The sequence below is a fragment of the Aegilops tauschii genome, chromosome 4 (genome assembly GCF_002575655.3).
Source record: "Aegilops tauschii subsp. strangulata cultivar AL8/78 chromosome 4, Aet v6.0, whole genome shotgun sequence".
Taxonomy (NCBI): Eukaryota; Viridiplantae; Streptophyta; class Magnoliopsida; order Poales; family Poaceae; genus Aegilops; species Aegilops tauschii.
The window spans coordinates 474,587,299-474,650,005 of NC_053038.3; the positions used below are offsets into that span (position 1 = coordinate 474,587,299).

A 62,707-nucleotide genomic window follows, 5' to 3' on the forward strand; every position below is an offset into this window, starting at 1 on the left:
TGTTTTCTGCATCTTTTTTTACATCGCAGGAAATCAATATCAAACGGAGTCCAAATGCAACGAAACTTCACGGAGAATTTTTATAGACCAGAAGACACCTAATGGGCCAAGGCTACGCCTGGGGGTGCTCCGAGGAGAGCACAACCCACCGGGGCGCGCCAGGAGGCCCAGGCGCGCCCTAGTGGGTTGTGCCCACCTCGGGTGCCCCCTGAACCGCCTCTTTGCTCTATAAATACCCCAATATTCCATCAACCCTAGGGAGTCGACGAAAATCAATTCCAGCCGCCGCAGAGTCCAGAACCACCAGATCCAATCTAGACACCATCACGGATGGGGTTCACCACCTCCATTGGTGCCTCTGCGATGATGCGTGAGTAGTTCTTTGTAGACCTTCGGGTCCGTAGTTAGTAGCTAGATGGCTTCCTCTCTCTTGCTGAATTCTCAATACAATGGTCTCTTGGAGATCCATATGATGTAACTCTTTTTGCGGTGTGTTTGTTGGGATCGGATGAACTTTGAGTTTATGATCAGATCTATCTTTTTATATCCATGAAAGTATTTGAGTTTCTTTGATCTCTTTTATGCATGATTGCTTATAGCCTCGTATTTCTTCTCCGATATTTGGGTTTTGTTTGGCCAACTTGATCTATTTATCTTGCAATGGGAAGAGGTGCTTTGTAGTGGGTTCGATCTTACGGTGCTTGATCCCAGTGACAGAAGAGGAACCGACACGTATGTATCATTTCTACTAAGGATAAAACGATGGGGTCTATCTCTACATAGATATATCTTGTCTACATCATGTCATCGTTTTTATTGCATTACTCTGTTTCTCCATGAACTTAATACACTAGATGCATGTTGGATGGCGGTCGATGTGTGGAGTAATAGTAGTAGATGCAGGCAGGAGTCGGTCTACTAATCTTGGACGTGATGCCTATATAATGATCATTTCCTGGATATCGTCATGATTATTTGAAGTGCTATCAATTGCCTAACATTAATTTGTTTACCCACCGTTTGCTATTTTTCTTGAGAGAAGCCACTAGTTAAACCTAGGGCCCCGGGTCTCTTTCTCATATTATTTGCCTTCGCGTTCTATTTTATTTGCCTTTTATTTTTAGATCTATTAAACTAAAAATAAAAAATACCTTGCTGCATTTTATTCTTATTTTATTTGGCGTTCGATCTATCAATCTACTACAATTTTATCTCACGTCTGTTTGCCTATCTTGAGGCGTCGTTACCCGAAAGGGATTGACAACCCCTTTAACACATCGGGTTGCGAGGATTTGTTATCTGTGTGCAGGGGCTATTTACATTGTGTTGCTTGGTTCCCCTACTGGTTCGATAACCTTGGTTTCATATCTGAGGGAAATACCTACCGCTGTTGTGCTACATCATCCCTTCCTCTTTGGGGAAATACCGACGTAGCTTCGAGCCACATCAAAAGGAATTTCTGGCGCCGTTGACGGTGAGACATGATCAACATCTATCAGGTTCCTAATCACAAATCTCATCTGCTCGCAATTTACATTATTTGTCATTTGCCTCTCGTTTTCCTCTCCCCCACTTCACAAAAAATTTCCATTTTCTTCGCCCTATTTTTGTTCGCCTTCTTATAGTTCGATCTTATGTTTGCTTGTGTTACCATGTGCCTTCTATTTGCTTGCATCTTCGCTTGCTAAAAATCTATTGTTATGGGTCCTCATCCATTAGCTAATATTTTTAAGAGATCTAATTATGTTGAACCAGTTGCTAGTGATTTGAGTGCACTTGATTATCTCTATGAAGTTTTGCTTGAAATTCGTGAATCTGAAAATTGTGATGAAGTGTTAGATGAAGAAATTTATGAAGTGATTCATGATAGCACATTGAATGAAAAGCATCATTGCAATGATTTTAATATAAATTCTATTAATGTAAATTGTGCTAATAATATGCAAAACTCCAAGCTTGGGGATGCTAATTTTGATATGACCAATACTTATTGTAATGACCATGATTGGAGTGATGATGCTTCTTATGATCTTGAAAATTTATTTATGCCTCATGATGAATATGATATTGATAATAATTTTTGCAATAGTATTGAAAGTGGGTTTGGAAGAGTGTCAACTTTAGGTAAAAATAATCCCACATATTTGGAGAGTGTTCAATCTTATGATTTTTTTTATGAAAGTGGGTTTGGAGAGGTCATGACTTTAGTTGATGTTAATCCCACTATCTTGGAATATTATAAAAAATTTATGCATGTGGATCATGAAGAGAAAATTTTATATGATAGCTATATTGTTAAATTTGATTATTATCTAAAATTTACTTATTATGAGAGAGGAAAATATGGACGTATAAATTTTCATGTTACTAAATTACCTCTCATTATGTTGAGATCGTCAATTTTTTATTCCTCTTCTTTGCATACGTTATATGTTTCTTGTCTTGATAATTTGTTTGCTTATAAAATTCCTATGCATAGGAAGCATGTTAAACTTAAATGTGTTTTTCATATGTTTCATGATGCTCTCTTTATGTTTCAATTATTATCTTTCATGTGAGCATCGTTGAAATCTTATGCCTAGCTAGGGGCGTGAAATAATAATGCTTGTTGGGAGGCAACCCAATGAATAAAATTTATTTTTGCCTTTTGCTTTCTGTTATTGAGTGTTTGCCAAATTATGTTACTGTTATGATTGTGTTTTTTGTGTTTTAGTTAGTGTTTGTGCCAAGTAAAGCCTTTAGGATCTTCTTGGGTGATAGTTGTTTGATCTTGCTGAAAACAGAAACTTTCGTGCTCACGAAAACAATTCTAATTTTTAACCAGAGCGTGATAAAATACCAATTCTTTTTCCAGAAGATTAATATACAAATTGCTCAGGTCGTCCTAATTTTTCAGAATTTTTGGAGTTTCAAAAGTATTCGAAATATTCAGATTGCTACACACTGTTCTGTTTTTGACAGATCCTGTTTTCTTTGCGTTGTGTGCTTATTTGGATGGCTCTATGGTTTTCTTTGATGAGTTTTTGCCATAGAAAACTTGGAATACAGTAGATATAATGCAAGAATAAAGTATGAATAGGTTGCAACAGTACTTATAGTAGTGATTTATTTTCTTGTACTAATGGATCTCACGAAGGTTTTGTTCAGTTTTGTGTGATTAAAGTTTTCAAATTTTGGGTTATCTTACGATGGATGAAGGAATAAGGAGTAAGAAGAGCCTAAGCTTGGGGATGCCCCGGCATCCCAATCTATTATCCAAAAATGATCAAGCAACAAAGCTTGGGGATGCCCCGAGTGGCATCCCCTCTTTCTTCTAACGACCATCGGTATTTTACTCGAAGCTATATTTTTATTCGTCACATACTATGTGTTTTGCTTGGAGTACCTTGTATGATATGAGTCTTTGCTTGTTTTATTTTGTGTTTTAAGTCTTGATTCCTTGCTGGACACACCTATTTTAGAGAGCCAAAATTATGTCATGACTTGTTAGAATTGCTCTCTATGCTTCACTTAAATTTTTTATGAGCTATGGACTTGCTCTAGTGCTTCACTTATATCTTTTTGAGCACGGTGTGCTTTAGTATTTTTGAAGAAATTATCTCTTGCTTCACTTAGATTTATTTGAGAGTTAGTAAAATTTTGAAGAAATTCTCTCTTGCTTCACTTAAATTAATTTGAGGGAAAGAAATTTTATGCTCATGATCTTCACTTATATTTGTTTGAGCTTATCAAAAGCAACATATGAAAATTAGTTCCAAAGTGATAGATATCCAAGAAGGATATAATAAGAATTTTCATGAAGATCATTGGACAAAATAAACTTTATTCTTAGTAATAGTTTTGAGATATGATGATGTGATATGCGAGTCATGTTGATGAGTAATTATGCTTTAGTAAGAATATTGGTGTTAAGGTTTGTGATTCCCTATGCAAGCACGAAAGTCAATAATTATGCAATGAAATTATATCCTACTTGTGGTGCCTTATTCGGTGTTAATTATGCTTAATGATCGCTTACGAGATTATTCGTTTCTTGGTTGGTCGCTTCTCAATCTTTTGCTAGCCTTCATTTTGCACTAAGTATGATCTCTACTTGTGCATCCAAAAACCTTTAAACCAGTTTTGCCACATGAGTCCACTATATCTACCTATATGCGGTATTCTTTTGCCGTTCTAAGCAAATTTGTATGTGCCATCTCTAATTTTCAAAATAAACTTCTCTTTTGTGTGTTCGTTCCGCTCGCGGAGCGGTGAGGGGTGGCTAATATGTTCCTTGCTAGATGTTATTCTCACGATGAGTGTTTATTCACTTGTCATTTCACGAGAGTAAGGCAAAGGTATTAGGGATGCCCAGTCCCGAAATAAAAAATGAATTTACTTTATGTTGTCAAATAATAAATTCCTTGGAAAGTGTTGGTATGGAGGGAAACCGTGGATACGGCTAGCCATTGAAAGTGAAAGTATGGTTGAAAAAGGAATAAACTTTATTTTCTGTTTGGGAACCGCCTATGATATATTTAGCATGGAAAGTGTTGGGAACTCTAAGTCGTTTTCGTTGGTGGGAAGGATACACCTCCCAAAATGTTTTTATCTCTCAATTTTCGCTTTGAGCTCTGGCACCTCTACAAATCCCTACTTCCCTCTGCGAAGCGCCTTTCTTTTACTTTACACAATTTTTATTTTTGAATTCGAGTCTCCATCTTCTCTTATATAAGCACCAACTAGGAGGCACTATGATCGTACTTTAGTATTGGGTGTAGCTCATATGAGAGTGTGTTTCATGGATGGATCAATGATTGAGCATGATGGGCTAGGTATAACTTATTTTAGCGTTGATATTTTGAAAGACATGGTTGCTTGTTGATATGCTTGAGTATTTAAGTTATCATGTCAAAACTAGACTATTGCTTTGAATAATATAAAAGTCCAAATGTCCATGCTATAAAGAAAAGAAATGTGATATGACATGTTAGGCAACATTCCACATCAAAAATTCTGTTTTTATCACTTACCTACTCGAGGACGAGTAGGAGTTAAGCTTGGGGATGCTGATACGTCTCCAACGTATCTATAATTTTTGATTGTTCCATGCTGTTATATTATCAATCTTGGATGTTTTATAATCATTTTATAGTCATTTTATATCATTTTTTGGTACTAACCTATTGACATAGTGACAAGTGCCAGTTGTTGTTTTCTGCATGTTTTTTACATAGCAGGAAATCAATATCAAACAGAGTCCAAATGCAACGAAACTTCACGGAGAATTTTGATGGACCAGAAGACACCTAATGGGCCAAGTCTGTGCCTGGGGGGGTGCTCCGAGGAGAGCACAACCCACCAAGGCGCGCCAGGAGGTCCAGGCGCGCCCTGGTGGGTTGTGCCCACCACGGGTGCCCCCTGAACCGCCTCTTTGCCCTATAAATACCCAAATATTCCAGAAACCCTAGGGGAGTCGACGAAAATCAATTCCAGCCGCCGCAGAGTCTAGAACCACCAGATCCAATCTAGGCACCATCAGGGATGGGGTTCACCACCTCCATTGGTGCCTCTGCGATGATGCGTGAGTAGTTCTTTGTAGACCTTCGGGTCCGTAGTTAGTAGCTAGATGGCTTCCTCTCTCTCGCTGAATTATCAATACAATTGTCTCTTGGAGATCCATATGATGTAACTCTTTTTGCGGTGTGTTTGTTGGGATCAGATGAACTTTGAGTTTATGATCAGATCTATCTTTTTATCCATGAAAGTATTTGAGTTTCTTTGATCTCTTTTATGCATGATTGCTTATAGCCTCGTATTTCTTCTCCGATATTTGGGTTTTGTTTGGCCCACTTGATCTATTTATCTTGCAATGGGAAGAGGTGCTTTGTAGTGGGTTCGATCTTACGGTGCTTGATCCCAATGACAGAAGGGGAACCGACACGTATGTATCATTGCTACTAAGGATAAAACGATGGGGTCTATCTCTACATAGATAGATCTTGTCTACATCATGTCATCATTCTTATTACATTACTCCGTTTCTCCATGAACTTAATACACTAGATGCATGCTGGATAGCGGTCGATGTGTGGAGTAATAGTAGTAGATGCAGGTAGGAGTCGGTCTACTAATCTTGGATGTGATGCCTATATAATGATCATTGCCTGGATATCGTCATGATTATTTGAAGTTCTATCAATTGCCCAACAGTAATTTGTTTACCCACCGTTTGCTATTTTTCTCGAGAGAAGTCACTAGTGAAACCTACGGCCCCCGGGTCTCTTTCTCATATTATTTGCCTTCGTGATCTATTTTATTTGCCTTTTATTTTCAGATCTATTAAACTAAAAATACAAAAATACCTTGTTGTGTTTTATTCTTATTTATTTTATTTGGCGTTCGATCTATCAATCTACTACAATTTTATCTCACGTTCGTTTGTCTATCTTGAGGCGACGTTACCCGAAAGGGATTGACAACCCCTTTAACACGTCGGGTTGCGAGGATTTGTTATCTGTGTGCAGGGGCTGTTTACGTTGTGTTGCTTGGTTCTCCTACTGGTTCGATAACCTTGGTTTCATATCTCAGGGAAATACCTACCGCTGATGTGCTGCATCATCCCTTCCTCTTTGGGGAGATACCGACGTAGCTTCGAGCCTCATCAGTCATCGAGCTGAACGTGTGCTGAACTCGGAGGTGCCGTACGTTCGGTACTTGATCGGTTGGATCACGAAGACGTTCGACTACATCAACCGCGTTAAACTAACGCTTCCGCTTTCGGTCTACGAGGGTACATGGACACACTCTCCCCTCTCGTTGCTATGCATCTTCTAGATTGATCTTGCGTGATCGTAGGAAATTTTTTGAAATTGCATGCTACGTTCCCCAACACTTTACACAGCAGCCTGCTCGCTGCCGCTCCACACACACTATAGCCAACTACTCAGGACACACCCACCTAGCTAGCACCGCAAAGAATGCCCTGTGGCCACCTTTAAGGATCCTGGTAGACTGCGTTCCTATGCTTCTGAATTGATCCGCCGTATGACCTCTGGAATGATGGTAGGGCACCTTCGAAACAATTGCGTTACTATGCTTCCACACCTCCCATAGCACCAAAGTGAGGTGGGTCTGCATGTCCTTGAGCTACTGGACATTTCATATCCTGGATGCGCACCACATAGCAAGCGTGTCGTTTGTAGATGGGTAGCTTTTTGTGTATCCTAGCACCAACCATACCGTGTGCCAAATCGCTCTCGTGAAAGTGCAGCCGACAAGGATATGATTGATGGTCTTGTCATGTTGATCACAAAAGGGGCATTTGTCTTGATGTGGTAGCCCTCTATTGGCGAGACAGTCTGAGATCTAACAACGGTTCTTCATGGCAAGCCAAGTGAAGAATCTGCATTGTAGGGGCGCTTTGGATTTCCATGTGAACTTTGCAGAAGGTGCAACTTCCCTTCCTGCGAATTTTGTCACATATGTCGGCCGCACTAAAAAGTATCCGTAGCTCTCCCATGCCCAAAAGATGGAGTCGGGCTCATCCTCCATTAGTTGCACATGCATCGTTCTCTACCATAGCATGATGTATTACCAAAGGCACTCCAAGTCTAGGTCGGGCCCAATGTCTAGTGCCAGAGCAGTACCTTCCAAGGCATCCTTCACGGTCCTTGTGGCTCTGGTTCATGGCCAGACCTTGTCATACACCATTGGTGCAATATCTTATAATCTCATTCCTTCCAATCATCGGTCCTCCTAGAAGAGCATGTCACTTCCACAACCAACCTTTGCCACAGTTGTTGCGCGGTAGATCTGCAATGAGTGTTTCAAAACCTCGATATGGAATTCATGCCACAATCTTAGCCGGACCGTGCGCTGAAGCCAGGGCCATCTCGCCTAGAGAGCCACATTAAGCCATCGCAAGTTGGGGATTCCCAGTCCTCCGATCCATCGCGGCAAGAAAACCGCATCCTAGGCCACCTTGCAATTTCCACCGCGCGCCTCTGCCTTAGCACACCAAAGGAAGCCATGGCATACCTTCTCATTCCCGCAATTGTTTTGGGTGGGAGATCCAGCGCTAACATAGCATGAAGGGGCAGAGCACCAATCTCACCAAAAGAAGGTGGCTGCTTACAGGTAGAGAGGCCCTCGCCATGCTGGTTACTTGTCCGCGAGTTAATCCACGAGGTATTGGAATTGGGTTGTTGACAACTTGCGAATACTCATTGGGAGGCCCGGGTACTTGCATGGAAAGGATCCGATTAAGGAGCCCAGGTATTGTGTGATGATGTTAAGATGATCCTTGTTGCATACAATGGGCATGGTCATAGTTTTCTAGAAGTTTACGCGGAGCCCCGAAGTCGGCCAGAATTGTGGCACAAGTTTGCAGATCCGCTTGCCAGGGTTTAAGGAAGATCACCGCATTGTCCGCGAACATAGATACCCGTTGTGTCCATCCACGGCTTGTTAGGGGGGCCAACAGCCCCAGACGCGCCGCCCGGTTAAAGAGATGGTGCAGTGGATCCATGATCATGACAAAGAGCATCGGGGACAAAGGATCTCCTCGTCGTAGACCACTCCAATTGTGGATGGGGGTGCCGACGAATCCATTCACTAGGACTCTTGTGGATAATGAAGAAAGCAAGCCAGATATCCACTAGATCCATCGATCGCCAAATGCCCGTCTCTTGAGAACCTCAATTAGGAAGGATCCTGCAGATGTCTAGTTTCAGCATTAGGGTCGTGTCCTTGAGGGCGTGTAACCTTCGAGCGGTGCACTGAACCAACATGAAGCTGTCATGTATAGATCGCCCTCAGATGAATGCACTCTGGTGAGTGCCAACAAGCTTAGAAAGATCATCGCTAAGTCTGGTAGAAAGAGCATTCGCAAATATTTTTTATTGCACCATGGACGAGGCTCACTGGTCTGAAGTCCCGTAGTTCCACGGCTCCAGGCTTCTTGGGCAATAGAGACACGAGTGCCTTGTTAATTGCGAGCAACCCACACATATCTCCACGGTAGAAACAATCCAGGGCCCACATGAAATCTTCCTTAATGATTTGCCATGTGGTGCAATAGAAGTGCCCTGTAAATCCATCGGGCCCCGACGCCTTATCCAAGGGCATAGCCATGATTACATGTTCCAATTTCTCCTCCATGAAGGGGACCTCAAGGTGTGCTAGCTCGTGGGTGGGCATATCCAGTTTCGCTAGATCAAGCGTGGAATCCCTAGCAGGTGTTTGCTCGAGCACATTCGCGTAGTAGCCATCCACTGCCTTCACAATCTCTTCTTGTATAGTTGACGTCTACTACACAACTTTTATTCTTGTAGGCGTTGTTGGGCCTCCAAGTTTAGAGTTTTTAGGACAACTACAAATTTCCGTCAAGTGGATGACGTAAGGTTTATCAATCCATGGGAGGCATAGGATGAAGATGGTCTCTCTCAAACAACCCTGCAATTAAATACAAGAAATCTCTTGTGTCCCCAACACACCCAATACAATGGTAAATTGTATATGTGCACTAGTTCGGCGAAGATATGGTGATACAAGTGTAGTATGGATAGTAGATATGGGTTTTTGTAATCTGAAAAATAAAAAACAGCAAGGTAGCAAGTGATAAAACGGAGCACAAACGGTATTGCAATGCTTAGAAACAAGGTCTAGGGTTCATACTTTCACTAGTGCAATCTCTCAAAAGTGCTAACATAATTGAATTATATAACAATCCCTCAACCTGCGACAAGGAATCACTCCAAAGTTATTATCAATAGCGGAGAACATAAGAAGAAATTGTTGTAGGTAGTAAACCACCTCAAAGTTATCCTTTCCAATCAATCTATTGGGCCATCCCTATAAGTGTCAAAAATAGTCCTAGAGTTTGTACTAAAATAACACTATATGATACACATCAATCAAACCTAGTGTCACCTAGATACTCCAATGTCACCACAAGTATCCGTGAGTCAATTATATGATATGCATCAAACAACTTCAGATTCATAATATTCAATCCAACACAAAGAACTTCAAAGAATACCCCAAAGTTTCTATCGGAGAAGGTAGGACAAAAACATGTTTCAACCCCTATGCATAGATTACCCCATTGTCACCTTGGGAATCTGCAAGTTGATTACCAAAACATACATCAAGTGACTCAATAGAATACCCCATTGTCACCACGGGTATCCACATGCAAGACATACATCAAGTGTTCTCAAATCCAAAATATTCAATCCAACATAATGAAACCTCAAAGGGAAAGACTCAATTCATCACAACAAGATAGAGAGAGGGAAGAACATCACACGATCCAACTATATTAACAAAGCTTGCGGTACATCAAGATCATGCCAAATCAAGAACAAGAGAGTGAGAGAGAGAGAGAGAGAGAGATCAAACACATAGCTACTGGTACATACCCTTAGCCCCGAGGGTTAACCACTCCCTCCGCGTCATGGTGGCCGCCGTGATGATCAAGAGGGCCTCCGGCGATGATTTCCCCCTCCGGCAGGGTGTCCGAACAGGGCTCCAAATGAGGTCTGTTCAATACAGAGGCTTGCGGCGGCGGAGCGGAACTTCTTGGTTTCTTTCTGGGGGTTTTGGTATTTATAGGAATTTTTGGCATCGGTTTCACGTCAGGAGGCCCACGAGGAAGAGACAACCTCGGTAGGCGTGCCCTAGGGGGACCTGTGCCCTGTGAGCTTTTCGTGTCCTTGTGGTTCTTCTGGTCCTTCCACGAAGCTTCGGGTGTCTCTTTTTGTCCATAAAAAATCGCCGTAAATTTTTAGCCCAATTCGAGAACTTTTATTTCTACACAAAAAACAACAACAAGGTAGTTCTGCTGAAAACAATGTCAGTCTGGGTTAGTTCCAATAAAATCATATAAAAGTGCACCAAAACCATATAAAATTGTTGTAAACATGGCATGAATACTTCATAAATTATAGATACGTTGGAGACCTATAGACAGTGAGGGTTTTGTTCTCGTGCTGCAACATGGTGATCATATTCCTCCTTTGTCTATGGCATACATAGCGGTAGAAGAACTCCGTGCTCTCATCCCCGTCTTTGAGCCACAGTTGCCTCAGACGTTGCCTCGCAATTTACTTCTGTGTCTTTTGCTGATCCAGTAGGAGGACTAGATCTCCTAACTTGAATGTGCGTCCACGCACCTGCCGACTGTGATATCGTTGAAGATTTTGCTGGTATGCAACAAACCTGGTTAAGGCGAGCTCATGTTCCCCCTCAAGGAGATCAAGCCCATCTTGATGCACAATTTCACCTTCCACTTCTGAATAAAATTCCACTTAGGGGGGGTCATGAAGATGATCACTCGAAAGAACTGCTTCGGCTTCATAAACCATGAAGAAAGGAGTGAAATTAGTGGACCGATTGGTGGTTGTTCTGAGTCCCCATAAAACAGGTGGCAAGTTGGTGATCCAAGCGCGTGCTGCATGAGTTAGATCCCTCATTAGGCGTGATTTTAGTCCTTGGAGAATCATGCCATTTGCTCTCTCAACTTTACCATTAGTATGTGGATGTGTGCAACGGAGGCAAAATCGACCCGAGTACCTTGTGATCGACAAAAGGCGTTCAACTCGCCCGTGTCAAAGTTGGATCCATTATTAGGGATGATACTATGAGGTACTCCAAGTTTGTAAATGATCTCCTTCATGAACTTGATGGATATTTTGGAGTCTAGTTTTATATGGCTTTCCCTCTGTCCATTTAGTGAACTTGTCCACCGCCACTATAGATGAGTAAAGCCACAAGTACCTGTTCGGAATGGTTTAACCTTATCTAGACCCAAACTCCGGATGGCCAAGTAAGCGGGGTGGTCTTCAACTCAGATGCTAGCTTGTTCAGTTTGTTAGCATAAAACTAACAACCCATGTATTTCTCAACTATTTCTTTGGCATCTCCATGAGCATGAGGCCAGAAAAACCTGCTCGGGACGCTTCTGCGACTAGTGCTTGGGAAGATGCATTATGACCACATGTACCCGCATGTATTTCTTGTAGAATCTGGCGGCCTTCTTGAGGAGAAATGCAACGTTGGTCTACACCAGTGACACTTTCTTTGTAAGGTTGATCTCCCTTAACATTATATGCTTTTGATCATCGTCTGGCTTCGACTTCATCTTCTGGAAGTTCTTGTTTTGACAGCTAGGCTAGGTAAGGCAGAGTCCACTCGGGGGGTTAAGCGGGTGCTAGCGGACTCGACCAAGCCAATAGTCCCTTCACCAAAGCTTGTAAGCCATCTGATATGAAACCTGCCCACAGGGAAGGGAAAGCCGTAACTATGCCGAAGATAAAGCACGTAGTGCCCGTCGTCCCGAGTACAAATAATTTGAATCTCGCTTTGAACATTCAGGCATTGTAATCATTTTGTGGTTTTCACTGATGCAGGGTCGGTACTTCCATGAACAGTCAATCTTCTGGCCAGACTATGATCAAAGGAAAAGAAAATTATGATGCTAATGTCGTCACCCCAAAACGTATTCATTTCTTGAGCAATTATCCGAGTGAAACTTGAAACTAGAGTTGATGGAATGTCATTTTGCGTCGTCTATAGTAAACGACGAGGTAGTCCCTGTGGAAGATGCAAGGGAACATGAGGAGCGTATTTAGATGGACGTTGACTTGTCCGGCCCGAGGCATAGTCCACTGATGGCAGATGTCTTGCATGACATCATGTCAAAAATTCAGGAGGTTTAATCGGACGCTAATCCTCAAGCTCTGATTGCACGTGCACCAGCCACCCCGAGCATTTTGGTGACAACAGCGTGCCAACCTTCTTTGCCTTCAACAACCCCATCTACATTGCATCCATTGGAGAGGACTCTGAAGATGAAGTGAGCTCAGGCAAGGAGGCCATGATCCAAGTCGAACTGGTGAACTTTCGTCTAAAGGATGTGCTCAACTCGAGCGAAGTGCTGAAGGCCCATATCCGAGTGAGTGTTATTGTAAGTGTCATTTACCTTTACTCAGACACTCTTCTTTTGACTTTCCGTCCGAGTAGTGTTTGAAATATTTCTTCCAGTCGAGACATGCTTAGTAAACCCACTGGGCGTAGCCCCCAAGACTCTGATCGATTGTTGGTAATCGATTAAAGTCTATAGGATTAGTTCATTTTTATCTTCATAAATCTAGAATAGATATAGATTCACAGCTTCACCCAGGTTGTAAGGACATCTGAGTGGTAAGTGGTAGATTTTTTCCGACGGGGGCACGATTAGTGCACCCAGTGGATGTTGCCAATGACACTTTCATTGATTGCTGGCAAACGATTAGAGTCTGAATAGTTGGACCATTATTTGTTTTCGCAGTTTTGCCCGGTCTCTTTGATATCATGATTTGACTCATACATCATGTTGCTAACAATTATTGTTTTTCTTTCAAACAGAAAACCTATGAGCTTGGGACGAAACACCTGACGGTAGAGAAGGAAGGAAATGAGCTTCATGCTGAGATCGAAGATGATAGGAAGAAGAGTGCTAATCTGGAGGAGGAGAAAACCATCATGGGAGGTAAACCTTCCATTTGAGTAACTTTGTTATCATCCCCTTTCTTGATCATGGGTATTTCGGTCCAACAGATGTGCATAGTGAAAATGCTCTTCTGCATAAAAGACTCGAGAGTTGTGTTTCTGTAGAATTTGCAAAGAGGGCACTCGAGGACAAGGACACCGAGCTCGCCAAGGAGTTTCCAAGGAGGTGGGTGTCATTCTCAAGGAGTTTCCGGAAGTGAAGGGGCTTAATGTTGCTCTAGTGAAGGTAACTAGGGGAATAAAGAAAGAAATTGATGATCTGAAGAAGAATTACTCATAATGGAATGCCAATTATCAGGAGTTGTCACACGCTTCATCCAAATGCAGGAAAGAGTATGAAGAGAAAATCTCTGAGCTTACTAACGGAAAATCAGAACTTGAGGGTTTTTTTAAATAAAGTGGAGGGAATGAACCAAATACTAGAAGATAATGTAGTTGCCTCTTCATCCAAGTGATATATCATTTTTGCTTTCTAATTCGCCCTAATTGATCTCTTCGTGTGTAGGATTCTTCTCGAATAGAAACGAAGAGACTAAAAATATCCAACGGGATCTTATGACTGATCAATTGATTATCAGAGAATCCATGACTAAGTCGCTTCTTTGATTGGAGGAATGCGTTGAAACCATGATGAGGTGTGCCTCCCGAGTGAAGTCATTCATGAAGAAGGTCGACAACATCTTGTGCTCGAGAGAGGAAGTCAAAGAATACCTTGAAGCTTATATGTCCCAACCGAGGCAGATACCAGACAGAGTGGCGAAGTGGAAGAAATCTACAGCATGTTGCGGGGCAGATGTGGCACTTGCACTCACCCGAGTGCATTTTCCCAAGATCAATGAAGAGAAGTTGCAGAGTCTCTCGGTTGCGAATCCGAAGGGCTATGATTTCCAAGAGTACTTGGTGACGTTCATGGATGCCGCCACTCGGATTACTGATGCAATTGATCTAAACATCTTCATCGACCCAGTCAGTTCGGCGGACAACCTAAAATCGAGACCGCCAGTAGCGACCAAGAGTGAAGAAAAAACTTTAAGTAATAAATTTGCCTCGGAATGCTGAGGGGAAGTGTAAGCATTTAAGGTCCGACTAAGCCCGGGGCCCGAGACCTTGGTAGTTTATTTTGCTTGAGACTTTTGAGTCCACCTGAATTTGTTGTTTCAACTTAATTTCCTTTGGCTATCTTACCAATGATTCTGGTGTTGGAGTGAAATTTTGTTCGTTTCCCCCCTTTGGTCACATAGGCAGACATGTTCTGACTAAGTCTTTGAGAGGGAAAAGATGATTTACTCGGATTGACTAAAATCTTTGACGAAAATAGAAAGTATTAGGTCACTCACCCACTGGGTGTCTCTTTGGGAGTACACCCTAATCTGAGTGAGGTGGGTTTAGGCATGTAATTTGTTGATCTTGCATTTGCATTTGTGATAGATACTAGATGAACCTTAGTGTCGAAATGGCGTGTAAACCCCTGAGTGAAGTGTAGCATCTGAATAGGGCATAGCCCCCGAGTGTGGCGTAGTATCCGAGTGGATGGTAGCCCTCGAGTGTAGCATAGAGTCCGAGTGTGGCATGGCATTCAAATGTGATATAGTAACTTTTACTAAGGAATACTCATAATAAACAGAAAACCTTTATTCATTGAGATTTACTCGAAACAATCATTGTTTAGGTACAACTTTGAGAAAAGTTCAAGTAAAAAACTGGTTGAGGAGATCGGCATTCCATGCCCGTGGTTCTTCGACATTCTTGTAAAGATTATATAACCTTTAGGTGCATTGTTGAGTGCCTTTTATATAACAAAGGTGCCTTCCATGGAGGGCCTAACTTGTGCGTCTTTTGCTGATCCAGTCGAAGGACTAGATCTCCTTCGTTGAATGCGCGTCCACGCACCTCTCGATTGTGATATCGTCGAAGATTTTTCTGGTAGGCAACGGACCTGGTTAAAGAGAACTCATATAAGGGTAAAAGTGTTGAAGTCAACCTCTATGTCTTGAAGTATGTGTCAAGTCTTTGGAAGATTCCTTCTTGGCACTCCTGGGACCCGACGAATGTGGCCAACTGGTTGATAACTTTGGGGGTTCTCGGCCTGGTCCACACGTCGGGAGCCGATGTGGCTAGCACTCCCTAGTCTAGGACACCATCAACAGCCCCCTAACCGGTCTTCAAGTCTAGGACATTCCTCGGTCCTTCCAAGTTGTTCTCCGTCTCCGGTCTTCGGCCTTATAAGTTGGTTCAATAATTTCTCCATGCGTTGTTCCAAAGTGATCAAGTCTTGACCGAGGAGTATCATACCTCGGGCATCTGAGGAGCCCCTCAAGAACCTCCAGAGTCCTTTTATTGTTTTCGGATCCGAGGATCCTTCCCGCATAGAGCTACCTTCACGGCAAAGCTTTCTCGTTCCTAATCAGAGTGACGATTTGGTCCTGCTGTGGAGGCCCTGATCGACCTGAACCATCACCACACACTATACACCCGTGTGGTCATTTCAGATGTCATCATAATGTATTAGCATAGCTCGAGGCCACAGCCAACTCCAACGCGCTGACGCATTTGGTCCGCGCGGGTCTGTTTGGGTCAAAACGGATAGAAAAAAAGACCCAACACGGCGACGCAAACGGACAGCCGTCCATTTCGTCAGCCCGAGACCTGTTTCCGACCCAAATTTGGGTCGGGTTTGCATTGACGCTGATAGTGGGCGGACGCACACGATGCTCTCCCTGGCCTGCCCGTCGGTGGCACGCAGGCCATTCCTCTCCCTCCACACCTGACACCCTCCGGGTACGCCACCCACTTCCGGTCGCTTGGACGCTGCCTAGGCCGCTGCCCGCGTCCACCCACTCCGCCACCTCAAGGCCGCATCGGAGGCTCACTTTTGCCGGCGTTGGTGGCCTCTTCTCGCTGCCGTCAAAGCACAAGAAGGCACGGCCGCTAGCACCGCCCTTGCCTCCACTTCCGTCGGCATCGAGCTCCATGGCCGCCAGCCTCCCTCGCCTCCGCTTCGATAGGGCATGGTGCCTGTTCAGGGAGGACGTGGGGCTCTTCACTGGCCGCTACTCCACTACACCCGCAAGGTGTTTAACGCTTTGTCCGCAAGGTACCATGGATAGTGGGGTTGATTTTTTTTCCAGAAACTTCATGTGTTCATCGGACGATGAGGATTTTGTCGTTGTGACTTTGGTAGTCAATGATCACATTGCTAGGAAGCAACCGAGGTTTAGGGGATCAATCCCGGGCCATGCTCTGGCTTTGAATCGCAACAGACAGAGTGGCCATTGCCTACTCTTCGCCGATTACTTTCAGTGCATGTCCCCACTCTATAAACCCCAACTTTTCTGGCGTCACTTTCAGATGGTGAGACATGTGTTCAACCGTATTCGGAGCGGAGTGGTAGGATATGATGATTACTTTAGTTGCAAGGAGGTTGCCCTTGGAAAGGTTGGCTTCCCCTCTTATCAGAAATGCAATGTGGCTATTCGTATGCTTGCATACGGAATTTCTGGTGATCTTGTGGATGACTACGTCCGCATGAGTGAGTCCACATGCCTTGCATCATTGTACAAGTTCTGCCAGGCCGTGGTAGTAGTGTTTGGCCCAGAGTACTTGAGAGAACCGAATGCCGCGGATACACCCCAGTTGCTGGCGATCAATGCAGATAGAGGCTTCTGGGAATGCTTGGTAGCATAGATTGTATGCACCGAAAGTGGAAGAACTATTCATTAGCTTGGCAGGGGCAATATAAGGGGCATGTGAAAGCTTGCATTATCATACTTGAAGCTGTGGCTTCATAAGATCTCTGTATTTGACACTCTTTTTTCGACATGGTCGGTTCTCACAATGACATCAATGTGCTTCAGCGCTCTCCAATGTTTGGAAGGCTTGTGGAAGGCAACTGCCTAGAGGTCAACTTTGAGATCAGTGACCACCACTACAAGGGATACTACCTAGCTAATGGTATCTATTCTCAGTGGTCAACTCTTGTGAAGATAATCTACAATCCGGTAGGGAAGAATAGGGCTAGGTTTGGCCAAGCACAAGAGACAACTAGGAAGGATGTGGAGTGTGCTTTTTGTATGCTTCAATCTCGATGGCCTATCGTTCGACACCCTGCTACAACATGGAGCACCAAGATGTGGGAGGTAATGACTGCTTGTGTGATCATGCACAACATGATCGAGGAGGATGAGCTTAATGACAACATCTTCCACCAAGGGTTTCAATTTTAGGGTGAAAATGTTGTGTCTGACTATAGACCGACAACGTTTGCACAGTTCATCCAATTACATACAGAAATACGTGATTGGGAAACTCACATTCAACTCCAAAATAATTTGGTCGAGCATGTGTGGACTCACCTTGGCAACCAATAGATGTACCGATTCTTTTTCTTTCAATGTATTTTGGGGATATTTCCATGGAGTCACCAGTGGCAGACACCGGAAGAAAATTATTCATTCCCTACAACAAGATGAGGGCACAATTGAGGGGCATGAGCAACTTAAATCTTATATCACTAATTATTATAAAAATTTGTTCGGAGCCCCAGAGGAAGGAAACTTCTCGATGGATGAGTCCCAAACAAATGACATCCGCCAGGTTTCTGATGAGGAAAACAGCCTTCTAACAGCCCCATACTCTGAGGAGGAAGTTAGAAAGGCGGTTTTCCTAATTGAGCATAACAAAGCCCCGGGTCCGGATGGTTTTCCCGCTGAGTTCTATCAGCACTTTTGGGAAGTCATCAAACCGGATCTCCTACTTTTGTTTAGCGACTTACATGCTGGCCAACTAGAATTGTTTCGCTTAAACTTCGGTGAGATTATTTTATTACCTAAGGTTAATGAGGTTGAAAGGATACAACAATATAGACCTATTTGCCTTCTTAATGTTAGTTTTAAAATATTCACGAAGGTTGCGACTATTAGGCTAAATTCGGTTGCTAAACATGTGGTCTGTCCTTCACAGACAACTTTTATGCAAGGCAGACACATCCTTGATGGTGTTGTTATCCTTCATGAAACAGTCCATGAATTACACCGAAAAAAGTTGAATGGGGTGGTTCTCAAAATAGACTTTGAAAAGGCTTATGACAAAGTCAAGTGGCCCTTTCTTCAACAGACTCTCAGAATGAAAGGATTTTCTGCAGAGTGGCGTGCTATGATCCATAGTTTCGTTTCTGGAGGTAGTGTTGCCATTAAGGTCAATGATGACATTGAACACTATTTCCAAACGAAGAAGGGTTTGCGACAAGGTGACTCGGTATCGCCCATGCTATTCAATATAGTGGCGGATATGCTTGCGATCATGATTGAGCGTGCCAGGGTTGATGACCAAATTGAAGGGGTAGTAAATCATCTAGTCGATGGTGGTCTCTCTATACTTCAATATGCCGATGATACGATTCTCTTCATGGATCATGACCTCGAGAAAGCGAGAAATCTGAAACTAATTCTATCAGCATTCGAGCAACTCTCGGGTCTTAAGATCAATTTTCATAAAAGTGAATTGTTTTGCTTTGGCGAGGCTCAAGACGAGGCCCACCTGTACGCTGAATTGTTTGGATGCGGGTTGGGCTAGTTTCCGATCACATATTTGGGGATACCGATACATTATCGGAGACTCACAAATGTTGAATGGAAACACGTCGAGGAGAGACTTCAGAAAAGACTTAGTAGTTGGAAAGGTAAACTGTTGTCTCTAGGTGGAAGATTGGTCCTCATAAATTCAGTACTTAGTAATATGGTACTATATATGATTTCTTTCTTCCAGTTGCCGAAAGGAGTTTTACATAGATTGGATTATTTTCGATCAAGATTCTTTTGGCAAGGAGATAGCGAGAGAAAGAAATATCGACTGGCCAAATGGAGTGTGGTTTGCCGTCCCAAAGACCAAGGCGGGTTGGGTATTCATGACCTTGAGGTTAAGAATAGGGCCCTCCTTGGCAAATGGTTGTTTAAATTTCTGACGGAAGAAGGTGTATGGCAAACCCTCCTAAGGAGGAAATATGTGGGCTCCAAGGCGGTATCCCAAGTATACTGGAAGCCTGGGGATTCCCACTTTTGGGTGGGTCTAATGGCTACGAAGAAATATTTCTTCTGCTATGGACCCTTCTCAATTAAGGACGGCTCGGAAATTAGATTTTGGGAGGACAAATGGCTAGGGAATGCCACACTCCGGGAACAATGTCCGGCTCTATACAACATTGTGCGCCACAAGGGTGATACTATCGCCACGGTAATGGAATCATTTCCGCCAAATGTGACGTTCGGAAGAGATTTAATTGGACCTAGACTCCAATCATGGAACATCCTGCTCCAGCGGTTGTCCACGGTGCACCTATCACATGGGTCTGATGTATTTCGGTGGAACCTTCATGGGAATGGAAAATTCTCAGTGGATTCCATGTATAGAGCGCTAATCCAGTCTGATGTGCCGGTTGATAATAATAAGAAGATCTGGAAGATGAAGATACCTCTTAAGAATAAAATCTTTGCATGGTATCTTCGTCACGGAGTCATTCTTACTAAAGATAACCTTATTAAAAGGAATTGGCATGGAAGTCCGCAATGTGTCTTTTGTCACCATGATGAGACAATAAAACATTTATTCTTCCAATGCAAATTTGCTCGTTCTATATGGTCAGTCATCCAAATAGCTTCTGGCTTGTATCCTCCTTGTAGTGTTGCTAATGTATTTAGCAACTGGTTACACGGGATTGATCACAGGTTTAGAACTTTTCTCAGGGTGGGAGCGCTTGCCGTTATTTGGTCGCTTTGGCTATGTAGAAATGATAAGGTTTTTAACGATAAAAGTACTTCCCTGATGCAGGTTCTCTACAAATGTACCGGGACTCTTCGTTTATGGTCCTCTCTACAATGCGTGGAGAATCGAGACCTGTTTACGGAGGTGTGTACACGATTGGAGGCTACGGCGAGGGATACTTTTACCCAGCATGGGTGGCAACATGATCTTAGGATTGATCCCCCTCCGCTTTAGGCGTTATACGGACTCTTCATGTTTTTGTATTTCGCCTTTTTATCATTCATTTGTGTGAGAAGACATTTTTTGGCTGTGTGCATCTTAATAATGCAGAGGCCGGGTGTAATGCTTAAATCTTTTAAGTAATAAAGCGCCCCTTTTCGAAAAATTTGTGGCAATTTAAATTTGATTGTAAACTATGAGATTTTTATTTAGTGGTACTATGTGATTTATTTGGTTGTATTAGAACTATGTGCAATGTTCTTTTAGTTAGATGCATGCATGAAAATTTTGTGCATATGTTGCCGCCGACCGGACAGGCAGACCAAATGAATCGACCGGTGGTTGAACGCAATGCCAACGCAAACACAGACGCGGCCGGACGCCACTTCTTTGATCAACCCAAACAAATGAAAAGACGGACAAAAACGGCCGTTTGGATTCGGCACTGCATGCCGCTACTCTGCTCCTAGCATGACTGCATACCGCGACTCATTAAACACGCGAGTGTGCCAACTGCTCCAGTGACCAGCCATTATCCTCACTGCGTCTCAACCTCACAGTGAGCATCTTATGGAGGCCTTTGCATGCGAAATAGCCTAGAAACATTTTTCAAAATGATTGAAGTTTTAGGATTATCCTAAGTCAAACTTCATTAAGTTTGACCAAGCCTATATAAGAATATATCAACATCTACAAAATCAAATTTACTTCATTATGAAACATATCTACATATATTTGATTCTGCTGTGTCAATGTATTTTGAGTATCATAGATCATTGCGGATTTTTCTATACACTCTGTCAAACTTAATTTTGACTTGGGAAAATTCTAGAACTTCAATTATTTTGGAACGATGGGAGTACAAGATAACAAGCTAAGCATGACTACAAGTCACTACTCAGCAAACAAGTGAGAGTGCCAAACTGCTAATTTTTTTGTCACATACAAAACAGATCACAAAAGGTCACGCTGCTGCACAGTACCTTTTTTTGTACCTTAGATAAGTTGACACAGCAGAAGTTTAAAATTATTGCTATCAGCATGAAAGGCGATTAAGCTTACAGATAAGTAGACCAGTTGCAGGCATGCTCTGGCTTTATTGTCTAGAAAGCCTGACAGGCATACGACCGAATCTGAGGCATAACAACAGAACAGAGGAACAATGTACAACTCCATTTCATCTGTATAAAGGACAGTCATGTACAATAGACACAAACAACTAATTCAAGCCCGGGAGTGGCAATATCCCCATAGCACTGCTTACTCTAATGAAAAGGAAAACTGAGTAGAGAGCAATGAGGCCAACTCCAAGCGTCTTGTTAGGTCGCATGCCGCTTCGTGGCAGCGTAACAAGCGCCCAGATCAACCCAGCAACCAGGAAGCTCATCGTGTAAATAAGAGAGCGGTCCTGCGGAAGAACATAAGAGTTGGGTGCCGTCGACCAAGCTCCAAGTAGCATCGATATTCCTAGGCCAGCAAGTGTATTAAACATAGGTCCTGCATAACAGCCAGACATAGCAATCTGTACACCATCTCCACCATTCATTGCCAAGGCCACATTTGACATTAAGTCACCCATCGAATTGCCCCATGCTAACACCGTTAAACCAAGAATTGAAGGATTAATCCCAAGTATCACTCCAAATGCAACCAACAGTGCAACCAGCTCATTGGCAATGATGTAGAACCAAACGATGCTCATCACAAACCCTCCAAACACCCATGGGAGTAAGTATCTCCTTGGAGGGCGGTCGGGACTGGTGAATGTAAAAGCAAGACCTGCAAGTGCAATCCCAAAAATACCAGCAATCACATATGCTGCTACGCTGGCACCCGTGGATACTCCATCCTGGCTGTTCCACAGAAATGCTAAGAGTAGAGGTGCCAAGCCAGCACTGGCAACAGCATATTCTTGTGACCAGCGGTCTTCCTCAACTATTGGAATCGTCAACTTTCTTGGTATTGTCAAGGGTAGCTCCAAAAACAGAAACAGTTTGGAGTAGTTAAGCGTGGAGGTATCCACTCTTCCTTCTTCATTCCAACCCCACAAAGGCCTGTCAGGTGAACCATCTCTCCCTTGATTTGAGTAGATAGCCACATGAGAAGCCCACATCCACTGCGGCAATGATGTGTTTACCTGGGCCGCGTCATCACTTGTATCCTCCTCAAGAAGTGAACTGTACACAGAATCATCCTCCTCTAGTCCGTGTGAGAAGATACTTCCCCTCACCGGAAGCAATGGTGTGACTACATCAAACTTCAGCATCCGTGCATGCTTCCTTAATAACTCATTTGCAGCCACCACAAATGCATAAACCACATAAATCGATACAAACAGCATAGCTCCCCAAACGGTCACCTTCCCGACAATCAACATAATAGACAGTGCCACCAAAGTGATCAGGAAGAATCCAACATCCCTCACAAAGCACCTCCAATCAATCTGCACATTCTTCTCCGCGACGGACAATGATACTGCCCCAACAACGACGCAGGTAACAAACACCGCTCCGCCCAGCACGCTGTTCAGCCCGACATCCCCGGCGCCAGACCCCATAAACGCTGCAATGCTGGCAAACACATCAGGAGCACCATTACCAAAGGGGAGCAGGGTAACACCAGCCACTGTCGGCGGTAGCCGCAGCAGCGCAGACATCTTCTCTAGGCTGCAACAGAAGTAGTCCGCGGCCGTGTTACCGAGCATGTAGAACAGCGCCGCGAGGCACACTGCAAGCACGGCATATCCAAGCAGCCTGAATCTCTCGCACCTGCAGTAGAAGAAGTCCAGGTAGTCGACGAACCCGCCGGAGCTGCACTGCGGGTGAGCCCGGAGGAACTCGCACTGGGACCCGAAACCCTCGTGGCGGTCGATGCCGGCGCACGCGGTGGAGGGGTTCTCCAGCTGCTCGCCGTTCAGCCCGGTGACCTCCGAAAGGTTCCCGCCTCTGGACGCGGCGGGGCTGGCGGGATCGGCACCGGAGAGGAGCCTCCGGTGGAGCGGGCGCGAATCGGAGCCCGGGAGCCGCGGAGGGTTCCCATCCGAGCGGGTGTAGAGGAAGAGGAGGAAGAGCACCAGGGAGGCCGCGGCGATGGGCCGAATCCGGCGGGGATGCGGCGGCAGCGAGGCCATCGTCTCCGGCGAGGTCACGGGCTGGAGTTTCGGGGGGCTGGCATGCCCAATCTGAGGGGAGGGTTGGCGAATTTGGCGTGCTTCCGGGGATCCGAGGTTAGGGTTTGGTCGTCGGAGCGCGTGATTTGGGAATTGGGGATTGACGACGATGTGGGGAAGGAGACGGCGTGTTGCCCCGGTCGCATGCCGCGCCACGAAGCAGACGGAACGGTCGTTGTTAAGTGGGCCGAATTGGATTAGACCTCGATCTCGTTGGGCTAGCCGTTTCCTGACAGAGTTGCCTCGGCTTTTAGAAACACCAACTTTTTTGGAGAAAAACTAACTCTTTTGGAGATTTCTCAAAAAAATAACTTTATTGGAAATTCCAAAAAAATTAAATTCTGAATTGTTTAAACATTAAACTTTTTAAAATAAAAAGGCAAATTAATAAAAAGGGAAAAAACGAAAAAGGCACCTGAACCGGGTGAGAAACCTCCTACTCCCTCCGTTCCTAAATATTTGTCTTTCTAGAGATTTCAACACGTGACTACGTATGGAGAAAAATGAGTGAAACTACACTATAAAATATGTCTATATACATCCGTATGTGGTAGTCCATTTGAAATCTCTAAAAAGACAAATATTTAGGAGCGGAGGGAGTAGAAGGTTCCCAAAACTGGGATCGGTGGAACACCTTAACGGGGTGACCCAGTTAGATACTCTCTCACCAACTGTGTGCGAAGCATGGATAGTTCGACGCAATGGGGTGCGAATAGGATTCACGATGTATGGAGCTCTGCACTACGACATTCCTCGCGGTGGGCCATCTCAATAGAGTGATTGTACCCGAGCAGTTTTCGGAATGTAGTGCTCGCTTTGGAAACCTTCCACCAGTTTCGGGAAGATTTCTTTCTCAAAAAAAAAACCAGTTTCGGGAAGATTTACTTCGGTCCTTTTCTTATCTCTCTTGTTCTTTACTGTTTTTCTTTTTTCTTTCTTTTCTTTCATTTTTTCTTTTTCAAATTTATGAACTTTTGTAATCCGCCATTTTTAGTGCATGGATATTTTTATTTACATATCATTTAGAAAATTCAAAATTTACGCGAACAAATTTTTACATTTTCATGGACATTTTTATATGTAGGAATCTTTTTAAGAGTTATGAAGAACTTTTAAAATGGTACAAATATTTTTATATGTAATGCATTATTTTCAAAGTTGCAAGTTTTTTCAGACTTTAATGAACATTTTTAAATGTAAGAACATTTTTTTGAATGTGTGAAATTTTTAATAGGATACATATATATTTTTGAATGGTATGTATAATTTTTCAAGTTGCATGAAAATTCTCTTACATTGCCCAAACATTCTTCTAAAACGTTTCCAATCTATTTTTTAATGTTTTAAAAAATAAAAATAAAAGAACGAAAAAAAGAACCAGCATACTTGCTTCCATGCATACTTGTTTCCAATCTATTTTCAAAATCGATGAACTTTATTAAAATTTGTGATTTTTTTCTAATTTATGAACTTTTTATAAATTGATGCACTTTTTTTTCAAAATCTCGTTTAGATGACCCTCTCATTATGAAGCAGGCAATAAAATGTTCCATACTTAAGTTGGGCATTTTTTCACATCTAGATCTAGTAAAACTGCTTGGGAAAGGGGGAGTCAGTGAGTGTCGTAATAGTGTCAAATAACTTAATTAGCGTCAAACAAGAAGAGCTACAAATGTAGATCCACTCATCATAAAAATCTAAATAATGTTCTTGAACCAACAAGTCTAGAAGATTGGCAATGGTAGTTGATACATTTTTCATGGAGCAATATATTGCAAACACATTCCAGAAAGAGGAGTGCTCATTTTTCACATAAGAATAAAGCTGATGCATCGAGATCGACAAAAGTTGATTCTGCCAGATGTCAATCTTTCATAAAACGGAAGTATTACTACCGCAAGCTCTTTGTCACTGGAAGCCCGTGACCCACTGATCAAGTTGCTCCTCCTCTTCAAAAGTGATTCTTTTTTACAAAATGGAACAGTTTGGCTTGCAATATATTTGACACAAATGGCATGCATTGTGTCATTGACAAGTGGTCCTTCCATCAGGAAGACCCTCAAGAGTTGTCGTGGGGCGGCGCAGATTCTCTGATGCACACCTTCCTTTGGCTCGCTTACATGTGGGCCAGTTTGTTCCCGGAGCCACATGTCAGCCACTATAAAGGCAGGTGATGTACGTCAGAGAATCTATATTCCCCTTAGGGGAGGGGTGGTCACGTGCTATAGTAATTTTCTTTAGTGAGCATCGCCCGTGGGAGGTTTATCTTGCTGTATAACTTGTGGAGATTTTTGTCCAGCAAAGTATTTGTTAAGAGCAAATAAAATTGAGCACTCCCCGTCCTCCTTAAGTGTTTAGACCCATCATACAAATAGTTAAAACTGGAGAGAAAACAGATTTAATCATCTCAGGTTTTCCTCCAAAGACTTGAAAGTTAAAAAGCCAACTAATCATGTTTCAATCTGTGAATCAAACCACTGGAAAAGAAAATCTATGCTTCAATCTGTGAATCAAATCACTGGCATAAAAGCATATTAATTTGAACAAATTATACTTTGTGTTAGAAGATTAACACCAAGTTCGAGTTTACATTTCATAATGCTTCAATGTAGGTGCACACTAGCAACTGCCTCAGCAAGGACCTTAATTTCCCTGCCCTGCCGTGGTGGTTAACAATTTTTTTTGCAGGTGATCAAGTACTTTTATTTCATAGCAACATGGTTATTATCTGCTAAAACAAGATCATGGATGAAAGGGGTGCCTCGCTGCAACCAACATGCGGTTCTACGAGCCGTCCAATCATAATTAGCGAGACGTTATGAACGCTTGGCAGCAGCGTGCTGATGATTACTCCCTCGTTCAGTGCGGCATGCTTTACAGCTTAGAACCGGGTCTCCAAAAGCGTTTTGAGAAACATGGAGCATATGAGATGTTCGAGGAGCTGAAACTGGTTTTTCAAGCTCATGCCCGGGTCGAGAGATATGATGTCTCCGACAAGTTCTTCAGCTGTAAAATGGAGGAGAACAGTTCTGTTAGTGAGCACATACTCAGAATGTCTGGGTTGCACAACCGCTTGTCTCAGCTGGGAGTTAATCTCCCGGATGACGCGGTCATTGACAGAATCCTCCAGTCGCTTCCACCAAGCTACAAGAGCTTTGTGATGAACTACAATATGCAGGGGATGGAAAAGACCATTCCCGAGGTATATTCAATGCTGAAATCAGCTGAGGTAGAGATCAGAAAAGAACATCAAGTGTTGATGGTGAATAAAACCACTAAGTTCAAGAAGGGCAAGGGTAAGAAGAACTTCAAGAAGGACGGCAAGGGAGTTGCCGCGCCCGGTAAGCCAGTTACCGGGAAGAAGTCACAGAAAGGACCCAAGCCCGAGACTGAGTGCTTTTATTGCAAGGGAAGTGGTCACTGGAAGCGGAACTGCCCCAAATATTTAGCGGACAAGAAGAAGGCCGGCAACACCCAAGGTATATGTGATATACAAGTAATTGATGTGTACCTTACCAGTACTCGTAGTAGCTCCTGGGTATTTGATACCGGTGCGGTTGCTCATATTTGTAACTCAAAGCAGGAACTACGGAATAAACGGAGACTGGCAAAGGACGAGGTGACGATGCGCGTCGGGAATGGTTCCAAGGTCGATGTGATCGCCGTTGGCACGCTACCTCTGCATCTACCCACGGGATTAGTTTTAAACCTCAATAATTGTTATTTAGTGCCAGCTTTGAGCATGAACATTGTATCTGGATCTCGTTTAATCCGAGATGGCTACTCATTTAAATCTGAGAATAATGGTTGTTCTATTTATTTGAGAGATATGTTTTATGGTCATGCCCCGCTGGTCAATGGTTTATTTTTGATGAATCTCGAACGTGATGTTACACATGTTCATAGTGTGAATACCAAAAGATGTAAAGTTGATAACGATAGTCCCACATACTTGTGGCACTGCCGCCCTGGTCACATTGGTGTCAAGCGCATGAAGAAGCTCCATGCAGATGGACTTTTGGAGTCTCTTGATTACGAATCATTTGACACGTGCGAACCATGCCTCATGGGTAAGATGACCAAGACTCCGTTCTCCGGAACAATGGAGCGAGCAACCAACTTATTGGAAATCATACATACCGATGTGTGTGGTCCAATGAGTGTTGAGGCTCGCGGAGGATATCGTTATGTTCTCACTCTCACTGATGATTTAAGTAGATATGGGTATGTCTACCTAATGAAACACAAGTCTGAAACCTTTGAAAAATTCAAGGAATTTCAGAGTGAAGTCGAGAATCAACGTGACAGAAAAATAAAATTCTTACGATCAGATCGTGGTGGAGAATATTTAAGTCACGAATTTGGTACACACTTAAGGAAATGTGGAATAGTTTCACAACTCACGCCGCCTGGAACACCTCAGAGAAATGGTGTGTCCGAACGTCGTAATCGCACTCTATTGGATATGGTGCGATCTATGATGTCTCTTACCGATTTACCGCTCTCATTTTGGGGCTATGCTAGAGACTGCCGCATTCACTTTAAATAGGGCACCGTCTAAATCCGTTGAGACGACACCGTATGAATTATGGTTTGGGAAGAAACCTAAGCTGTCGTTTCTAAAAGTTTGGGGATGCGATGCTTATGTCAAGAAACTTCAACCTGAAAAGCTCGAACCCAAATCGGAAAAATGCGTCTTCATAGGATACCCTAAGGAAACTATTGGGTATACCTTCTACCTCAGATCCGAAGGCAAGATCTTCGTTGCCAAGAACGGGTCCTTTCTGGAGAAGGAGTTTCTCTCGAAAGAATTGAGTGGGAGGAGAGTGGAACTTGATGAGGTGATAGTCACCCCTTCCGAACCGGAAAGTAGCGCAGCGCGGGAAAATGTTCCTGTGGTGCCTACACCGACTGGGGAGGAAGTTAATGATGATGATCATGAAGCTTCAGATCAAGTTGCTGAACTTCGTAGGTCCACAAGGACACGTTCCGCACCAGAGTGGTATGGCAACCCTGTCCTAGAAATCATGTTGTTAGACAACGGTGAACCTTCGAACTATGAAGAAGCGATGGCGGGCCCGGATTCCGACAAATGGCTAGAAGCCATGAAATCCGAGATAGAATCCATGAATGAAAACAAAGTATGGACTTTGACTGACTTGCCCGATGAGCGGCGAGCCATAGAAAACAAATGGATCTTTAAGAAGAAGACGGACGCAGATGGTAATGTGACCATCTACAAAGCTCGACTTGTCGCTAAGGGTTATCGACAAGTTCAAGGGGTTGACTACGATGAGACTTTCTCACCCGTAGCGAAGCTGAAGTCCGTCCGAATCATGTTAGCAATTGCCGCATACTATGATTATGAGATATGGCAGATGGACGTCAAAACGGCATTCCTTAACGGCTTCCTTAAGGAAGAGTTGTATATGATGCAGCCGGATGGTTTTGTCGATCCTAAGAATGCTAACAAAGTATGCAAGCTCCAACGCTCAATTTATGGGCTGGTGCAAGCATCTCGGAGTTGGAACATTCGCTTTGATGAGATGATCAAAGCGTTTGGGTTTACACAGACTTATGGAGAAGCCTGTGTTTACAAGAAAGTGAGTGGGAGCTCTGTAGCATTTCTCATATTATATGTGGATGACATACTATTGATGGGAAATGATATAGAATTCTTGGAAAGTATAAAGGCCTATTTGAATAAGTGTTTTTCAATGAAGGACCTTGGAGAAGCTGCTTATATATTAGGCATCAAAATCTATAGAGATAGATCAAGACGCCTCATTGGTCTTTCACAGAGTACATACTTTGACAAGATATTGAAGAAGTTCAGTATGGATCAGTCCAAGAAGGGGTTCTTACCTGTATTGCAAGGTGTGCAATTGAGCACGGCTCAATGCCCGACCACGGCAGAAGATATAGAACAGATGAGTGTCATCCCCTATGCCTCGGCCATAGGGTCTATTATGTATGCCATGCTGTGTACCAGACCTGATATAAACCTTGCCGTAAGTTTGGTAGGAAGGTACCAAAGTAATCCCGGCAAGGAACACTGGACAGCGGTCAAGAATATCCTGAAGTACCTGAAGAGGACTAAGGATATGTTTCTCGTTTATGGAGGTGACGAAGAGCTCGTCGTAAAGGGTTACGTCGACGCTAGCTTCGACACAGATCTGGATGACTCGAAGTCACAGACCGGATACGTGTATATTTTGAATAGAGGAGCAGTAAGCTGGTACAGTTGCAAGCAAAGCGTCGTGGCGGGATCTACATGTGAAACGGAGTACATGGCAGCCTCAGAGGCAGCACAGGAAGCAGTCTGGATGAAGGAGTTCATTACCGACCTAGGGGTGATTCCCAATGCGTCGGGCCCAATGACTCTCTTCTGTGACAACACTGGAGCTATTGCCCTTGCGAAGGAGCCCAGGTTTCACAGGAAGACCAGGCATATCAAGCGTCGCTTCAACTCCATTCGTGAAAGTGTTCAAAATGGAGACATAGATATTTGTAAAGTACATACGGACCTGAATGTAGCAGATCCGTTGACTAAACCTCTCCCTAGAGCAAAACATGATCAACACCAGGACGCAATGGGTGTTCGATTCATCACAATGTAACTAGATTATTGACTCTAGTGCAAGTGGGAGACTGTTGGAAATATGCCCTAGAGGCAATAATAAATGGTTATTATTATATTTCTTTGTTCATGGTAATTGTCTATTATTCATGCTATAATTGTATTGTCCGGAAATCGTAATACATGTGTGAATACATAGACCACAACCTGTCCCTAGTAAGCCTCTAGTTGACTAGCTCGTTGATCAACAGATAGTCATGGTTTCCTGACTATGGACATTGGATGTCATTGATAACGGGATCACATCATTAGGAGAATGATGTGATGGACAAGACCCAATCCTAAGCATAGCATAAAAGATCGTGTAGTTTCGTTTGCTAGAGCTTTTCCAATGTCAAGTATCTTTTCCTTAGACCATGAGATCGTGCAACTCCCGGATACCGTAAGAGTGCTTTGGGTGTGCCAAACGTCACAACGTAACTGGGTGACTATAAAGGTGCACTACGGGTATCTCCGAAAGTGTCTGTTGGGTTGGCACGGATCGAGACTGGGATTTGTCACTCCGTATGACGGAGAGGTATCTCTGGGCCCACTCGGTAATGCATCATCATAATGAGCTCAATGTGACTAAGGCGTTAGTCAGGGGATCATGCATTGCGGTACGAGTAAAGAGACTTGCCGGTAACGAGATTGAACAAGGTATTGGGATACCGACGATCGAATCTCGGGCAAGTAACATACCGATTGACAAAGGGAATTGTATACGGGATTGATTGAATCCTCGACACCGTGGTTCATCCGATGAGATCATCGTGGAGCATGTGGGAGCCCACATGGGTATCCAGATCCCGCTGTTGGTTATTGACCGGAGAGGCGTCTCGGTCATGTCTGCATGTCTCCCGAACCCGTAGGGTCTACACACTTAAGGTCCGGTGACGCTAGGGTTGTAGAGATATATGTATGCGGAAACCCGAAAGTTGTTCGGAGTCCCGGATGAGATCCGGGACGTCACGAGAGGTTCCGGAATGGTCCGGAGGTGAATAATTATATATAGGAAGTCCAGTTTCGGCCACCGGGAAAGTTTCGGGGGTTATCGATATTGTACCGGGACCACCGGAAGGGTCCCGGGGGTCCACCGGGTGGGGCCACCTGTCCCGGAGGGCCCCGTGGGCTGAAAGTGGAAGGGAACCAGCCCCTAGTGGGCTGGGGCACCCCCCTTGGGCCTCCCCCCTGCGCCTAGGGTTGGGAACCCTAGGGGGTTCCCCCTTGCCTTGGGGGGCAAGGCACCCCTTCCCCCCACTTGGCCGCCCCCCCCCCCTTGGATCTGATCTCCAGGGCCGGCGCCCCCCAGGGGGCCTATATAAAGGGGGGAGGGAGGGCAGCACACAACAGCCTTGGGCGCCTCCCTCCTCGCCTGCAACACCTCTCTCTCTCTCGTAGAAGCTCGGCGTAGCCCTGCGGAGACCCGCTACATCCACCACCACGCCGTCGTGCTGCTGGATCTCCATCAACCTCTCCTTCCCCCTTGCTGGATCAAGAAGGAGGAGACGTCGCTGCACCGTACGTGTGTTGAACGCGGAGGTGCCGTCCGTTCGGCACTCGGTCATCGGTGATTTGGATCACGGCGAGTACGACTCCGTCATCCACGTTCATTGGAACGCTTCCGCTCACGATCTACAAGGGTATGTAGATGCACTCCCTTCCCCTCGTTGCTAGTATACTCCATAGATGCATCTTGGTGAACGTAGGAAAATTTTAAAATTATGCTACGATTCCCAACAGTGGTATCAGAGCATAATGGATGGTTACGGTTATCGATATACTTCTGTGTACACCTGATATAAACAAGTACTTAAAGTAATTTAAGTACTTGTTTTAAATTTCTTGGTCATCGGTGATTTGGATCACATCATTAGGAGAATGATGTGATGGACAAGACCCAATCCTAAGCATAGCATAAAAGATCGTGTAGTTTCGTTTGCTAGAGCTTTTCCAATGTCAAGTATCTTTTCCTTAGACCATGAGATCGTGCAACTCCCGGATACCGTAAGAGTGCTTTGGGTGTGCCAAACGTCACAACGTAACTGGGTGACTATAAAGGTGCACTACGGGTATCTCCGAAAGTGTCTGTTGGGTTGGCACGGATCGGGACTGGGATTTGTCACTCCGTATGACGGAGAGGTATCTCTGGGCCCACTCGGTAATGCATCATCATAATGAGCTCAATGTGACTAAGGCGTTAGTCACGGGATCATGCATTGCGGTACGAGTAAAGAGACTTGCCGGTAACGAGATTGAACAAGGTATTGGGATACCGACGATCGAATCTCGGGCAAGTAACATACCGATTGACAAAGGGAATTGTATACGGGATTGATTGAATCCTCGACACCGTGGTTCATCCGATGAGATCATCGTGGAGCATGTGGGAGCCAACATGGGTATCCAGATCCCGCTGTTGGTTATTGACCGGAGAGGCGTCTCGGTCATGTCTGCATGTCTCTCGAACCCGTAGGGTCTACACACTTAAGGTCCGGTGACGCTAGGGTTGTAGAGATATATGTATGCGGAAACCCGAAAGTTGTTCGGAGTCCCGGATGAGATCCGGGATGTCACGAGAGGTTCCGGAATGGTCCGGAGGTGAAGAATTATATATAGGAAGTCCAGTTTCGGCCACCGGGAAAGTTTCGGGGTTATCGGTATTGTACCGAGACCACCGGAAGGGTCCCGGGGGTCCACCGGGTGGGGCCACCTGTCCCGGAGGGCCCCGTGGGCTGAAAGTGGAAGGGAACCAGCCCCTAGTGGGCTGGGGCGCCCCCCTTGGGCCTCCCCCCTGCGCCTAGGGTTGGGAACCCTAGGGGGAGTTCCCCCTTGCCTTGGGGGGCAAGGCACCCCTTCCCCCCCACTTGGCCGGCGCCCCCCCTTGGATCTGATCTCCAGGGCCGGCGCCCCCCCAGGGGCCTATATAAAGGGGGGAGGGAGGGCAGCACACAACAGCCTTGGGCGCCTCCCTCCTCCCCTGCAACACCTCTCTCTCTCGTAGAAGCTCGGCGTAGCCCTGCGGAGACCCGCTACATCCACCACCACGCCGTCGTGCTGCTGGATCTCCATCAACCTCTCCTTCCCCCTTTCTGGATCAAGAAGGAGGAGACGTCGCTGCACCGTACGTGTGTTGAACGCGGAGGTGCCGTCCGTTCGGCACTCGGTCATCGGTGATTTGGATCACGGCGAGTACGACTCCGTCATCCACGTTCATTGGAACGCTTCCGCTCGCGATCTGCAAGGGTATGTAGATGCACTCCCTTCCCCTCGTTGCTAGTATACTCCATAGATGCATCTTGGTGAACGTAGGAAAATTTTAAAATTATGCTACGATTCCCAACAGTACTAGCTAGCTAGCTACCATCTCTTTAATTCTTGTTTCAATACCATTAATTAATTATCATGCTTGATTAATTATTACCTGATTAAATTCAATTCTCGTAAAGGCCCTGAAGCAGGCGTCGGGGATTGATGTGTGTGCATTCTACGTTTGCGAGAACATTCGCATGATGGCGTCCAAAAGGAGCATATCTGATAGACAGCAATGGGTACGTTTCACAGAACACTATTCACAATTTTTACATGATTATCGATATCTAGTCACACAACTAATACACATGCATGCATATTGATCTCCTTCTTAACAGTTCCATGACGTACGGGAGAAGCTCCTACCAACGGAGCGCATACGAGCACTTCAAGAGGAAATAGCGGGAGTTTTGCTCTACCAGGTCATAGATCCGAACGAAGAATACTATTACCCGCTACCGCCCCCATGAACCACTTGTCATCGTGCTCCGAAGGCACCAAGGCAACATGTAGGGGAAATTGTATATATACCTAATTGTATAAATATATACATGCATGTATATGTGTGAATAATGGTGGTTGTGAGACATTCGATGATATATATATATATATATATATGTATATATATATATATATATATATATATATATATATGCATAACGTGTACAATATGTAGTATCGTAAAATACCAGCAAACAAAAAAATATTAAATGGAAAAAACAAAATTAAAGGAAAAATAAAAAATAAAATCAAAACCCCCTCAAATATTGTAGTACCGGTTGGTTTTACCAACCGGTACTAAAGGCTCCCCGCCCCCGGCGCTGGCTCGTGCCACGTGGGTGCACTTTAGTGCCGGTTCGTGCCTAACCGGTACTAAAGGGGGGGACCTTTAGTCCGCACTCTTTAGTGCCGGTTGCGGAACCGGCACTAAAGGCCCTTACGAACCGGTGATACATCCCGGTTTTGCACTAGTGGGGGTATGAGGTTTGAGGTGGAAAAGTTCAACGGAACTGAAAACCTTGGGTTACAGCAGATATGGGTGAAAGATTGTTGGCACAACAGAGATGCTTGCAGTCTCGACTCAAAGATTACAACACGACCAATACCGTCGATGTTCTCTTCCTTCCTCTAGATCAATTTCCATGACCTCCCGTCAACCTAGCTCATGATACCACTTGTTACGCAATCCCGGGTCCGCTATCCCCAGCGTTTTCCCAGCGTCAACATGCCGCGGCTGCCCCTGCGTTCCTATGCTATTATGTTGGCATAGGTTAGAGCAACTCTAGCAGACCCCGCAAAAATTTGACCCGCAAAACGCGTTTGCGGTTCCACGAAGATCGCGTTTGCGGGTCGAAAACTAGCGCGGCCGAACAGAACCCGTATCTAAACCTGCATAATTTGAAAAAACACTTTCGCGGGAGAAATTGCACAAACATAGTTCATCACATGATCAACAAACTACAAGCATAGTTATACTACATACTACGTTAAACTAGTACTAGAGGGGTTGGATCTGACGGCGGCGAGGTCGCGGCAAATGGACGACGCCGTGGAGGAGCCGGACGCTCAATCCTCCTCGCCCGAACTGCACAGGTCGACGTACTTCGCCTCCTGCTCCGCGCGGATGCGGCGCCACTCCTGAGCCTTCTCCTTGGCGGCGAGGTTGGCGGCGACCGCCTCCCGCCACTGGAGGGCTTCGAGCTCCTCGGTGTGGCGCTGGCGCTCCGCCTCCTCGCGCACGCTCCGCTCGGCGATGGCGGCCGCAACGGCGTCGAAGTCGGTGACGTGGTCTTCCGGCCCGATGACTCCGCGGCGGCCGAGCGGAGCGGGCTCCTCCTTCACGGGGACTAAGGCGAACGCGTCCGGCTCCTCCGTCTCCTCCTCGTCCTTGGACCACTCCCTCTTCACGGGGAGAAGGCCCGCACCGGAGGAGGAGCTCCCGGCGTACGAGGACCTCGTAGAGGAGAAGGACGCGCGCCGGCGGTCGTACTCCGCCGTCTCGCTCCGCTGGAAGCTCGCCGGCGGCGACAGGCCGCGGTTGGTCCACTTCCGGGCCCCGCGCTTCCGCGCTCCGGGTCCCTTCCGCCGCCGGAGCCGCGTCTGGAGCTCCACATTCAGCCCCACATGGCTGTTGGAGGTGGGGCGTGCGGTTTGCGGGCCGCGGCAAAAAAATTTAGGGGCCGGGCGAGTATGCAGGCTCTAATTGTAAAATGTATATTGCATAGTAGCCTTGTATATAAGTAAATGGAGGGAGTATCTTAACATGTGTCATCTCACCAAAGGCCCCACCATGATGCACATGTGAACAACTTTTAGTAGATCTCATGCACACATCCCATCTCATCGCACATGCCACCTCATCGAAGGCCCATTCAACATGCATGAAACAAGTTTTTATTATTATATTATGTCACTTATATTGCAACAACATTTTAAATACACAATAATTAAATACAATATACAATGTATATCTAAAATTTTAGTTCAAATGTTATTAATTTAACTATTCATGTTTCATACAAGAATCAAATAACTCAAAGTATATTGCAATAATTGGTTTTCGCATCAACGTTTGGGGTATCATCTGATTTGATAAATAGTGATGCACATGATTGATAGAAGAGGCTCGGGTAGACCCATATGTGTAACGGCGGCCAATCACGGTCATGGGAGATGAGCGCAGACCACGGCGAATCGTAGCACTTGTCGCGGCCGGACCCTGGTGCGAACATGTGGAAGGGCGGCTGTCTTCCGAAGTCGTAATACGTCGAGCAGACGAGGAAGTAGACTCGGTTGGCCACCACTCCGCAGCGTGCCGCATCGGCGCACGCCATTGCGCTTCTCCCGGGGCAGTCCACGAACAAGCTGTACTCCCCGATGTCTTGCAGCTCCTCCCACATCATCGTCGCCATGTCGAGGGCATGCACGCTCACCTTCTGCACTCTCGTCCCGATGCCCGTGCGGGTCTCGAGGGGGGTCGGGGGATCCGTCATAATGAGCAGGAGTAGCAGCCGCTCGCCGGCGGCTACTAGGCGGGGCCCGTACCGTAAACGGTCAAACGTGGCGGCGGCGTCCGGGTCCGGGAGGCCGGTTGTGGGCAGCAACCGGACCGCATGGGATGAATGGCGTGGAGCGTTGACAGCATGGAGGCGAAACTCCAGCAGCTCCGCTCGGTCGGTGACGCCAAGGACGCGGCCGTGGAACTCGATCACGGTTGAGAGGAAGGAGGCACCACGGGGAAGGCGGTGCGGCGTCCACTGAGGGTCGGGGTTTAGGGTCGGGAAGCGGAGTGAGTCGAATTTGTGGTCGCGGGTGTGGAAGAGCAGCAGGTGGGTTGGGGTGAGGGATGCGTAGTGGTAAGCGAAGCCGTTAGGCAGCGGGACGGCGAGACGCTCGGCGCCGGTGAAGGCGTCGACGACAAGGAGCGTGCTACGCTCTCCGCCATACCCCCTTTTGAGGAGGATGAGGTGGCCGCGGGACGCGGAGAGGAGTTTGGATGAGAAGGCGGGCAGTGTTACGGGCACGGGGTCGCCGATCAAGGCAGGGGAGAGGCCGATCAAGCGGGCGTACTCGTCGGAGTACCTTGTGGCTCTGAGCATGAGAGGCGGGATGCGCGGGGCGATGGTGGAGAGGAAGAAGCGCCGCCATGGCCGGCAGGTCCCGGCGAAGGCGGAGAGCGAGCGGAGGCATGGGAAGAGGCGGTCGAGGACGTCGGTGATCACCAAGTCCGGGAGGTTACCCCAGTCCCGCAGCTCCGACGATACGGGTGGGGGTGGCTGGGGCGTTGTGGCGATCTCATCAAAGCGCTCCGGCGGTCTCATGGCGAAGGCACTTTACATGATTCGTTGACAGAATAAAACGCCACAGTATATAAGTACCTGGTGATCCTTGGAAGGACCGCCGGTTAAATTACTATGTGAACAAAGCTAAACTCGTACAGTATACTACCAACAAATGACGTTAAAAGTTGTTGAGGTAAAGATAAGGACATGTTTGGCGATGATTACGTCGTGGGAGGAGGATTTGGGCGCTGGACGAACGCTCATGGCTCCTACTGCCCAGAGGCGTACTTCTTGTCTGTTCGTTAGGCCAACTCCAGCGCACGACATTAAACGGACGTCCGTTTAGTCCGGATTCTGTCTGTTTGGATAGAGTAATGTGGTCGTATCCGGGGTTGTCCTGAGATGCGGTGGCCGTGCGCCCAACGCGCGGACACACCCTTTGGCCCCATCATGTCAGCCATGGCCAAAAATGCCCATATATTTATATTTCAATGTTCAAAACTAGTTTGCACGTTTAAATATTAATTGTCTGAAAATAAGAATAGTTTTACAACCCAATCGAAATTGTCTCGAATAAAATAGTTTTACAACCAAATCGAAATTGTCTTGAATGAACATTAAGAACCAATACATCTATTGGTTGCCAATGTGAATCCAGACGTGCTCAACCAAGTCATTTTGAAGATCCAAATGAGTGTGCCAATCACACAGATCACGATGAAATTGGGCAAACTGTTCAAACGTTGTCGGTTCTTGATGCAAGGGTTCAACATTTTCACCTTGAAAATCAAATCCTTGGTCGACGATGCTGTTATCACGCTCGTCCTCGACGATCATGTTGTGCATGATCACACAAGCAGTCATCACCTCCCAAAGCTTCCCTTCATCCCATGTCAGTGCAGGGTTTCGAACGACACCCCATTGGGATTGAAGCACACCAAAAGCACGTTCCACATCCTTTCTAGCACTCTCTTGCATTTGGGCAAATCTCTTTCTCTTCTCACCTTGGGGCTTCGAGATTGTCTTCACAAAAGTTGACCACTAGGGATATATACCATTAGCTAGATAGTATCCCTTGTTGTACTGGTAGCCGTTGATCTCAAAGTTGACAGGTGGGGAGTGGCCTTCTACAAGCCTTGCGAAGACTGGAGAACGCTGCAGCACGTTGATATCATTGTGAGAACCTGCCATGTCGAAGAAAGAATGCCATATCCAAAGACCTTGCGAAGCCACCGCTTCTAATATGACAGTGCACGCTTTAACATGCCCCTTGTACTAGCCCTGCCAAGCAAATGGACAGTTCTTCCACTCCCAGTGCATACAATCTATGCTACCGAGCATGCCTGGAAAGCCTCTAGCTGCGTTGGTGGCCAACATGTTGGGGAACGCAGTAACTTCAAAAAAATTCCTACGAACACGCAAGATCTATCTAGGTGATGCATAGCAATGAGAGGGGAGAGTGATGTCCACGTACCCTTGTAGACCGAAAACGGAAGCGTTATGACAACGCGGTTGATGTAGTCGTATGTCTTCATGATCCGACCGATCCTAGTACCGAAAGTACGGCACCTCCGCGATCTGCACACGTTCAGCTCGGTGACGTCCCACGAACTCTAGATCCAGCTGAGGTCGAGGGAGAGTTGCGTCAGCACGACGGCGTGATGACGGTGATGATGAAGTTACCAATGCAGGCCTTCGCCTAAGCACTACAACGATATGACCGAGGTGGAAATCTGTGGAGGGGGGCACCGCACACGGCTAAACAATCAACTTGTGTGTCTATGGGGTGCCCCCCTCCCCCGTATATAAAGGAGTGGAGGAGGGGAGGGCTGGCCCTCTCATGGAGCGCCCAAGGGGGGAGTCCTACTCCCGGTGGGAGTAGGATTCCCCCTTTCCCTAGTTGGAGTAGGAGAAGAAGGAAGAGGGAGAGGGAGAGAAGGAAAGGGGGGCCAGCCCCCTTCCCAATTCGGATTGAGCTTGGGGGGGGGCGCCCCCACCTTGGCCGCCTCCTCCTCTCTCCCACTATGGCCCATTAAGGCCCAATGCCTCCCGGGGGGGGGTCCGGTAACCCCCGGTACTCCGGTAAATACCCGAACTCACCCGGAACCATTCCGATGTCCAAACATAGCATTCCAATATATCGATCTTTATGTCTCGACCATTTTGAGACTCCTCGTCATTTCCATGATCACATCCGGGACTCCGAACAACCTTCGGTACATCAAAACACATAAACTCATAATACCGATCGTCATCGAACGTTAAGCGTGCGGACCCTACGGGTTCGAGAACTATGTAGACATGACCGAGACTTATCTCCGGTCAATAACCAATAGCGGAACCTGGATGTTCATATTGGCTCCCGCATATTCTACGAAGATCTTTATCGGTCAAACCGCATAACAACATACGTTGTTCCCTTTGTCATCGGTATGTTACTTGCCCGAGATTCGATCGTCGGTATCTGAATACCTAGTTCAATATTGTTACCGGCAAGTCTCTTTACTCGTTCCGTAATGCATCATCCCGTGACTAACTCATTAGTCACATTGCTTGCAAGGCTTATAGTGATGTGCATTACCGAGAGGGCCCAGAGATACCTCTCCGAAACACGGAGTGACAAATCCTAATCTCGATCTATGCCAACCCAACAAACACCATCGGAAACACCTGTAGAGCAGCTTTATAATCACATAGTTACGTTGTGACGTTTGATAGCACACTAAGTGTTCCTCCGGTATTCGGGAGTTGCATAATCTCATAGTCATAGGAACATGTATGAGTTATGAAGAAAGCAATAGCAATAAACTAAACGATCATTATGCCAAGGTAACGGATGGGTCTTGTCCATCACATCATTCTCTAATGATGTGATACAGTTCATCAAATGACAACACATGTCTTTGGTCAGGAAACATAACCATCTTTGATTAACGAGCTAGTCAAGTAGAGGCATACTAGGGACACTCTGTTTTGTCTATGTATTCACACATGTACTAAGTTTCCGGTTAATACAATTCTAGCATGAATAATAAACATTTATCATGGTATAAGGAAATATAAATAACAACTTTATTATTGCCTCTAGGGCATATTTCTTCAGTCTCCCACTTGCACTAGAGTTAATAATCTAGTTCACATCGTCATGTGATTTAACACCAATAGTTCACTTCTTTATGTGACCAACACTCAAAGGGTTTATTAGAGTCAGTAATCTAGTTCACATCGCCATGTGATTAACACCAAAAGAGTACTAAGGTGTGATCATGTTTTGCTTGTGAAAGAAGTTTAGTCAACGGGTCTGCCACATTCAGATACATATGTATTTTGCAAATTTCTATGTCTACAATACTCTGCATGGAGCTACTCTAGCTAAATGCTCCCACTTTCAATATGTATCCATATCGAGACTCAGAGTCATCTAGATCAGTGTCAAATCTTGCATCGACGTAACTCTTTACGACGAACTCTTTATCACCTCCATAACCGAGAAATATTTTCTTAGCCCTCTAAGGATAATTTGACCAATGTCCAGTGATCTACTCCTAGATCACTATTGTACTCCCTTGCCAAACTCAGGGCAGGGTATACAATAGGTCTGGTACACAGCATTGCACACTTTGTAGAACCTATGGCTGAGGCATAGGGAATGACTTTCATTCTCTCTCTATCTTCTGCCGTGGTCGGGCTTTGAGTCTTACTCAACTTCACACCTTGCAACACAGGCAAGAACTCCTTTGACTGTTCCATTTTGAACTACTTCAAAAACTTGTCAAGGTATGTACTCATTGAAATAACTTATCAAGCATCTTGATCTATCTCTAAAGATCTTGATGCTCAATATGTAAGCAGCTTCACCGAGGTCTTTCTTTGAAAAACTCCTTTCAAACACTCCTTTATGCTTTCCAAAAAAATTCTACATCATTTCTGATCAACAATATGTCATGCACATATACTTATCAGAAAAGTTGTAGCGCTCCCACTCACTTTCTTGTAAACACAGGCTTCACCGCAAGTCTGTATAAAACTGTATGCTTTGATCAAAGCGTATATTCCAACTCCGAGATGCTTGCACCAGTCCATTGATGGATCGTTGGAGCTTGCACATTTTGTTAGCACCTTTAGGATTGACAAAACCTTTTTGGTTTCATCATATACAACTCTTCTTTAAGAAATCCGTGAAGGAATGTAGTTTTGACTTCCATTTGCCAGATTTCGTAAAATGTGGCAATTGCTAACATTATTCGGACAGACTTAAGCATCGCTACGAGTGAGAAAATCTCATCGTAGTCAACACCTTGAACTTGTCAAAAACCTTTTTCGACAAGTCTAGCTTTGTAGATAGTAACAGTACTATCAGCGTCCGTCTTCCTCTTGAAGATCCATTTATTTTCTATTGCTTGTCGATCATCGGGCAAGTCAACCAAAGTCCATACTTCATTCTCATACATGGATCCCATCTCAGATTTCATGGCCCCAAGCCATTTTGTGGAATCTGGGCTCATCATCGCTTCCTCATAGTTTCTAGGTTTGTCATGGTCTAGTAACATGATTTCCATAAAAGTATTACCGTACTACTTTGGTGCAGAACGTATTCTGGTTGACCTACGAGGTTCGGTAGTGACTGCTACCTCTTGAGCATGCGTTGATTTTCCCTTGAAAAGGAAAGGGTGATGCAGCAAAGTAACGTAAGTATTTCCCTCGGTTTTTGAGAACCAAGGTATCAATCCAGTAGGAGACTACACGCAAATCGTCTAGTACCTGCACAAACAATCAAGAACCTTGCAACCAACGCGATAAAGGGGTTATAAATCCCTTCACGGCCACTTGCAAAAGTGAGATATGATAAAGATAATAAGATAAATATTTTTGGTATTTTTGTTGTATAGATTGGAAAGTAAAGATTGGAAAGTAAATAGATAGGAAACTAGAATTGTAGATCAAAAACTAATATGATGGAAAATAGAAGGTTATATGATGGAAAATAGACCCGGGGGCCATAGGTTTCACTAGTGGCTTCTCTCATGATAGCATATATTAGGGTGGGTGAACAAATTACTGCCGAGCAATTGATAGAAAAGCGCATAGTTATGAGAATATCTAGGCAATGATTATGAATATAGGCATCACGTCCGTGTCAATTAGACCGAAACGATTCTGCATCTACTAATATTACTCCACACATCGACCGACTCCTGCCTGCATCTAGAGTATTAAGTTCATAAAAATAGAGTAACGCATTAAGCAAGATGACATGATGTAGAGGGATAAACTCAAGCAATATGATATAAACCCCATCTTTTTATCCTCGATGGCAACAATACAATACGTGCCTTGCTGCCCCTACTGTCACCGGGAAAGGACACCGCAAGATTGAACCCAAAGCTAAGCACTTCTCCCGTTGCAAGAAGGATCAATCTAGTAGGCCAAACTAAACCGATAATTCGAAGAGACTTGCAAAGATATAAAATCATGCATAAAAGAATTCAGAGAAGAATCAAATATTGTTCATAGATAATCTTGATCATAAACCCACAATTCATCGGATCTCGGCAAACACACCGCAAAAAGTATTACATCGAATAGATCTCCAAGAACAACGAGGAGAACTTTGTATTGAGATCCAAAGAGAGAGAAGAAGCCATCTAGCTAATAACTATGGACCTGAAGGTCTGTGGTAAACTACTCACATCATGGGAGAGGCTATGGTGTTGATGTAGAAGCCGTCTGTGATCGATTCCCCCTCCGGTGTAGCGCCGGAAAAGGCCCCAAGATGGGATCTCACGGGTACAGAAGGTTGTGGTGGTGGAAATAGGGTTTCGTGGCTTTCCCCGATATTTTCAGGGTATAAGAGTATATATAGGCGAAATAAGTAGGTCGGTGGAGCTACAAGGGGCCCACGAGGGTGGGGGCGCGCCTACCCCTTGGGCGCGCCCTCCTGCCTCGTGGCCGCCTCGTTGCTTTCTTGACGTCCACTCCAAGTCTCCTGGATTGCATTTGTTCCAAAAAAGATCCTCGCGAAGGTTTCGTTCCGTTTGATATTCCTTTTCTGCGAAACAATGAAATAGGCAAAAAAACAGCAATTTGCACTGGGCCTTCGGTTAGTAGGTTAGTCCCAAAAATAATATAAAAGAGTATAATAAAGCCCATTAAACATCCAAAACAGATAATATAGTAACATGGAACAATCAAAATTATAGATACGCTGGAGACGTATCAGTGACTTGATCTAAAGTTTCATGATCATCATCATTAACTTCCTCACTAATCGGTGTAGGCATCACCGGAACTGATTTCTGTGATGAACTACTTTCCAATTCGGGAGAAGGTACAATTACCTGATCAAGTTCTACATTCCTCCCACTCACTTCTTTCGAGAGAAACTCCTTCTCTAGAAAGGATCCATTCTTAGCAACGAATATCTTGCCTTCGGATCGGTAATAGAAGGTGTACCCAACAGTTACTTTTGGGTATCCTATGAAGACGCACTTCTCCGATTTGGGTTTGAGCTTATCAGGATGAAACTTTTTCACATAAGCATCGCAACCCCAAACTTTAAGAAACGACAGCTTAGGTTTCTTGCCAAACCACAGTTCATACGGTGTCGTCTCAACGGATTTAGATGGTGCCCTTTTTAACGTGAATGCAGCTGTCTCTAATGCATAACCCCAAAACGATAGTGGTAAATCGGTAAGAGACATCATAGATCGCACCATATCTAATAAAGTACGGTTATGACATTCGGACACACCATTACCCTGTGGTGTTCCAGGTGGCGTGAGTTGCGAAACTATTCCACATTGTTTCAAATGAAGACCAAACTCGTAACTCAAATATTCGTCTCTGCGATCAGATCGTAGAAACTTTTTCTTGTTACGATGATTTTCCACTTCACTCTGAAATTCTTTGAACTTTTCAAATGTTTCAGACTTATGTTTCATCAAGTAGATATACCCATATCTGCTCAAATCATCTGTGAAGGTCAGAAAATAACGATACCCATCGTGAGCCTCAACACTCATCGGACCGCATACATCAGTATATATTATTTCCAATAAGTCAGTTGCTCGCTCCATTGTTCCGGAGAACGGAGTCTTAGTCATCTTGCCCATGAGGCATGGTTCGCAAGCATCAAGTGATTCCAAAAGCCCATCAGCATGGAGTTTCTTCATGCGCTTTACACCAATATGACCTAAACGGCAGTGCCACAAATAAGTTGCACTATCATTATTAACTTTGAATCTTTTGGCTTCCATATTATGAATATGTGTATCACTACGATCGAGATTCAATAAGCCATTTATATTGAGTTTATGACCATAGAAGGTTTTATTCATTTAAATAGAACAACAATTATTCTTTGATTTAAATGAATAATCGTATTGCAATAAACATGATCCAGTCATATTCACGCTCAACACAAACACCAAATAACATTTATTTTAGGTTCAACACTAATCCCGAAGGTAAAGGGAGTGTGCGATGGTGATCTTATCAACCTTGGAATCACTTCCAACACACATCATCACCTCGCCCTTAACTAGTCTCTGTTTATTTTGCAACTCCCGTTTCGAGTTACTACTCTTAGCAACTGAACCAGTATCAAATACCGTGGGGTTGCTATAAACACTAGTAAAGTACACATCAGTAACATGTATATCAAATATACCTTTGTTCACTTTGCCATCCTTCTTATCCGCGAAGTATCTAGGGCAGTTCCACTTCCAGTGACCAATTCCTTTGCAGTAGAAGCACTTAGTTTCAGGCTTGGGTCTAGCTTTGGGCTTCTTCACGGGAGTGACAACTTGTTTGTCATTATTCTTGAAGTTCCCTTTCTATCCCTTTGCCCTTTTCTTGAAACTAGTGGTCTTGTTAACCATCAACAATTGATGCTTTTCTTGATTTCTACCTTCACCGATTTTAGCATCGCGAAGAGCTTGGCAATTGTTTTCGTTATCCCTTGCATATTATAGTTCATCACGAAGTTCTAGTAACTTGGTGATAGTGACTAGAGAACTTTGTCAATTACTATCTTATCTGGAAGATTAACTCCCACTTGATTCAAGCAATTGTAGTACCCAGACAATCTGAGCACATGCTCACTGGTTGAGCTATTCTCCTCCATCTTGTAGGCAAAGTACTGTCAGAGGTCTCATACCTCTCGACACGGGCATGAGTATGAAATACCAATTTCAACTCTTGGAACATCTTATATGCTGTGTGGCGTTCAAAACATTTTTGAAGTCCCGGTTCTAAGCCGTAAAGCATGGTGCACTAAACTATCAAGTAGTCATCGTACCGAGCTTGTCAACACGTTCATAACATCTGCATCTGCTCCTGCAATAGTTCTGTCACCTAGCGGTGCATCAAGGACATAATTTTTCTGTGTAACAATGAGGATAATCCTCAGATCACGGACCAAGTCTGCATCATTGCTACTATCATCTTTCAACTTATATTTCTCTAGGAACATATAAAGAATAAACGGGGAGCTACATCGCGAGCTATTGATCTACAACATAGATATGCTGATACTACCAGGACTAAGTTCATGATAAATTAAAGTTTAATTAATCATATTACTTAAGAACTCCCACTTAGATACACATCCCTCTAATCATCTAAGTGATCACGTGATCCAAATCAACTAAACCATGTCCGATCATCACGTGAGATGGAGTAGTTTTCAATGGTGAACATCACTATGTTGGATCATATCTACGATATGATTCACGCTCGACCTTTCGTTCTCAGTGTTCCGAGGCCATATCTGCACATGCTAGGCTCGTCAAGTTTAACTCGAGTATTCTGCGTGTGCAAAACTGGCTTGCACCCGTTGTATGTGAACGTAGAGCTTATCACACCCGATCATCACGTGGTGTCTCGGCACGACGAACTGTCGCAACGGTGCATACTCAGGGAGAACACTTATACCTTCAAATTTAGTGAGAGATCATCTTATAATGCTACCGTCGAACTAAGCAAAATAAGGCGCATAAAGGATAAACATCACATGCAATCAATATAAGTGATATGATATGGCCATCATCATCTTGTGCCTTTGATCTCCATCTCCAAAGCACCGTCATGATCACCATCGACACCGGCACGACACCTTGATCTCCATCATAGCATCGTTGTCATCTCGTCAACTATTGCTTGTACGACTATCGCTACCGCTTAGTGTTAAAGTAAAAACAATTACATGGCGATTGCATTGCATACAATAAAGTGACAACATATGGCTCCTGCCAGTTGCCGATAACTGTGTTACAAAACATGATCATCTCATACACTAAAATACAACATCATGTCTTGACCATATCACATCACAACATACCCTGCAAAAACAAGTTAGATGTCCTCTACTTTGCTGTTGCACATTTTACGTGGCTGCTACGGGCTTAGCAAGAACCGTTCTTACCTACGCATCAAAACACAACGATTTTCGTCAACTGTGTTGTTTTAACCTTCAACAAGGACCAGGCGTAGTCACACTCGATTCAACTAAAGTTGGAGAAACAGACACCCACTAGCCGCCTGTGTGCGAAGCACGTCGGTAGAACCAGTCTCGCGTAAGCGTACGCGTAATGTTGGTCTGAGCCGCTTCATCCAACAATACCGCCGAATCAAAGTATGACATGCTGGTAAGCAGTATGACTATTATCGCCCACAACTCCTTGTGTTCTACTCGTGCATATAACATCTACGCATAGACCTGGCTCGGATGCCACTGTTGGGGAACGCAGTAATTTCAAAAAAAAATCTACGAACACGCAAGATCTATCTAGGTGATGCATACCAACAAGAGGGGAGAGTGATGTCCACGTACCCTCATAGACCGAAAACGGAAGCGTTATGACAATGCTGTTGATGTAGTCGTACGTCTTCATGATCCGACTGATCCTAGTACCGAAAGTACGGCACCTCCGCGATCTGCACACGTTCAGCTCGGTGACGTCTCGCGAACTCTAGATCCAGCTGAGGTCGAGGTAGAGTTTCGTCAGCACGACGGCGTGATGACGGTGATGATGAAGTTACCGATGCAGGGCTTCGCCTAAGCACTACAACGATATAACCGAGGTAGAAATCTGTGGAGGGGGGCACCGCACATGGCTAAACAATCAACATGTGTGTCTATGGGGTGCCCCCCTCCCCCGTATATAAAGGAGTGGAGGAGGGGAGGGCCGGCCCTCTCATGGCACGCCCAAGGGGGGAGTCCTACTCCCGGTGGGAGTAGAATTCCCCTTTTCCTTAGTTGGAGTAGGAGAAGAAGGAAGAGGGAGAGGGAGAGAAGGAAATGGGGGCCGGGCCCCTTCCCAATTCGGATTGGGCTTGGGGGGCGCACCCCCACCTTGGCCGCCTCCTCCTCTCTCCCATTAAGGCCCAATGACTCCCGGGGGGGTTCCGGTAACCCCCCGGTACTCCAGTAAATGCCCGAACTCACCTGGAACCATTCCGATGTCCAAACATAGCCTTCCAATATATCGATCTTTATGTCTCGACCATTTTGAGACTCCTCGTCATGTCCATGATCACATCCAGGACTCCGAGCAACCTTTGGTACATCAAAACACATAAACTCATAATACCGATCGTCATCGAACGTTAAGTGTGCGGACCCTACGGGTTCGAGAACTGTGTAGACATGACCGAGACTCATCTCCGGTCAATAACCAATAGCGGAACCTGGATATTCATTTTGGCTCCCACATATTCTACGAAGATCTTTATCGGTCAAACCGCATAACAACATACATTGTTCCCTTTGTCATCGGTATGTTACTTGCCCGAGATTCGATCATCGGTATCTGAATACCTAGTTCAACCTCGTTAGCGTCAAGTCTCTTTACTCGTTCCATAATGCATCATCCCGTGACTAACTCATTAGTCACATTGCTTGCAAGGCTTATAGTGATGTGCATTACCGAGAGGGCCCAGAGATACCTCTCCGAAACACAGAGTGACAAATCCTAATCTCGATCTATGCCAACCCAACAGACACCATCGGAAACACATGTAGAGCATCTTTATAATCACCCAGTTACGTGGTGACGTTTGATAACACACTAAGTGTTCCTCCGGTATTCGGGAGTTGCATAATCTCATAGTTATAGGAACATGTATGAGTTATGAAGAAAGCAATACCAATAAACTAAACGATCATTATGCCAAGCTAACGGATGGGTCTTGTCCATCACATCATTCTCTAATGATGTGATCCCGTTCATCAAATGACAACACATGTCTATGGTCAGGAAAAATAACCATCTTTGATTAACGAGCTAGTCAAGTAGAGGCATACTAGGGACACTCTGTTTTGTCTATGTATTGACACATGTACTAAGTTTCCGGTTAATACAATTCTAGCATGAATAATAAACATTTATCATGGTATAAGTAAATATAAATAACAACTTTATTATTGCCTCTAGGGCATATTTCCTTCACAACAACCTTTCTGTATCAGCGGCATTTGGCTGCCTCAAGTACTCAGGGCCAAACACTGCCACCACGGCCTTGCAGAAGCTGTACAGTGACAAAAGACATGTGGACTCACTCATGCGCACGTACTCATTCACAAGATCGCCTGGAATTCCATATGCAAGCATGCAGATGGCCGCCGTGCATTTCTGGTAAGAGGAGAATCCAAGCTTGCCAAGGGCATCAGTCTTGCACTCGAAGTATGGGTCATGAGCAACCACTCCCTCTCGGATATGATTGAACAGATGCCTTGACATATGAAAACGACGACGGAATTTATTCGGCTTGAAGAGCGGGGTGTTCGCAAAGTAGTCGGAATAGAGCAGGGCGCGGCCTCTCTCTCTGTTGCGGTTCAGGTTGGGAGCACGGCCAGGGACTGACCCCCCTGTACCGAGGAAGCTGCCGTTCAATGTGGTCGTGAACGACCAGTGCAGCCACCACAAGATCTTTGTCATGCGAGGACGAATCGTCCGATGAGTAAATGAAGTGGCGGAAGAAAAAATCATCTCCATTGTCCATACCTTTGTGGGCAAAGTGTCAAACACCTTGCGGTCGTGATGGTAAAGAGTCCGCGACGATCACCTCGATGCAGCAGGGGTGGTTTGGCGGCCGGCTAGTGGCCGCAATGGAGGACTCGACGGAAGCTGTCGTGGTCCATATCCGTCGCCGGCGGTCGTATCCCCTCTGGCACTTGCTACAACGGCGATGGCCAAATCTCCTTCAAGCGACGGCCGAAACTCCTACAAAAGCGCGGGCGTGGTGGCGGCCATGTCGAGACATGGTTTGGTATGGACGGTCGGGGGGGTGAGCAGTGAGGAGGCGGCCGGAGAATAGTGGCGCCGCCGGCGGCTGGGTGGGGCGGGGTGGGGCGGGGGAGAGCGGGTGGAGGCGAATGGACTGCTACTGTCCCCGATAGGCGGGCCACGGGAGGACAAGGGCGTGCGTCCAGCCCATCCGCGCGATGTCCGTTTCACCCCAAACTCGGTGCAAGTTTGGGCTGAGAATGGGTCGAAAACAGACAAAATCTGGACATTTGTCTGTTTGGGACCGCGCGTTGGGCCGCGCTATTCGTCTGTTCTACCCCAAACGAACGCACCCGGACGGGATGGGGTCGCGCGCTGGAGTTGGCCTTAGCTATGCTCACGCCGGTGTTCAATTGTTTTTTTCTCGATAGAGCGGTGCTGAATTATATACTCCCTCCGATCCAAATTAATTGACACAACTTTTGTAACTTTAGTATAAAGTTGTAGTACAGTTGTATCAGTTAATTTGGATCGGACGAAGTAGTATATTCTTAGTTGATGAAGCGGTGCTAAATTTATAACACTTGATCGCTCAGCATATGAAAGAAATTTTGCGGATATTCAATTTGGCTCTAGGGAGCACATGCACCTGCGTGTCAAAAAGGAATTTTATAAATGTAAAAGAAAATTGCAAAAAAATAAATATGTTCATTGTTACACCCAAATACTACCTGCAAATTTTTAGGGGAAGAACTTCAGCATTTTGGCCTGTGTAAAAAAATCAAACGCCAAACGTTACCTTCAAATGTTACACTTAATTTTCTTCAAGGAAAAAATGTTACACTTAATTTTGTTTTTTTCATCGACGAAGCACTGCTATCCCATATGGCATGAAAACTGTCAAGCACATTTGGTACACTAACATGAACATCTAGAAAAAAAATAAGAATTTTAATGTAGCGACCCGACCTCAGACGGTCAAGTCTCTATGCTCAGTGTCATCCCTGGATCGGTAATGCTGACACACACAGTACTCGAAGGATTTATAACAGAGTAGCAATCACACACTTATTACATCGAATGTCTCAAAAGAGAACTTATTACAATAAATATGGCTTAAGGCCATCTAATAAGATAACAGCGGAAGGCTTAGAAGATAAAGTGAGTCCATCAACTCCAACGGCATAACTGAGTGCATGACAAACGACCTATGGCACCTTACTCGTCGTCTGAAAAGTCTGCAACATGATATGTTGCAGCCCAAAAACGGGTCAGCACATGGAATATGCTGGCAATATAACACAGTAGAGCAATGAAGAGATAAATGCTACCACTACATGCATATATGGCTGGTGGAGGCTCTATGGTTATATTGTTTTTGCGAAAAGCCAATTTTTTCCTACAACAAAGGAATATATTTTATTTAACTATCATGGTGGTTGAAACATCATTGAGAAGATTCCTCCAACTCAATCCCAATTAAAGTATTCATTAACAACCCAACAAATTAATTTAGACTGATGAGATCAAATCAATAATTCAAGTACCAGATACTCAAAAATGTCCATAACCGGGGACACGGCTAACCATGATTAGTTTATACACTCTACAGAGGTTTGCGCACTTTTCCCCACAAGACTCGATCTCCTCCGTTGGATTTCTCGCACTTCATGGTGTTTGAGAAACGAATGACCGAGACACAGTCTTTCAGAAGCATTAACTCTTTACTCTGGGTAGGCAGTTACACCTACTTTCCCTCTACATCTGCTAGCCTACCACTGAAAGAGGTCATGCAACATACTCAACTATGCCAGAGCCCATAATGGCTTGTGGCTGCGCACGGAAGTTTCTAGCATGAATAATCTTATGATCCCTTTGAGCCTGGGTGGCGGACTGTAGGATGATCACACGGGTACTCCGGGATATCCTAAGACAACACTGGATTCTCTAGGTGCCCACAAGCAATCCACCCAGATGTGTATTAAAGTCTGTCATGGTACTCTCAAATCCAATCCACGTCTACGAGCATAGCAATATAAGCATAACGTAGAAGTAACTCCCAGGGTTTGATAATAAATAGGGAAATAGGTTCTACCTCGTCATCTACTTCCCAAATACCCACAAGTTAATCACATCCTAATCATGCAGTGTTTGAGGATTGTAACTAATGCATTAAACTTGGTATGAAAGGGGTATGATCAATGTGTTACTTGCCTTGCTGACGATCCGCAAAACCTAGAGACTCGTAGTAGCACGCTTCGCACTCCGGGAATTCTATCGCAAACAAACAATAGCATACATAAGCAATCAAGCAAAGATGCACGGGTAAAACACAAATAAGAAGATCTAACCAGAAAGTTCAACTGAAGAACTCCGGTTGGCAAAAAGAATCAATCAAACGGAGCAACAAAACACAAACTGCGAAAGAAACAAGATCCGTTTACTAATCTGGACTAAACTCAAATTTTACAGTACCAAAATCTTGTTCATGTTGGTTAAACAGAAAGAGGACTTCGAGACGAAGATCTAGACGCTTGTTTCACCTGATTTGGATAAACGAGCGAAAAATATACTAGATCGAAGATTTGGGCAGAAATCGCGATCGAAAATAATCATGGAAAAACCCTGGAAAAATAAAAAACTGACGAACAGGCTAACGAACGAACGTTCGTTGTCTGCGACTAACCGGCGAACGACGTTCGTTAAAACGAACATACGGACGAACGTCCGCTAAATAAATAAACCGACGGAAAACCGAACGAACCGATCTATTTAAAAAAAACTAGATCTAGGGTTTCTAAAAAAACGAACGGTTAACCGAAAAAAAGGCGGCGGCGGCTACCTCCGGCGAGGCATCGGGCTTGCGGCGGCGAGCTGCGGCGGCTTGCGGCGGCGGGGCGTGCAGGCGGTGGCGAGCTGCAGGGCGACGGCGGGGCGCGCAGGCGGCGGGGTATTTATGAGGGGGTCGGGGTCGAGGCCGACTTGGAAGAGGGGCGGCGCGGCGGCGTCGCGCAGGCGGACTCCGGCGAGTCCGTCTCGCGCACGGGAGGGAGGCGGCGGCGCTGGCTGGGCGAGCTGGGCCTCGGCCCAGTCCGGTCCGGCGGGATTTTTTTAAACCAGATTTCACCGGAAAAAATCCTAGAAAAATAAATAAAAATCTAAAAATACCAAAACAAATTGTCGCCGTCTAAATAAAATATTTAGAACAAGATGAATATTTTATTGGCCCTAAAATGCAATTTTGAAAAATGCATATTTTCTAGTTCAAATAAAATCGCAAATAAAATTCAAGTAAAATTATTTATTTGATTTTAATATTTTTCCTCCAATATTTCATTTATTTTGGAGAAGTCATATTATCTCCTCTCATATATTTTAATAAGAAAAAAATTCGGAGAGAAAATTTATTAAAACCAAAATGATCCCTGTTTCAATATTTGATAAATTTCAAATATGAAAAACGTAAAATCCCCAACTCTCTCCGTGGGTCCTTGAGTTGCTTAGAATTTCGAGGATCGCAAAACGAAAATGCAATAAAATATGATATGCATGAATGACCTATGTATAACATTCCAAATTGAAAATTTGGGATGTTACAAACCTACCCTCCTTAAGATGAATCTCGTCCTCGAGATTCGGGTTGGCTAGAAAATAGGTGTGGGTGGTCTTTGCGTAGATCATCCTCTCGTTCCCACGTGGCTTCATCCTCGGTGTGGTGGCTCCACTGAACTTTGCAAAACTTGATAACCTTGCTGCGAGTAACTCGGCTGGCAAACTCGAGAATCCTGACGGGTTTCTCCTCATATGTCAAATCACTATCTAACTGAATTGCTTCCAGGGGCACTGTGTCTCTCAGGGGAATATCGGCCATCTCTGCATGGCACTTCTTCAACTGGGAAACGTGAAATACATCATGAACTCCTGACAATCCTTCGGGTAGCTCCAACTTGTAGGCAACCTCTCCCATGTGTTCCAAAACATGGTACGGTCCCACAAATCTCGGGGCTATCTTTCCCTTAACTCCAAAACGTTTAACTCCTCGCAGTGGTGACACACGGAGATATGCTCTGCCTCCGATTTCATAGACTACCTCCTTGCGTTTTGAGTCTGCATAGCTTTTCTGTCTGGACTGAGCTACCTTCAGTCTATCTCGAATCAGCTTAACCTTCTCTTCGGACTCCTTAATCAAATTCGGTCCAAACAACTAGCGGTCTCCAACTTCATCCCACATCAACGGTCTTCGGCATCTTCTTCCATACAGGGCTTCGAACGGTGCCATCTTCAAACTAGCCTGGTAGCTATTGTTGTACGAAAATTCCGCATAGGGCAAGTTGTCATCCCAACTAGATCCATAATCTAGCGCACAAGCTCTCAACATGTCCTCCAGAATCTGATTGACTCTCTCAGTCTGTCCATCTATCTGCAGATGAAAGGTTGTACTGAACTCTAGCCTGGTACCCAAAGACTGGTGCAGCTGGTGCCAAAACTTTCAAGTAAACTGTGTTCCTCTATCTGATACGATGGTCCTCGGAACTCCGTGCAGACATACGATCCTGGTCATATATATCTTGGCCAACTTCGCGCTTGTATAGGTGGTTTTCACTGGGATAAAGTGAGCTACTTTGGTCAAGCGATCCACTACTACCCAGATAGAATCATATCCCGATCGGGTCCTGGGTAATCCGGTGATAAAGTCCATGCCAAACTTATCCCACTTCCATTCGGGTATCAGCATAGGCTGCAGTAATCCTGCTGGCTTCTGATGTTCGGCCTTCACTCTTTGACATACATCACATACAGCTACATACTCAGCAATGTCTTTCTTCATACCCGTCCACCAGAAACGCTCCTTCAAATCCAAATACATCTAGGTGTTTCCGGGGTGTATCGAGTATGGCGAGTCATGAGCTTCCTGAAGTATCAACTTCCTGATTTCTGCATTATTGGGCACATATACACGGTCCTCAAACCACAAGGTGTCGTGCTCATCCTCACGAAAACCTTTGGCTTTTCCTTCACTCATCTTCTCCTTTATCTCGGCAATTTCTTTGTCATCCTTCTGAGCTTCTCGAATCTTTTCCAACAATGTTGACTGAACCTCCAATGCTGCAACAAAACCTCTAGGGACTATCTCCAAGCGAAGCTCCCTGAGATCTTATGCTAACTCCCTTGGCAATCCTCCGCTTACGAGGGTATTGGCATAACTCTTCCGGCTCAAAGCATCTGCTACAACATTGGCCTTTCCTGGATGATAGTGCAGCTTCATATCATAATCCTTTATGAGTTCCAACCATCTCCTCTGCCTGAGGTTCAGCTCCTTCTGAGTAAAAATGTACTTCAAACTCTTGTGATCCGTGTACACATCACAACGGTTTCCAATAAGAAAATGTCTCCAGGTCTTGAGCGCATGTACCACAGCTGCTAGCTCCAAATCATGCGTGGCATAATTCAATTCATGCGGTCGGAGTTGACGTGAGGCATACGAGACAACTCTTCCGTCTTGCATAAGTACTCCTCCAAGTTCTACGCGAGAGGCGTCGCAATACACTTGGAAATCCTTGCGTATATCTGGCAGAATCAGCACTGGGGCTATAGTCAAATGTTTCTTCAACTCCTGGAAACTTGCTTCGCAATCTTCAGTCCAATGGAACTTAGTGTCCAGTCTTCCCGCACTTGAAACAAGTAATGTGACTTAGATTCTTCTTGGCGGGTGTGGCTGGGTTGGAGCGGTTCTGATTACTGCTCGCTCCACTCCCATTCCCATTCTTGGGGCCATTGTGGTTATGGGAACTTCCTCCATTGTGGGTATGGCCTCCATGGTTATGGGTAAGTCCTCCCGAGTTCGGGGTGAAACGAGGCTTCCGCTGAGCTCCTGAATGGTACTTTCCTTGTCCATACTTCCTTTTGCGGCTCTCTATCTGCTGCTGCTTCCCTTCAATCATAAGAACCTTGTCTACCAACTCCTGGTAGTTGTTGAATGTTGCCACCATCAACTGCATGCTCATCTCATCATTAAGCCCTTCCATAAACTTATCCTGCTTCGCGGCATCTGTGGCCACATCATCAGGGGCATAACGAGATAGCTTACTAAACTCATCTACATACTGAGCCACAGTACGATTTCCCTGGCGCAAGTTGCGAAACTCATGCTTCTTCATGCTCATAGCTCCAGTTGAGACATGGGCTGTGCGGAATGCTTGTTGAAACTGATCCCAAGTGATATTGGCTATAGGGAAAGTGGTCGTGTAATTCTCCCACCATGATGCTGCTGGTCCATCCAATTGATGTGCGGCAAAATGCACCTTCTTTGCATCTGTGCATCCTGCGGTGGTCAACTCCCTTCCAATCTTGCGTAGCCAGTCATCCGCAACTATTGGCTCGGTGCTACTGGAAAACACCGGCGGCTGCAACCTCAGAAAACAGGCTAAGTTGTCAACTGGAGGCGGGTTGTTGTTGTTGTTGTTGTTGTTGTTGTTGTTGTTGCTGCTGTTGTTGCCTTGGTTCTGGACTAATATCTGCATCAATGCATTCTGCTGCCGAATCAACTGGGTGATCTCCGGTGGGAAGACAAATCCGGTATCACGTCTCGGAGGCATCTGATGGGTTTAGAGGGGAGAGATTAGAATAGAAATGAGGTCTAGTGAGAAAGCACTACCCAAATGCACATGAGACAAACACAAACATATCACACCAATCAATTCAAGCAAGGGCATACAATCGGTCTAGAACTATCGTTACAAAAGTGATCAGACTACTACTATATACAGGGGGAATACTACTCATCATATGGTGGTCATCTAGAAATTTTGATCGGTGGAAGATTCCATGATATCCGCTCCAGCTTCATCTTCACAATCATCATCACTACCATCAGGTTCGGAGTCGGTGTCATCGATGATGATGTAGTCTTCAGAACGAATTTCCTTAGGTTCGTCGTCTTCTCCTCCTGGCGCGGGGTCTCCCATGAATACTCCTACCTTCCTTGTCAGGTCGTCATTCTTTTCCACGAGTATCGTCATTTCCTCCTCATATCCATCGCGTGTAGACTTGAGTTCCTCTTCTAGCTTTGTGATCCTGGTCATCGCCTTCTTCAAATCTATCATGCCTGCGCACATCTAGTTCTCCTGGCGTCGAATGTGTTGGTTTAACTCCTGGATGAAAGCTGCAATGGACCTGTCCTTCTTGGTGCTGATCATCTCCCATTGCTCGTCTCGGCGCCCACATATCTGGTAGATATTATCCTTGAGATCCTTGTGATAAACTTCACCAATGCGTCCCATGGCGATGTGGGCTGCCATGCTCTTGCCTAGACTCCAGGTTGGTGCATCAAAGGAAAACTCTATGGGCTCGACTGGCGTGAATGTCCTTCCTGGAATTTGAACTCGAATCATACAACGCTCCTCTTCTAGTAAAGTGACGGTGTATGTTCCGGTGAAGCTTGGTATTCCGATGTTCAGGTACCTAGTGACTTCCTTCAAGTGTCGTCCAAAGGGTGTGTCTTCATCCGGTTGTGCAAACTTGTTCCTTGAGTCCGCCATCCTAAAGAGTAGAAAATGGAGAGGAGTTAGAAATGAGTAGAGAAGAGTGACCTATGGCTCATCTTAGTGGTCGTGTCCTACATTCAATGTGTGCTCTGATACCATCTTGTAGCGACCCGACCTCAGACGGTCAAGTCTCTATGCTCAGTGTCATCCCTGGATCGGTAATGCTGACACACACAGTACTCGAAGGATTTATAACAGAGTAGCAATCACACACTTATTACATCGAATGTCTCAAAAGAGAACTTATTACAATAAATATGGTTTAAGGCCATCTAATAAGATAACAGCGGAAGGCTTGGAAGATAAAGTGAGTCCATCAACTCCAACGGCATAACTGAGTGCATGACAAACGACCTATGGCACCTTACACGTCGTCTGAAAAGTCTGCAACATGATATGTTGCAGCCCGAAAACGGGTCAGCACATGGAATATGCTGGCAATATAACACAGTAGAGCAATGAACAGATAAATGCTATCACTACATGCATATATGGCTGGTGGAGGCTCTATGCTTATATTGCTTTTGCGAAAAGCCAATTTTTCCCTACAACAAAGGAATATATTTTATTTAACTATCATGGTGGTTGAAACATCATTGAGAAGGTTCCTCCAACTCAATCCCAATTAAAGTATTCATTAACAACCCAACAAATTAATTTAGACTGATGAGATCAAATCAATAATTCAAGTACCAGATACTCAAAAATGTCCATAACCGGGGACACGGCTAACCATGATTAGTTTATACACTCTACAGAGGTTTGCGCACTTTTCCCCACAAGACTCGATCTCCTCCGTTGGATTTCTTGCACTTCATGGTGTTTGAGAAACGGATGACCGAGACACAGTCTTTCAGAAGCATTAACTCTTTACTATGGGTAGACAGTTACACCTACTTTCCCTCTACATCTGCTAGCCTACCACTGAAAGAGGTCACACAACATACTCAACTATGCCAGAGCCCATAATGGCTTGTGGCTGCGCATGGAAGTTTCTAGCATGAATAATCTTATGATCCCTTTGAGCCTAGGTGGCGGACCGTAGGATGATCACACGGGTACTCCGGGATATCCTAGGACAACACTGCATTCTCCAGGTCCTGTGGCGACCCGACCTTAGACGATCAAGTCTCTGTGCTCAGTGTCATCCCTGGATCGGTAATGCTGACACACACAGTACTTGAAGGATTTATAACAGAGTAGCAATCACACACTTATTACATCGAATGTCTCAAAAGAGAACTTATTACAATAAATATGGCTTAAGGCCATCTAATAAGATAGCAACGGAAGGCTTGGAAGATAAAGTGAGTCCATCAACTCCAACGGCATAGCTGAGTGCATGACAAACGACCTATGGCACCTTACTCGTCGTCTGAAAAGTCTGCAACATGATATGTTGCAGCCTGAAAACGGGTCAGCACATGGAATATGCTGGCAATATAACACAGTAGAGCAATGAACAGATAAATGCTACCGCTACATGCATATATGGCTGGTGGAGGCTCTATGGTTATATTGTTTTTGCGAAAAGCCAATTTTTTCCTACAACAAAGGAATATATTTTATTTAACTACCATGGTGGTTGAAACATCATTGAGAAGGTTCCTACAACTCAATCCCAATTAAAGTATTCATTAACAACCCAACAAATTAATTTAGAGTGATGAGATTGTTGGGCAACGTAGTAATTTCAAAAAAAATCCTACGCACACGCAAGATCATGGTGATGCATAGCAACGAGAGGGGAGAGTGTTGTCCACGTACCCTCGTAGATCGAAAGCGGAAACGTTAGCACAATGCGGTTGATGTAGTCGTACGTCTTCACGATCTGACCGATCAAGTACCGAACGCACGGCACCTACGAGTTCAGCACACGTTCAGCCCGATGACGTCCCTCGAACTCCGATCAAGCTGAGTGTTGAGGGAGAGTTTCGTCAGCACGACGGCGTGGTGACGATGATGATGTTCTACCGACGCAGGGCTTCGCCTAAGCACCGCTACAGTATTATCGAGGTGGACTATGGTGGAGGGGGGCACCGCACACGGCTAAAAGATCAAACGATCAATTGTTGTGTCTAGGGTGCCCCCTGCCCCCGTATATAAAGGAGCAAGGGGAAGGTGCGGCCGGCCAGGAGGAGGCGCGCCAGGAGGAGTCCTACTCCCACCGGGAGTAGGACTCCCTCCCTTCCTTGTTGGACTAGGAGAGGAGAGGGAAGGAGAGAGGGGGCAAGGAAAGGGGGGGCGCCGCCCCCCTCCTTGTCTAATTCGGACTTGGGGGGAGGGGCGCGCGGCTGCCCCTTGGCCGCCTCTCCTCTTCCACCAATTGGGCCCATGAGGCCCAATAGCCTCCGGGGGTTCCGGTAACCCCCCGGTACTCCGGTATATATCCGATAACCCCCGGAACCATTCCGGTGTCCGAATATAGTCATCCAATATATCAATCTTCATGTCTCGACCATTTCAAGACTCCTCGTCATGTCCGTGATCACATCCGGGACTCCGAACAACCTTCGGTACATCAAAACATATAAACTCATAATATAACTGTCATCGAAACGTTAAGCGTGCGGACCCTACGGGTTCGAGAACTATGTAGACATGACCGAGACACGTCTCCAGTCAATAACCAATAGCGGAACCTGGATGCTCATATGGCTCCCACATATTCTACGAAGATCTTTATCGGTCAGACCGCATAACAACATACGTTGTTCCCTTTGTCACCGGTATGTTACTTGCCCGAGATTCGATCGTCAGTATCTCAATACCTAGTTCAATCTCGTTACCGGCAAGTCTCTTTACTCGTTCCGTAATACATCATCCCGCAACTAACTCATTAGTTACAATGCTTGCAAGGCTTATAGTGATGTGCATTACTTAGTGGGCCCAGAGATACCTCTCCGACAATCGGAGTGACAAATCCTAATCTCGAAATATGCCAACCCAAAAAGTACCTTCGGAGACACCTGTAGAGCACCTTTATAATCACCCAGTTACATTGTGACGTTTGGTAGCACACAAAGTGTTCCTCCGGTAAACGGGAGTTGCATAATCTCATAGTCATAGGAACATGTATAAGTCATGAAGAAAGCAATAGCAGAATACTAAACGATCGAGTGCAAAGCTAACGGAATGGGTCAAGTCAATCACATCATTCTCCTAATGATGTGATCCCGTTAATCAAATGACAACTCATGTCTATGGCTAGGAAACATAACCATCTTTGATCAACGAGCTAGTCAAGTAGAGGCATACTAGTGACACTCTGTTTGTCTACGTACTCACACATGTATTATGTTTCCGGTTAATACAATTCTAGCATGAATAATAAACATTTATCATGAAAAAAGGAAATAAATAATAACTTTATTATTGCCTCTAGGGCATATTTCCTTCAGTCTCCCACTTGCACTAGAGTCAATAATCTAGATCACATCGCCATGTGATTTAACATCAATAGTTCACATCACCATGTGATTAACACCCATAGTTCACATCGTCATGTGACCAACACCCAAAGGGTTTACTAGACTCAATAATCTAGTTCACATCGTTATGTGATTAACATCCAAAGAGTACTAAGGTGTGATCATGTTTTGCTTGTGAGAGAAGTTTAGTCAACGGGTCTGCCATATTCAGATCCGTATGTATTTTGCAAATTTCTATGTCTACAATGCTCTGCTCGAAGCTACTTTAGCTAATTGCTCCCACTTTCAATATGTATCCAGATTAAGACTTAGAGTCATCTGGGTCAGTGCCAAAACTTGTATTGACGTAACCCTTTACGATGAACCTTTTTGTCACCTCCATAATTGAGAAACATATCCTTATTCCACTAAGGATAATTTTGACCGTTGTCCAGTGATCTACTCCTAGATCACTATTGTACTCCCTTGCCAAAATCAGTGTAGGGTATACAATAGATCTGGTACATAGCATGGCATACGTTATAGAACCTATGGTTGAGGCATAGGGAATGACTTTCATTCTCTTTCTATCTTCTGCCGTGGTCGGGTTTTGAGTCTTACTCAATTTCACACTTTGTAACACAGGCAATAACTCTTTTTTTGACTGTTCCATTTTGAACTACTTCAAAATCTTGTCAAGGTATGTACTCATTGAAAAAACTTATCAAGCGTTTTGATCTATCTCTATAGATCTTGATGCTCAATATGTAAGCAGCTTCACCGAGGTCTTTCTTTGAAAAACTCCTTTCAAACACTCCTTTATGCTTTGCAGAATAATTCCACATTATTTCCGATCAACAATATGGCATTCACATATACTTATCAGAAATGTTGTAGTGCTCCCACTCACTTTCTTGTAAATACAGGATTCACCACAAGTCTGTATAAAACTATATGCTTCGATCAACTCATCAAAGCGTATATTCCAACTCCGAGATGCTTGCATCAGTCCATAGATGGATCGCTGGAGCTTGCACATTTTGTCAACACCTTTAGGATCGACAAAACCTTCTGGTTGCATCATATACAACTCTTCTTTAATAAATCCATTAAGGAATGCAGTTTTGTTTATCCATTTGCCAGATTTCATAAAATGCGGCAATTGCTAACATGATTCGGACAGACTTAAGCATAGATACGAGTGAGAAACTCTCATCGTAGTCAACACCTTGAACTTGTCGAAAACCTTTTGCGACAATTCTAGCTTTGTAGATAGTAACACTACTATCAGCATCCGTCTTCCTCTTGAAGATCCATTTAATCTCAATGGCTCGCCGATCATTGGACAATCAATCGAAGTCCATACTTTGTTCTCATACATGGATCCCATCTCAGATTTCATGGCCTCAAACCATTTCGTGGAATCTGGGCTCATCATCGCTTCCTCATAGTTCGTAGGTTCGTCATGGTCAAGTAACATGACCTCCAGAATAGGATTACCGTACTACTCTTGTGTGGATCTCACTCTGGTTGACCTACGAGGTTCGGTAGTAACTTGATCTGAAGTTACATGATCATCATCATTAGCTTCCTCACTAATTGGTGTAGGAGTCACAGGAACAGATTTCTGTGATGAACTACTTTCCAATAAGGGAGCAGGTACAGTTACCTCATCAAGTTCTACTTTCCTCCCACTCACTTCTTTCGAGAGAAACTCCTTCTCTAGAAAGGATCCATTCTTAGCAATGAATGTCTTGCCTTCGGATCTGTGATAGAAGGTGTACCCAACCGTCTCCTTTGGGTATCCTATGAAGACACATTTTTCCGATTTGGGTTTGAGCTTATCAGGATGAAACTTTTTCACATAAGCATCGCAACCCCAAACTTTAAGAAACGACAACTTTGGTTTCTTGCCAAACCACAGTTCATAAGGCGTCGTCTCAACGGATTTAGATGGTTCCCTATTTAATGTGAATGCAGATGTCTCTAATGCATAACCCCAGAACGATAGTGGTAAATCGGTAAGAGACATCATAGATTGCACTATATCCAATAAAGTACGGTTATGACATTCGGACACACCATTATGCTGTGGTGTTCCAGGTGGCACGAATTTGTGAAACTATTCCACATTGT

At 44.8% G+C, this 62,707-nt stretch overlaps 3 protein-coding genes across 3 annotated transcripts; all 3 read right to left on the reverse strand.

Annotated features, from left to right (window-relative positions):
* Positions 1–21,528: 21,528 nt before the first annotated feature.
* LOC109748625 (cation/calcium exchanger 4) lies at positions 21,529–23,837 on the reverse strand. The gene has a single exon (XM_020307654.4). It carries the CDS (start codon positions 23,636–23,638, stop codon positions 21,728–21,730), a length of 1,911 nt encoding a protein of 636 aa, XP_020163243.1. The 5' UTR covers positions 23,639–23,837; the 3' UTR covers positions 21,529–21,727.
* A 14,186-nt stretch (positions 23,838–38,023) lies between these two features.
* Positions 38,024–38,581, reverse strand: LOC141021973 (uncharacterized). The gene is made up of 2 exons (XM_073497842.1): positions 38,446–38,581; positions 38,024–38,271 (listed from the first exon to the last, which is right to left on the reverse strand). Exons 1-2 carry the CDS (start codon positions 38,579–38,581, stop codon positions 38,024–38,026), a joined length of 384 nt encoding a protein of 127 aa, XP_073353943.1.
* Positions 38,582–48,837: 10,256 nt separating this feature from the next.
* LOC141021974 (uncharacterized) lies at positions 48,838–49,329 on the reverse strand. The gene has a single exon (XM_073497843.1). It carries the CDS (start codon positions 49,327–49,329, stop codon positions 48,838–48,840), a length of 492 nt encoding a protein of 163 aa, XP_073353944.1.
* Between the last annotated feature and the right edge of the window lie 13,378 nt (positions 49,330–62,707).

Excerpts from the sequence above, each read along its gene's own strand:
- LOC141021974 (XM_073497843.1), bottom strand. The coding sequence starts at position 49,329 with ATGACAAAGATCTTGTGGTGGCTGCACTGGTCGTTCACGACCACATTG.
- LOC109748625 (XM_020307654.4), bottom strand. The coding sequence starts at position 23,638 with ATGGCCTCGCTGCCGCCGCATCCCCGCCGGATTCGGCCCATCGCCGCG.
- LOC141021973 (XM_073497842.1), bottom strand. The coding sequence starts at position 38,581 with ATGGCAGGTTCTCACAATGATATCAACGTGCTGCAGCGTTCTCCAGTC. Across the intron at positions 38,272-38,445 it reads GGGATACTATCTAGCTAATG|GGAAGCTTTGGGAGGTGATG; the intron begins GTATATATCCCT and ends CATGGGATGAAG.